The 72089-nt window shown below is 37.8% G+C and overlaps 1 protein-coding gene across 1 annotated transcript; it reads left to right on the top strand.

The window, feature by feature from the left end:
* The first annotated feature begins 34188 nt into the window (after nucleotides 1–34188).
* Nucleotides 34189–70087, top strand: LOC306860560 (zinc finger protein 385A-like). The gene is made up of 7 exons (XM_079402305.1): nucleotides 34189–34913; nucleotides 37993–38103; nucleotides 49003–49174; nucleotides 59768–60097; nucleotides 65367–65551; nucleotides 66078–66170; nucleotides 66287–70087. Exons 1-7 carry the CDS (start codon nucleotides 34812–34814, stop codon nucleotides 66512–66514), a joined length of 1221 nt encoding a protein of 406 aa, XP_079258431.1. The 5' UTR covers nucleotides 34189–34811; the 3' UTR covers nucleotides 66515–70087.
* Nucleotides 70088–72089: the final 2002 nt, after the last annotated feature.

Genomic DNA, 72089 nt, shown 5'->3' with positions numbered 1-72089 from the left:
GTTCACTCTGACAGTGGCAGTCTGCAAAAGGTTATAGCATTGTTGGTCCTGTTTTGATATTGTGATCACCTTCTCATTTTATGGAATGGTGTCAACTTGCCACAAGCGCTCCACATGCTAATACAGCTCATCACGTGTTGGGGTTATCATAATGTGCAGACATTGTTGCAGGCCTTTAGGGGGCTGAATCAGACACATTGGGCCTTGCAGTACCCAACCAAGCTTGGTACATATAGCAACAGGGCCGCCCTCTGCTCCTCTGCACACTGGCTGAACTGGCGTCAGGAGGTGTGGCATATCAGACCCTATGAGGAGTAAGGGTTTGAAGTCGTCTACAGGCTGTAAGGGTAGACCTTTCAAGTGGTGATATGCTTTCTGAAGTGGTGCCACAGGATAATTATGTTCAGCAAAGCTTAAATCAGAGGCAGTAAAGGCGTTTTGAATGACATCCCTCTCTGTGGGTTTGGTGAGGGAAAACACCTCTAAGGTTACTGTGGCCCCATCAAGTTGGGTATGGCTCTAGTGGATCGTATGCAGAGGAAGAACTTCTGGAGCTCCATTTAGTCTGAGCTGTCGAACCACTTGAGGAAGGACAGTAGTTCGTTCAGAGCCAGAGAAGAGAATTCTGCAGAATTTTATATGAAAATTATATAATAAAGTAAACTCCAATACACAGCATGACGCTGCATGTAATACTAACAGCACAAGTTTAGTGCAACGTGATCAGACTAACGCAGCTAACGGGATTAGCGCCTATCCGAGATCACATCGCGATCGTCATTACACATCTCAAACATTCCGCAGAACGTCAGACATTCACAGTATGAACTATAAAGTGCTAACTAAATAACATTTATTACTAACATTTGTTTGCATGAACGCAAAACACTGAACAATAACAGGGAACGTCTAGAGCTGGCTCTTGCATCCGTCTGCTGGAAGTAGCAACTACTATATCGGTCCGTCAGAAACCGTTGCTTATTTGCTAAAAGTAAAAAGTAAAGAGTGTAAAGACCATCGACTCTACCGTGCGACTCCACCGGGCTGGGACTCCGGCAAAGGATATAAGTATCGGTTTTTATTTTTATATTATTTATTTATTTTTTTCCTTTATATGTTTACTATTGAAATGTTGTTGTATGCATTTGTCAATTTTATTTAATTTCTGTATTTTCTTAAATGGGCGTGTAAAGAGTATTTACAGAGTGTTAACTTTTAGTTTTAGTTACTTTTTCTTATTTGTAAGTCGCTTTGGATAAAAGCGTCTGCTAAATGACTAAAAGTAAAAGTAAAGTAAAAGTATTTTCTGTTCTGGGTGGTCGTTCTAACAATTGGTTGTAGCCTATTTTTATTTATTTGATTATTTAAGGTGTATTTTCTGTATACTTTTAATTTTGGACTAATAATAAAGTCAACTAATTGTATGTGAGAGAGTCAGCGGTAATATCGATGCGTTCCTATTGGTTAGAGTTAGAGTAACTCAGTTTAGCCTAGTTGTTAGCCTGCTCTGGAGGCTAGCTGCAAAGAATAAATCTCCATAGTAACATAATTTATCTGAATTTAGCCTGCTTTCATGTAACTGAGTCAGGGCTAAATTCAACCTGGATAGCTGGAAAATCCCAGCTTAATCCCTTATCTTGCTTTTGTGCAATGCCCCTCTGTTGGTGTTTTTGTGTTTATGTGGATCTTTTTTACTGATATGGTCACAGGCCAATTTTGATTCACTTCAGTTTATTATGACTTATTGCCATAAATTTTCCTCCTGTTGTACCACTTTTACAGTGAAATAAATAAACATATTTAAAAAAAAATATAAGAAAATTTAATTTAACATTTTATGATTTAATGGCATAACATTTCATTGGACTGGGAAAATAAGGTTTATGTATACCTATAATGCTTCCTTTCCAAAAAATAGTTGGAAAACTTGTATTAAGGAAGTAAATGTGATTAGTTTTGATTTCATATTAACTTTAAAAGTAAATGCATTGTAGCTTATGTCTAAAAAAAGTATTGGCTGTATCCGAAATCACCCTCTATACCCTCAAATAGTGCACTATTTGAGGTAAATCCTTCAATCCTACTACTGGAGTTGCCCTTATCAAATGATTATTAAACAGCAAGCAAACTACGCAAAAACGGCAGTCCGAATTCAGTCACTCGTTTTCATTCACTCCTTCCAGTGAACTGAATGAGTGGACTAATGTAGGGAATAGTGAATGAGGGTATAGGGGGCAATTTCGGATACAGCCATTGTCATCTCTCGTAGACACATCCTGGGGGAAGGTTCAGTTACAAGTTAAAATCATGCACATCTTTTTTTTTGACCATAAGGTGTTGAGCAGTCTGACAGCTTGTGGGAACAAACAGTTATAGTGTGATTGTTTTGGCCTGGAGACTAGCTTGATCCTCTGTCGTCTAGAGTTATGTACCCGAAATGTTACCTTATGTTCATTCAGGCTCCAAATTACTGAATGTTTATTGTAAATCCATCATTAAAAACAGGCTGAAGAGTTTTAATGGGCTTTTGAGGCAGTTCCAGCTATGCAGGCTGGGCTCAGACCTGCCCGAGTGCTGTGTGTGTGTGTGTTAGAAGGAGATAAAGGGAGAACATGTGTCTGTGTGTGAATGTGTATCTTGCAGCAGTGTTTGGATGAGTGCCATAGAGTCATTGGCTAGGAGGTAGCTTCCTTGGTGAAAAGAAAATTGATGCACCAGTCAGGGGCTTGTGGTATGCACACCTGCACCTCCTCTCCGCTTCCCCTCCTCCATTTTGCGATCTGGCAAAGGGCAGAGGATATGGAGGGACTGCGCTCAGACCTGCCCCTGCCCAGGAGGTAAACGCGCTGGCGTGTGTGTGCGCACATGCCTCCTTGAAGATTAGGCAAGGTGCACCAGGCCCACATGGCTAGCTGGGTCCAGCGATGAGTAAGGAAACCTTTCTGTAGATACACTTTTGGCAGTGACAGACATGCCTGAGCACATTGGTTGATATTTCAGCTTCCTTGCAGAGGTGTATCCATGAATTATGAACACTTTAGTCTCCCTTTGGTCTCAAGCTCTTAATGAAAAATGCATTTTTTCTTGAGTAGAAATGCCCTCATTAGTGGTAGGAGTTTTGATTAATTTAATAAAAAAACATTTTTATACAGCGCTTTCTTGTTTGATAGCTTTTTATAATAGGTAGATCCACATTAGTATGAATCACACAAAGAACATGGTCCGTGCATAAATAATATCAATCACTTTCTGTTTAATTAATCCCATTAGACACATTGGTGAAGGCAGAGCAATGAAACCTGTTTCTTCTTTATTACATAGAAAATGCAATTAATTTGAGTGCTGAGCATCATAGTCTTCTTTTCTTTTCTTTTTTTTGAAAAAAAAGAGAGATTTGTTCACTTAAATGATTCAGTCACATGAAGGTTTTGATAGCCATTGAACCATTTATGCAACTGATTAATCAAAATCATTGTTGAAAACTGAAACAAACAAAAAAGTTCACTTAAATTATTTGTTCCTCAAATGATTCAGTCACATAAATATTTTAAGAGCATTGGTTTAACAACTGTGATTTAAGAATAATTTATATTATTTGGGTGTGGACCGTGAGATTATTTTTTAATTCATCCCATTGACTTGATTCTTGATTCTTTTTAAAGAAATATTTTTTTAAAAATATTTAAGTATACCAGTATGAGTGTGTGTTTGTCATTGAACATTGAACCAAGGCACTTTGTTGATAAGTGAAAAGTTATTTGTTCAATTAAATTGGTAATGATTCATTCACTTGAATGATTTGTTCTCAAAAAAATTATTCACAAAAACACTATTAAATGAAAGTTGAAGTGTTTACAGAGAAACAGGTTATACTATTGTCTTAAAGCACATAAGACCTGGGCTTCTCGGTTTCTCTCCAAAGTCTTCCATCACTGGTCCATTTACAGCTGAAACTGTGCTCTCCTGCGTCGTCTTATTGAGATGCGGCCAGTGGCTTAATGTTGTGAGAACTCTGATGAAAAACAGCAAAGCGGTTTGTGGAAAAAGACGTGGGCCATTTCCATAAAATTAGCTTAGCAAATGGAATGAAGCAGCAGCCCCTGCAGAGCGAAGACAACAGCAAGATCCGCTGGAGAATTCACAATCCTCACTCTGCAAAACGCCTAGCGCTGATCTCATATACGTGGCCTTTCATGGAATTAAGCACAAAATATCTTTACACTGGCACCGGATTGGATTAAAGAGCATATTATACAGTGCTGCATCAGTAAAGAGGCACTAAATAAGGTCCCAGCCGCCACGTTCCTGTGTTTTTGTTGTCTATCTCCACATAAGTGTTGCTATATTGGGCGATGGGAGTGATTCGGCTTTGTGGCACCCCAATAATCACAGCACATACACCGCTACATATCTTCATTAGCGGAGTAGCTGTGGGAAATGAATCCCGCTTTGTTCCTCCTCCACCCAAGCCTCATTCCCTGTTTTTTCTTCTTCAGTCATTTCTACTTAGGCTTTGGACAAACAAACACATATACGTCAGCTTGCTAGGATTCTAGCTTCTGTTACGCTCTTCTTTTGTTCCCTGAAGGTGCATCAGCCGCCCAGTGGGTGTACTGACTCGAGACAGAACAAATTAAGGTCACAGCAGGCAGTGGACAGCAGAGACAACCTGTGCTAGACCAACCTTCCCTGTCCACCTTCAACACATCACAGAACGCAGTCGAGGCCCGCCGCTAGCTTACTCTAAGGAGTCATAATCATTTAATCAAGACCCTTCATGCCCATCTGTCCTCCCGCTCTCCCTGGAGGCCCAAATCGCCTATTGTTCGTATATAGAGAAATTATGAAAGGTGATGAGTGTCTTTGAACTCGAGTAGGAAGAGAAAATGGGTATTGTGAAGCACATGTGAGATGTGCTGCTGTAGCTCTGAGGGTGTTTTTTGATATGGACCAGAGCAGAAAGAGAGAGAGAGAGAGAGACCGTATTACTTGTGAATGGGGTTGGCATGAGTCATACTGCTCTCTGGTGCTTGATGGTGGAGTTCTACCACAATGCATCTATTTCAGGCTTACTTTTCTGTCACTTTCTATGTACTTAGAAGCGTAACTTCAGAACACTTACATAAGGACCTCCGTGCTGTGCAAAACAAAACACAATAAAGTCAATTCACTCTCCCAAAATCAGAGCAGCCGACTACTAAAATAAGAAACGGTGTTATAGAAAATGTAGCGTCTTCATGGGTCAGTGAGTTAATGCACACATTTAGTTTGTCCTAATAAAATCTAAATCAAAACTTTGATCTTAGTTTTGATTTGTGCAGTTGGAAAAATGTCATGGTGCAAGTCCCCAAAAACACAATAAAACAGGCAAATGTAATTATAATTTTTGTGTAGACACAAAAAGTCCAGTTCATTTGTATTTTTTATTGATTTATTTTTAGTTGTTGTATTCTGGCAATCATGAATGATTAAATATATATTAATACATTAATATATATAATATACGGTATATATAATATATTAATACTGTCAAATCGATTAATTTTATTTAATCGCATCCAAAATAAAATATATATATATATATAGTTTGTTTAATGACTTTTTACATTTTTGTATTAAGATCTGTAGTCACATTTGTTTTAGGTGTATAAGCAACTTTTTTTCTTTTTTTTTTTTTTTACTTGGTCACACAAGCTATTATATTGAATCCTTTTTTTTGACATGGGATGAAAGTTTTTCAAAGCCAGCATAATTACAAAGAGTAATAACTTGTCTTTCCTTTTTTGATTATCTTATGTTTTTATTTATTTTATTGTAGTCACTTAATATAACTTCACTGACCCCCTCATATGCCATATGCTCTATATTTTTGGGTTAACCCCAATGCCTTGCCAACATTAACACCTTGGTGGAGGTGGACGGCATTAGGCAGACCTCCCCTCAAGGACGGTATCCAATTCTGCTTGTGTGTGCGCGCCTGTGTAATCCATAGCTGCAGGGAGGATGACCTTCACAGCGTGGAGCCTCAAAGGCTAATGCGACAGGGAGAGAGACGGAGGAAGGAAAGAGAAAGCGGGGTACGAAATGACATATTTAGACATTTGCTTTGCTGACGATCACTCAAGGGCGAAGTCGCGCCACTTTTGTGTGTGGAGTTTCAGCACAAAAACCTCCGTCTTGTTCCTTAACCTTTTAGAGGATGTTATGTAAACCCTAAACCTGCTCCACTTTCATCCCATTTCATTCAGTTTCCAACTCACCAGATTCAGACCCTATTAACTGATGGTGGGAGGTTTGGCCAGTATGATCTTGGTTAAAAGAGTACTGGCTTATCAAATATTAATTGATCTTTGATGGAGCAGATGAAGAGGAAGTGCTGTGGGATGATGATTCAGCGTTTGGCAGGTGCAGTGAACCCACGGTGGCATTTTATCAGATCTTATCAAACATGCCAGCACACTCAGGTGCCACTTACCTATGTCACTTTGCAGGAAATCTGTGAAATTCGTGGATTTTCCCAAAAAGTTATTTTCTCCTACAGATCATTTGCTTTAACCTGAAAATGTTCCAAATGGTATTTAATAAATATAGAAAAATATAAAATACAATGAAAAATAAAATATATTATTTAATAATAATGATGATGACAGTAATAATAATAATAATTAATACATTTTTATATTTACAGTATTTATTTAATAAATGTATTTTTTGTTCACAAATTTCACACTTTTAATGTACATGTCACACTATCTATACATTTTGATCCCACAAAATATAAAAAAAATGGTTAGAATTCATTAGTTTTTTCTTAATAAAGAGGTCTATTTAGGAATATTATGAATACTTAATGTAATATAATATAATATAATTAATATAATATATTAATAATTACATATAATATAATTCTATGTTATACTACATATAATATATTATATATAAATGCATAGAAATGTTTTAATATTAGGTTCTATTTAGTAGGAAACTATTAAACTAAACTATGAAAACCATGTACCAGTGGCATCGTTATTATTTACTTCAACCTGTAAAGTATTAAATTAAAATTGAATTAAAATTGTATTAATATGAATTATTATTATTATTATAAATATTATGAAAAATGCAATAATAATATTATTTAAAAAATAATACAATAAATATATTGACTTTGTAATATTGTATCTTGTAATATTGTAATTTGTGTGTGTATGTATATACAAATTAAATTATATATATTGTGAATATTACAAATACATTTATATTTCATATTTAACTGCATATTAATTTATTTAATATATGTTTTATTTGGATATTCGACTGTTAAACTAAACTAGTATAAACTAAACTGAACTTTCCCATTTTTTAGTTGCACAAAAGTGCTATGAAGTTTTTTAAAAGTATTTATTTTTCCTTTAGTCATGTCTCATGTCTTGCCTAGGCCACCAAGTGAGCCAGGTCCGCCACTGCTGGCACTTGGAAAAATAGGTGCGTGTCGTCCTGGTTGCCACCTGCAGCTCCAAACCAGTGACCTCTAAAACTGCTTCTTTTCAAATCCCCTCTCCCTGCTATTGATGTGCCATTCATTCTCTTTTTCGACATCCAATTTCTCTCTCTTTTTAATTTCTTTTACCATCTATCTTTTCTCTGTCACCCCCTCTATTTTTGTCAGAAACAATCAGTGGATTTTCCAGTTGACTGCCCTGCATTGCCGCAGTCACAGACAGGCAAGTATGAAGGGAGGGGGGAAAAACAGATGGAGAGGGGTGAAACACACATAAGAAGCAGGGACAAAAGAGAAGGCTGAGGGCTCTCATGATTCGAAATCCGTTTTGAAGAAGCGTCATATCGGCCCCTCCTGGTGCCCCACAGTGAGCAGACAGCACTGCGGAGCTGCATTCCATTACATGCAGTCGTTCTCCCGTCTGTTTCTCTCCCCCTCTTTCCCAGCCGACTCAGCGGGCTGCTCCGTGTTCCGCCACCATTTCTCCCCTCCTCACCCGGCTCTTTACTCGCACTCCAGAGGAAAATGCGCATCTCACATTCTGCCACCATGCACCAAAGTCCAGCCAGCAAGCCAGGGAGACCTCCAAGGTCCATTCAATTATATGTACTTGTCCTTTGCTATACCGAGAGATTGGATGTAGCCTTAAATAGCAGCAGTGGGAGACAGGCTGAGGAGGAGACAGATAAAGAGAAACCAAAATCAACACAGAGGACTGAGATAAAAGAGACGAGAATGGGGGGGGAAAAAAGAATAGAGAAATATTTATGGGTCAGTGACAAATAAGGATGTCTGAAAAAATGAACAGAAGAAGCATTTTCAAAATCTACTATAAACTTGGAAAACTGGTTGGCCTCATACATTTTTATTTAATATAAAGTTTAAAAAAAAAAAATAATACTAAATTCAGTGTTAAACTTACTTTTTTTTTTTTTTTTTACTATAAATAATAAAAAATATGATCATTGTGAAAAATGTCACTGAGCACCAAATTAGCACCAAACATGATTTCTGAAGGATCACGAGACACTAAAAACCGGAGTAATAACACAAGAATAAATTACTTTTTAAACTATATTCAAATAGAAAACAGTTTTTGTTAAATTATTTAACATATTTAATTGTAATAGCATTTCACAGTATTACTGTTTTACATAAATAAATGCACTTCTTTTTCTTTTCACATGATTTTGTTTGAAAAAAAAAGTGATAAAATGTGATAATGTAATAATACATTATGATAAAATAGAAAGTGATAATAAAATGTTTGATGCCAAGTATATTTTTTTAATTTATTCACAAATTTCACAATTTATACATATACATTTTTTGACCCCACAAAATATATTTAAAAAAATGTTAGAATTCAGAGATTTGTTATTTCTTCCCGTTAGTTCACCCGAAAATGAAAATTCTGTTATTAATTACTCACCCTCATGTCGTTCCAAACCTGAAAGACCTTCGTTCATCTTTGGAAAACAAATTAAGACTGATTGAGTGAAATTAAGATTGATTTAATGAAATCCGAGAGCTCTCTGAGAGCTTTTCTTGAACCACTGATGTAACATGGACTAATTTAACGATATTCTTACTACCTTTCTGGGCCTTGAATGTGTCAGTTGCACTGCTGTCTATGCAGGTTCAGAAAGTGAATTTAATCAAAAATACCTTAATTTGTGTTGCAAAGATGAACAAATGTCTTACAGGTTTTGAACGAGTAGACTAATTAATGACAGAATTTTCATTTTTGGGTGAACTATTCCTTTAAGTCAATGAATTTTTTCATTAGTTTTTGAGTTTATACTGTATCCGGCACAAAAAGAAACCAGTGACTTATCATTGATCCTTATGCAGAATGAGCAAGACCAGGATAATTAGAGGAAAACATTGATTGGGCGAGAGAGCACTCCTTTTGTTTCCGCTCCTGTGCCTAGTTGTTCACAACATGGATGAAGCGTGGCATTATTCTGGATCAGCGGCCATGTTGTCCACATATGTCAGTGGTGGCCAGAGGTACACATCATTATTCATTAAATCAGAAACTCTGACTTCTTCAGTTTGTTCCACCCTGGCTGAGAAGGGAATTACTTCAAGGATATTTGTAGCAGATGAACTGGCCCTTTAGACAGGTCAATTGATTGGGATGGAGGCGATCTCTAAGCCACTGTAACAGTGATAAATCTAAATGCTTAACAAAAACACACAGGGTTTTAAAAGAGAGGACTGATCTTTTCATTTGTGGTGGGAAGCCATTATGGCGAGAATTACCGGGGACTTGATGGACTCCTGATGCCTGTTGTGTCTGCCCCACGCAAGACTGATCACACATACAGATCAATTTAATGGCCCGCGTGATCGAATCGACATCACTGCGCGGCACACAAGCGTGAGATTTCAACGAATGACTTTGTCCTCTGTGTCCTTCACGGTGCAGGTGGAAAGCACACTAGATCAAGATCTGTGTAAAATTGAGTTGATATAAGTGATGCCATCTTCTGCTGTAACTTTGGAGTGCTGGCTAATATCCTCTTCTCAATAAAAAAACATGTGGCGGCTTCCTCTTAATCCACATGAGTTTTACGGAGTCGTTGATTTCCTGGCTATCTGAGTGTGGGCAGAGGAGAGAGAGAGGAGAGCAGGAGAAACAGTCAACATGGTTTTCTTTGCTCTGTATGTTTGACACGACTAGAGAGCTCCTAAGGAGATTGTATACCCAAAAATGGGTGTCTTGATGATGAATGTATGACTTTCTATTTGTTATTGAAGTTATGTTGGAACCTACTGACTTTCATTTTAAATGTAAATGATTGCAGAGTAAATGAATGATTTATTTATTTATGTTTGTCTTTGTTTTTTTATATTTATGTATTTCTTTGAATTTTTTGTTTTTATGTATATATATATTTTTTGTTTGTTTATGTATTTATTCTTTTATTTAAGTATTTATTTTATGTTTTTATTTGTATTATTTTTATGTCTTTATTTGACTTTATATTTATTTTTGGAGAGGAGGAGAGCTCTTAAAGGAATAGTTCATCCAAAAAATTATTCAAATTATTCATTCAACACAATTAAAAATTGTCATAATTTATGCACCCTCATTTTATTTCAAACTTAAATGACTTTCTATTTTTTTTGTAACCCATTGACTTTTGTTTTAAATGTAAATGATTAAAATAATTATTTTTAGTTTTTATGTATTTATTTATTTTGTTTTTATTTTTGTATGTATTTTATTTTTTTGTTTGCTTTTTACATATGTTTGTATTTAAGTATTTATTTCATGTTTTTATTTGGATTTGTTTGTGTTTATTTAATTATCTATTTTTATGTTTTTATTTGTACTTATTTATTTTGATGAACACAAAAGAAGAAAGTCATACAGGTTGGGTGCATTATCCATTTAATAACCACCTTTCAATTTCACATTAAGGAATAGTAGTCAGTCAATGAATAAGAGGGAGCAAAGAAATACAGGCATATATTAAGATTATAGCAATTGTGACCACAGCAACATGAATTATCCATCCGAGACGGTAAAGAGTGTATGTACGTCGCAGTTGCAAGCTTATCTAAATGCGTCATCTTAATTCCTGATGAGCTATGCAAAACCTTTCATCTGTAAACAGCTTTTCCCCCCAATGAAACAGAGACTAACTCCTCCAGCAATAACACCAGATGACATATGAGACATTAGGCGAATTTCAGTCCCAGAGTCCCCATCAAACATCCACAGAAGACATTTACAGCAGTAGAGAAGTGACAGCTCAGATGCCATATGTCTTTCGTAGTGGAGTGGGACTGTAACAACACTGCAGTCCTTCTCTTTCATTCAGTGTTTCCTCTTTTGCTCCTCATTCAACGCAGCTCCTGGGCTATGAGGAGAAATGTCAAAGTCACAGAAGCGTTTAAAATGTACCTACAGGTGCACATGGATCCTCAGGGGCCAGCCCATCATTGGACATTTTCCACGCGGCTCCCTTTCTTTCTCCATCTCTCATACTCTCAGTCGTCTCTCCTGGGTAAACTGGAGATTGGGGTTAATGTATACACTGTGTCACATGCTGCACGCTGCCACTATCTGCCAGTTTATCTCTAAAGCCACAGAAGGAAAAAAGGAAGGAGGTTATATAGGAACGAGAAAAGAAAACACAGAGAGGAGGAGAGAGGTGGTTGATTTGGGATGCGCAGCACGTGAAGGCCAGATAACCATCTTTTCTGCAGCCCTCCTCCAGTGTGCTGTTTGCTCAATCATCATTTACTGCAGAGAGAGAGAGAGAGAGGAGGGGTGTTCAGTGATGCAGGAAGGAGGAAGTAAAGGAGTTTGAAAGAAAAGAGTGAAGGGGGAAGAATCGTTCTAGATACAAAAGCAGGCAGTGAAAGGTGCTGCAGAGATGATGCACCAACCCGGTTGTGTGTGTGAGGTGCATATAACACAGCTCTGAGCTTAACGACATTGTTCAGTAGTGTGAGAGTAGAACGGATGTTCTGTATTCAAAATAGTTTCTCAGTAACTAGCTAATTTTCCAGTAATTAGTGCTATAGTGTTACAAAGTTCTACATTGCAATTTACAGCTGGATAAACTAACGCAATCAAACCCGCTCATGAGCACACATTAGAAAGAATGATAATTTTAGTGAACTGGTTTGATTCATTTAAATGAACTGATTCAAAAAATGATTCACTGATTCATTCAGTTATTGTGCAGACAGCTGTGCAGCATTTTCTTTTTTAAATTATATATAAAATAATATAGTTATTTTACCACATTATGTATAATTGTTTTTAAAGAAATTTATATTTTAATTCCGCAAGGACAAATTAAAAAGTAACAGTATAGACTCCTACATTGTTAAAAATAACCTGTTTCAAATTAATTCTGTTCTTTTGAACTTTTTGTTCATCAAAGAATCCTTAATGTTGCTACCTTATATTGAGCAGGGGCTTTCAGCATCAATAATAATCAATAATAAGAAAAGTTTATTGAGCTGCAAATCAGCATATTAGAATGATTTCTGAAGGATCATGTGACATTAAAAACTGGAGTGATGATGCTGAAAATTCAGCTTTGCCATCACAAGAATAAATTACATTTTAAAACATATAACAGTAGAAAAGATTTATTTTGAATTATAATATTTTGCAATAATACTGTTTCTACTGTATGTTGGATTAAATACTGTAAATGCAGCTTGATGTTTTTGTTACAAAAAACATTAAAAAGTATTATTGACCTCAAACGTTTAAACAGTAGCATATTTGTAATTATCATACACATATGTAATTTATATAATTAAATTTTAAAATGTATTGTCATTCCCTAAAAGAGCTTTAGAATAGTTTGCTGCTTTTAGTAGTTTTTGTTATTTCTTTTTCTGCATTGTTGTTGATCTTTAAAGCTTGTCATGCTTCAAGCTCCTCCAACTTTAAAGTAGCTTCACAAACTCTTGTACGTTGCGCTCTGTCGAGTTTAGTGTCTGCAGTTGCTTCTCTCTTCTGGGCATCTTCTGGCTCAAACTGCATGTAACCTTTCTGCTGTCCGCTTAGCCTTTCTGTTCTGCCGCCCACCTGAGTGTGTGTGTGTGTGTGTGTGTGTGTGTGTGCGCGTGCAGAGGATTCTTGCGCAGTGTTGTGTAATAGTCTAAAACACATTCTAATAGTGCACAAAACACAGCTCTCATCCCAGAAGACTCTTACTGGTGGAGACGACTGAAATGAAGATCCACCGCCCCCTCCAAACTCACTCTCACCAGCTCCAGAAAATTCCAAATCTCTCATCCCCTGCTCCCTCTGTGAGCTCCTCCAAACTGTGAGTTAGTGTGTCTCCAGTGCAGTTACTCGGATGATATCAGCTGTCAGTCAGCAGCTCAAAGATGAAGCCGGGCTCTTTTACATGATAATGGGATGCCACATTCAATCAGGCCTTTGTGTGGCAGAGAGGGGGCAGTTGACTCATTAAAAAAGGCAGCACAATAACAATGAAAGAAGCGGCATCAGCAAACTTACACATTTGCACCTCCATGGAGCTCTCTGTCACACTCACCTTTGCTTCTGCAAACAAGGCAGTGGAGGAGAGGAGGAAACAAAACAGTGGGAAAACAGAAAGGAAGAAACAATAAAATGAGAGCAAAGTTAATGACGGTGAAGGAGAGGAAGACAAATCTGAAAAGGAGGAATTGGAAAATAAAACTAAAAATGAGGGGAGGAGAGGTTTGGACAGAAGTATTAGATGAGTAAAAGACAAGACAGTAAAGGAGAGAATAAAAATATGAAAATCAGTAAGGACAGTAAAAATTATTCACTGATTAATTCAGTGAATCAAAAACAGTAAAGGACAGTAATGAAGGAAACAAAATGTACAAAGGGGAGGAGGAAACAAAACTACAAAAGAGGAAAAAGGAAGAAAAAAATAAAAAGGAGAGAAGAGGAGGAAACTAAATTGTACAAAAGAGAGGAGAGGAAGAAAAAAATTAAAAGGAGGAAACAACTGTTAAAAAGAAGAAAAGAGGAGAAAACAAAACTGTACAAATGAGAGGAGAGCAAGAAAAACTGTAAAAAGGAGAGAATAGGAGGAAACAAAACGGTAAAGAGAATAAAATGGAACAAAACTGTAAAAAGGAGAGAAGATGAGGAAACTAAACTAAAAGGAAGAAAAAAATGTAAAATGGAGAGAAGAGGAGGAAACAAATCTGTAAAAAGGAGAGAAGAAGAGGAAACTAAACTGTAAAAAGGAGAGAAGAGGAGGAAACAAAACTAAAGAGATGGGGAGGAAACAAAACTAAAAAGAAGAGAAAAGAAGCAAAAAAAACTGTCGAGAGAAGAGGGGGAAACAAAACTGTCAAGAGAAGAGAATGGAACAAAACTGTAAAAAGGAGAGAAGAGGAGAAAACAGTAACAAGGGGAAGAGAGTAGGACACAAAACAACAACGTGGAAGAGATTAAAGGAGAGGATGCAATATGGTGCTACACCAGTAGTCAGCTTTCTCGTTCAGCTGGACTGCAAGGTCAGCCGTAGTCTTTATATAAGGACACTGCCAGTACACGTTTGTTGGATGTAAGCATGCGTTACAGATGTGTGATTATCTTTGTATGTATGTATGTGTGTGTGTGTGTGTGTGTGTGTGTGTGTGTGTGTGTGTGTGTGTGTGTGTGTGTGTGAAAGAAGGAGATCTGAAAAACCATACAGTACATCAAGGTTAAATGAGAATTAGACCCTCCTGGAGCTGTGGATGTATTTTCTAGATGAAGACAAGTAGCCCTAAGGATGACTTATTAATAGCTGGTTCTCACTGTTCAGCGTGCAAATCAGTCAGCGCTAGATGAATGTTAAATGAACACACTTCTGAGAATTAAACTATTCTGCAGTCAGTTATATTAGGTGACAGAATTCAGGGAGAGTGGCGTTGAAGTGTGAGATTCATAGAAGCAGGTCAGGATTCCCCTCTCTCTGTCTTCCTCTGCCTTTTCTTTCGCATGCTGCCTTTGGGACCTTTACGTTCAAAGAGAAGACTAACCCAGTTCCCTGCTTGTTTTATCTCTTGCTCTCTTTCACTCTCATCTCTGTATTTCTCAGTGTCTGCTTCTTGGTTTTAAAGGATTAGTTCATTAGTAGGTTTAGTTTTTTTTTTTTTTTTTTAAGAAACATACTTTTATTTTTGACTCCAAGACACCCCCCCCCCCTAGAATTTTATTCATTTACAAGACTTGTCACACTTTTAAAATTAGGCTTCCTCAAATAGTATATCTAGGTTTTCCAAGACAATAGGTTTTAAAAGAAAAGAAGATATTTTAAATCATATCAAGTCATCCCACGGCCCCCTTGGAAGTTTGCTGAAGGCCCCCTAGTGGGCTCTGGCCCCCTGATTGAGAATCACTGTTCTAATGTTACAAATGATTCCTCGAACATTTTGAAAAATTGCTGTTCATCTGAACTTTCTATGCATCAAAAGAAAAAGAAAAAAAGAAAAGTAACAAAGGTAAACATTTGAATTCAATTCAGCTTTTTAAAATATTAAAGATTTATAATATAGAAAAACTATTTTCAGTTGTAATAGTTTTTTCAATATTATTGTTTTGACTGTATTTTTGATCAAATAAATGCAGCCTTATTGAGCATAAGATGCTACTTGTCAAAAAAAAGTAAAAATAAATAAATAAAATAAACCTAAACCTTCTGAACAGCATGTAAGCAACTTCAAATCTTGAAGCTTACTAAGGAAAAGTGTGTAATTATTGTTCTCAGTGATTGAAGATTTTTCCACAGTGGGTGATAAGGGAAAAAATGACTCTTTTTGACTTGGAGCAGTAAACAAGCACCTAGCAGTACACTAGAAGTTGAGGCCAATGTTAAGGACAATGAACCTCCTGTGAACATACACCAATAACGTCACGTTCGAAGAGCTCAGAGCACTTAAAGAGATTGGACCGATGGCGCTAATGGTACATGGATAGAGTGGAAGATACACTCGTTTATCATGCCACTAAAAACACACAAGCACTCCACAGATATGAACCTTTCCTTTGCTGAGCAAACCCTCCTCCATTATTCATGTCCTGTGACTTACCGAGACCCGCAGTTTTTTTCCTTTTTAAAGAAACAGTGGCCTCCAGGAACTGCTAATAAAACGGGCCACGGTGGATCATCTTACCCTTGTTCCTCCCCTTTATCTGTGCAGGAATCTCCCAGCCCTCTTTCTTCTCTCCCTCTGCAGATGAATTTGGCCTAATCCAGCCATTTGTGTTGAGTGATAGGATTTCATACCTGAGGGCAGGAGGCTTTGAGAACGCAGGTAAGATAGACAGGACGGCCATTGTTTTTCCTGGGCGTGCACCCCAGACCTTTAATGGGGAAGGGGGGGAAGTGGGTTGAGGAAGGTTATAGATAGATTGCGAGAAGATAGATGGGAAACTGCTGCAGGGGAAGTGAATTAAACAAGGGAGTGGCCACATTCCACAGCACCGGTCAAAGATGCAATGCTTCTTTTGTGGTGGAGGACACAACTAAGACGGCTATTGCACTTTCAGGGCACAGGGCCAGTTTAAAGATAACCGCATTATTCAGAGGGTCAGGTCAAAGATGCTCGAGACTGATTAAGGATCAAATGCTTGAACTCGGAAGTAACAGGGCAGCGTGTCGTTATACTGGTATTGACAATGAGGATATGGATAAAAGGCACATTAGATCATTAGCTGCCCCCCACTTCTTTCTCTCTTTCTAGCATACATCCCCTTTTCCAATTCACCCTGAGCACTTCACGCCATCCTACCATCCATCAAAGACTCCGGTGTGCCCTGCAGCCAGGAACATTCACATAGATTACAGATGGATAAGAACGGATCATCTTACCAGTCAAGCTGGCCCTCAGCCAAACATGGGCGATTTATAACAATGGGCAGAAAATGATAGAAACTTGAGGAAGAATAGCTCAGGGAGGATAAAAGGAGGTGGAGAGGTAGAGAAATGGGGTGAGAGATTAATGAACGCTAATGTAAAGTGAATCAGCGAGGTCCTTATAGGATATGTCAGTTGACAGCGCTTTAACATTATGTAGTAAGAGGAATGCATTCGAGTGCATTATTTGTTATATTTTTGTGTTATGCCATGTCTGTGATCTTTTTGTATAAGAGGATATATTCTTGTTTGGCTGGTCTCTCGGTGCTCTCGTCTGTTTGTGTCTTCGTTTTCCTGTAGTAATAAACGGGTTTTGTTTGTACTGTAGGCACTGACCTCAATACATCTATTTGTTTTCTCTGTAAAGATAGGCAATCATTCCCTTGATGAAAACATCTCTTAACAGACCAAATGAGTTACACTAGAGTAGTATAATAATACACCACAATAGCCATTTTTAATGTTTTTGGTGAATGACTCATCATGAGTAAGATGTATTCAAGGTGCTAGGGTAATTTTAAAATTAGCACTGTCAATTATTGTTTGTTAAAATGTATGCTTTTTAGATTTTAAATGTTGTGAAATATTATAACCTCATAATAATCCAAATTTGTAGTTCTGTTTTAGTGGGGGAAAAACTGTTTTTCTGTTATGGTAATGTTAACATTTATTATTGTTTTTAATCTTATATATAAAAAAATTAATTTAAAGTGAGTAATCTCATCATTTTCATAGTTCCTTTATAAAATAATAAGTGTTGATTTGTGTAAATGACACATTTAATGTGTTGGGAAAACGTTAAAATTAGAGCTTTTCATTTATTTTATTCTTATCTTATTCTTATATCAAGCATAAATAATAAATATATACTTATTTTTAATATATACGTTTTTGTTTGTACATAGTTTTTATATTTAAATCTTTTGTTACACATTTTTAAAATAAATATTTTCTATATCGTTATACAGACAAATGGCATCAAACTTATGTTTTAAACTGACAGATCAAACATGCCACTTGCAAAAAAATAAAATAAATAAATTCTCATTCATTTTATTCATTTTCACTTTCTCTTATGAGTTTTTCTTGATGGTTAATGGCTTATATTCTGGTCAGCTTTAAGCGGCTCCTGTCTGGACTTGAAGAAGAAGTGTGTGTCTGAGTGTACAGAGCCCTTCTCCCACGAGCCATCCTACTTCTCATTGATTCCCACTGTAAGGAAGAACCACCATCGGGCCCCACAGTGGAACCAACACCAGATTTATCAGAGGATTAGGGTGTGAATCTGCTTCTGCGTCTGAACACGTGCACGGAGCCCTGGGCTGTGAGGGGGAGGTATAACACTGGGGCTGCAGATGGGGGAGATGAAGACAGAAAGTACCTGTGAACTTCTCTTCAACTTTAATCAGTTTCAGAGTGGAGTAAAGGTACTTACAGCATGACTGCATCTGGCCTGTAACTCTACAGACAGACTCAGCACTTTTCTGTTAGAGACAGACGGGTAATTAAACCCTCGCAGCCTCGATTCACCTGCTTATAAGATCAAAGCACGGTCCGTTCTAGGGCTTTTCGTCTTGGGCCGTCTATTATTTTAACGGGGTGTCATTACACACGTGTTGCCTGTCATTACTTCACCCGTATTTAGCCATTGGAAACCTTCCTGTCTGAAAGCAGGCCATATGGTTATATCTGTGTGTGTGAGTCAGATTACCTGTTAGTAATGGATACAGCAGTGTTGAGGAATAACTAACTAAAATAGTAATGGTAATAACATAACTACATTTTGACAGTTCATGTGAAGTAGAGCCCTGCATTTCGGCCCGGGCCCGACGGGCCCCGACTTTTTTACGCCTCTAGGGCCGGGCTTCGGGCCCATTTCCACGTCATAGTTCAGAGGCGGGCTGGGCCTCGGGCCTGTTTTGGGTTTCTCCTTATTGTATATTGTAGACGTCTATCGATTAGTGATGAAAAAAATCGTCGCGCTGGTGGAAACAACAGGAGACCGTGCTGCCGAGACTGAGAGCAGCTCGATGGTGTTTAGTGTCCCGCAGCAGCAGGTGCGCAAGTGACTTCAGCGCAGCTGAATAGTTCTGCGTTCAAATGCACGCAATAGGCTAAAGCTTGCTGCAAAACCCCAGTAAACATAACCACGAATGTGTCTGCGGGAAATAGTAAGGAGATATTTGAATTATTTACCAATAAACTAATGTTTTCTGAGTCTGTGTTGCAAGGATGAAGTTGCTGATCCTGACTCGCAGTCTCCTCATTAGACGCGCCTTTAGAGAGAAATGCATCTTTATTGATTATGATTAAAATTGTAATAAAAGAGTTTGTTTTCGATTTTTTTTATTTCGTTAAGTGATCATTTAAAGCTTTCTATAGATATATTTATCATGTCTGTGAGGCATGTATTCGCTCAGCTTCGGTTCATTTTTGTGAAGCGCCCCTGTTAAAGACGGCAGAAAGCACATCATGTTTGTTTTCTTTGTTTCATAAAAGAACTACCTTTTGTTGGTATTGTGAGTGCACACAAATACAAGTAGACTCTTTACAGGTCCGAATGATGTATTACTCTTACCTTTAAAAAAAAAAATGACGGCGTAGGCTATTTTAATGTGTTTCCACTGAAAACAATCCATGTGTTTGTTCTGGTGCCTCCATGTCCTGCAGAGCGCGCTTTAGCTTCCACTCTCCGCACAAACTTATATAGCCTAGGCTAGCGCACATTATTATTATAGTGCAGGTTTTAACGTTTAAATACTGTTATATAGCTAGGCTACTTGAACTGTTTTATATCTATTGATTTTATTTTAGGCAAGTCGTGATGATATGAGAAGGCTAAATTTATCAAACATAGGCTATGATCAGCTCATGCCGCTGGCCGCTTGGTCGTTACTTTAAAAAAAAAAAAAAAAACTTATAGTCTATTTAACCAACAAAAATGCTCCAAACGTTTTTCTAAATTAACTTAATAAAAAAACAAAACGAAATATAATAATTTTGCCATTACACACAAAACTGAACTATAATAGCCGAAACAGTAGTATAAACTGTTTTAGGAGAAGGGGGAAAAAAAGACAGGCTAGGGTCGGACTCGGGCCGGTAATTCTGATAAGCTGTCGGACGTGGGCCGGGCTAGGGCCTAAATTTGAGGCCCGTGCAGGGCTCTAATGTGAAGTAACCTATTTATTAGTTGATCAAACATCAGTAATATTATTACAATTGTAAATAACTCTTTTGTATTTGACTATATTTTAAAATGTAATTTATTCCTGCAATGGCTAAACTGAATTTTCAGCTGGGATTACTCCAGTCTTCAGCGTCACATGATCCTGCAGAAATCGTTTCTGATTTGGTGCTAGAAGCATTTCTTATTTTTATCATATTATATATTAGAGAGATAGTTCACCCAAAAATTAAAATTACCCCATGATTTACTCACCTTCATATGGAAGCCCGTTTCCGCAATGAATAAAAAATAAAACAAGGTAATTGTGACTTTTTATCTCACAATTCGGACATATTTTCTCGCAATTCTGAGATATAAACTCGTAATTCTGAGATATAAACTCGCAATTCTGAGATATAAACTCGCAATTCTGAGATATAAACTCGCAATTCTGAGATATAAACTCGCAATTCTGACTTTTTTTCTCGCAATTCTAAGATATAAACTCGCAATTCTGACTTTTTTTCTCGCAATTCTGACGTTTTTTCTCGCAATTCTGACGTTTTTTCTCAGAATTCTGACTTTTTTTCTCTCAATTGCGAGTTTATATCTCACAACTCTGACTTTCTCGCACCATTAAACCACTCTCCGTGTAATGCTTTGCAGTGCTTTGTTCGATTTGCTATAGATGAACTATATATTGAACTAGATGAATGTTGCGTCCGAATATGATTTTTGAACAAACATAAAAATGACTCATTATTCTTTATTTCTGTGTTTTGCGCTCGCGGTTGGACAGTACCGGGCAGGGTGTGGGGAGGGGTGACGGTGCGCACAGCTTTCAGACACAACATTCTTCATTTCTTTATAGTTCTGAGTTTGAGGCAGCTTCTATCGCGTTATTTTAATAACAACTGTCAAGTAAAGAGCGTATTATTATAACACTATTATTGATATCGGCAGCTTTATTTCCAGAAATCACTTTATGTGCTGGTACAGCAAAATCCGACTGTCTTTCAAAAGCATAATACTTCATTCATACTTCATTTATATTGCACAGTTTAGCATCAACCCAAATACACACGGTTCAGCTATAAATCTGAAAAAAAAAAAAAACAACAACAGTGTTTTTGAGCAGGGTTGGAACTAAACTCTGCAGGGCTGTGGTCCTCAAGCAACTGAATTTTGCACCCCTGAATTAGATGGCATTTATCTGGAATATAGGCTATAGGCTTCCTGTGTTTCTACATTTTCATAAACGTTTTCCTGCATATGCTTCTAAGATTTTACATATAGTTTACAGCCAGAACTGCAAGCAGAACGAGAACAACTTACATTATTATTGTCTATAGCAATGATAATTTAATCACAGAAGTATATACATATTATAGGCCTATATATGAAGAGTTCAGATGCAAAAGCTTAAATGCCATCTGAAATTATCTTCTAAAATCATAGTTGCGCTACACCTCCGTCATCCGCTGGAACGGCACGGCACTCTCTCGAGAACGTGCGTACAACAGTAAACAGAACCTAGAGATTAGAGTTCAGAAAGTTTTATATATTTAAAGTAGCTTTGTTGACACTGGATATGGACAGTGTTCTTCTACAATGACCGTTCATGCAAACTTGACTCTGTTTTGGGAGGTGAAGGGGGGCCGTTACAGAAGTGCTTAAATCAGACGGATCCCTATTCAACACAAGCTCATTTAACACCCGCTTTGATTTAATCTAATTTAGAGCCCGTGGTCGGATTTGAACTGATATGGTGACCTCCTAAATATGTGCACACACTACAACCCAATCTATAATTCAGGTTGAAGTAAATCAACATGAAATACTGAAATTATAGCCCCCGTATATATCATTTGGGCCATAATGATGGTGCATCTCCCACAGGCGTATAATTTGTGGTGATATTTTAAATCACAGGTCTGACAGGACACACATTCTTTATCTGTTTTCTTCTCTTTTACTGTCGCTCTGTCTCAAACACAAATCGTTTAGCTGATTCACACTTTTTCTCGTAACCTTTTTTCTGTCTCTCTTAGTATTCAGCCAAGACAGAGCACCGCGCAGTGGAAGTGTGGAGCCGTGAATGTGTGTTTATGTATGTTTGTGTAGGAATGATGTGTAGGATTAATGTCAGACATGCTGGGGCTCATACCGGCCTCCCGCTGTAGCGTCTTGGAGGTTTATCACAGTCAATCATCTCTTTGTTCACCTCACTCTCCGCACGCACACACACGGACCGCAGACATGGCTCATGTAGCAAGGCATGATGGTCAGGTTGTGCTTGAAAGTGCTGAGCATATGCAGTTGGGGAGAAGTTTTTATCTCCCTGCAAAACTTCTACTTAACATCAGAGGCGCTTTGGGAGGGGTTGATACTGCAGGGCCTAAAGATAGAGAGGGGGAGACTAATTGATTAAGAGCTGTGAAAAATGGATAAAAGGGATTTATATCCTGTTTGATATCTGTGAAAGGGTCAGCAAGCAAGGTCACAGTAGCACCTCCTTGTGGCCAAATATAGCATGTGACGCAGTCAGACTATTCCAGAGACGGCAGAGATGTGCTGCTTGAATCAGTTCTGCTTTTAACATGGGTCATTTAAAGGGCTGACACAGTCATATCGCCTTCTATACTCATAAGCTATGTTTGGAAAACTGTATCATACTAGCATACTGTTCATGCTATTTCTGTGTTATCCAGCATGTACATTGTGCACAGTATGTGATTTTTTAAAATATATATGGCATGTGTATATATATATACACATACATTTTATATATATATATATATATATATACATACATTACCATTCAAACGTGTGGGGTCAAAGTGTGGGAGTGCCATGGAAGTTTTTATTTATTTATTTATTTTTTAATTAAAGAAATTAGTTATTTTATTTAGCAAGACTGTTGCTTTAAATGTATAAAAGTACAAAGGGCCTTTCTTCTTTCTTCTTCATGCTTTTCAATGATAAGATTGTGTTTGTGTATTTTTATCATGACTTTGGTTTTGATGGTAGATTGTAATATTTCACAAACAAATTAGTTTTTTTATCAAATAAATACAGCCAAGAGACTGCTTTCAAAAACATTGTTCCCAAAAATTCAGCCCCAAACTTTGATTTTTAACATCTTATCCTCAATTGGTTAATTCCCCAAAAATCTGAGAGACAAATTCCCCCAAAATTTGATTGCAAAGTAACCATTTATTTATTATTTCCAACTTTTTTGACATGCAAAATAATGAAGTCACATAACAACAGAGTATCATAATACAGTTTAAAAAGAGTTTTTTTTTTAGTTATGGTTAATTTTTAATGTTTCACACAATATATAAGCAGTATGCTAATATTCTATTCTAGACGCAGCCAATGATCTTGTACAGTCTTGCCATGCTCATAATTTGTCCTTGTTCCTTTGCTTATACTTTATACATTGGACTGTACTTATAAAACACGTACTGTTGCATACTGTAGTGTACACTGTCTTTTTAATAAATATAAGGTATTGACCTTATATTCTGCACTGAATGCAGTAAAATAGCTTATAGTATTTTTATAGTATTTTTAACAAATATAGCAAAATACATCAAATATTTTACAGTTTGAAGTAAACTAACATTCCATTCTAAATGCAGTCAATGATCTTATAAAGTCTTGTCTCATTCCTTTTCTTGCGCTTTATACATGGATGGCATACAGTACATAAAACATTTAACACTGTATACTGCATACTGCATACTGTTTGACATATTATTTTAAGCAAATAGTAGACAGCATACAGTATATTCCATTCCAGACATTGCCTGTCATTCATTTCTTATCCTTTTGCCATTGGACTGTGAAACCGCAGAAGTCAGTTTTTGGTAAACTGAGTTTTATTCATATGTTTTTTCTCTCATATTTGTTGATGCACTTGAGTTTAGGATGAAGGAAGCCAGGCGAAGTGCAGAAGCGGCGAGAAGTGTGTTCATTCTAATTAAATGAGAATCTTAAGTAGCTCTCTCCACAGACCTCGAGCCACTTTCATGTGCTCAGCCTGAGTGACGAAATCCAGCCAGTGGTTTACAGAGGAGGCTGGTGACCAGACACTCACTGGATTGAGGCGTATAAAATGTTTAAGAGGAAAAAAATAATAGTGCCAGCTTTAAAATCTTACTGAATGCACCACTTTGTTGAAAGAGCCAATACAGATAAAGAAACCAAGCAACCGGCAGAATGTTTTTCTGTTTGTCACAGTCTTGACTGGTTCAGCTAAGAAAGCATCACATTACTTAGCAGATGCATGTTGTGTCTTTTACCGTATTGCTGTTGCCACTTCTTTACGTAAAAGCAATAAGCTACTCATGGCTGTGTGTTTCAGTGATAAGATTGTATTTGTGTGTGTTTTTTATCCTGAGGTTGGTTTTGATGGTGGATTGCATTTGGCGGTCAGATGAGGGGCAGGCTGTCTCTCCCCGCCGTTCTGAGACGGGACTGGAATAGTGAGCAGTGCTATGCTGCCGTCACAGTAATTGGACCTAAATTGGTTAAATGAATGAGCCATTTCTGCTGCATTGGTCACAGCTGAGGACAGGACGGTCACAGGCTCAGGTCCCCGAACGGACGGGTCTGTCAGCATACAGATGAATGAAAAGAAAGAAATTAATTTACTGGAGACAGCATCTGGTTTTATTTTTTTTCCCCCATCAGCAGAAGTGATGAGTTCTGATGAATTTTGGTTGGAAAGCTGATTTGATTGTTTTCCTTCTAATTTACAACTGTAGACAGTTGAAGACAAACCTTGACCTTATCATCAGACTGTCTTGTCTGACCTTCTTAGATTTCAGCTAATTAAATTTCTCCCCGGCACAAAAAAAAAAATATGCACAGGCGTCAGCAGTGCTCGACAAAACTGTCACTGGCAATATGAACAAAAATCGGTGCATATACCTAACCTGCTTTATTCTCAGCAAATGTGGTATAAACAAATGTAAATGTAACACAAAAGCTGTTGCGACACATAATCATGAATTGCAAACACAGTGTGCCGTGCTGTCGCCGCATACTTTAATAATTAAAACATCTGAGGAGTTGCACATTCAAAAGCAAAATAATGAAAACGTACAAAGAGTTTTGTCTCAGGCTGAGGGCTTCCTCTAATACATACCAACTGTTCCTGCTTATAGCTTTCGTTTGATGGTTGAAGGAGATGACACCTGTCTGCTGTAATACAAGCAATAATTACACAGCACTTTGTGTTCTGGAATATGCATTGCAGGTGGCATTTAGAGGAAAGATCTGGGCTTTTTTTGTAATCTGACTTTTTACAATGTTTATACATAACAATACATTTACATTTTGCATCTGACTTGCATTGAATCTGAAGCCAATTCTGCGTCACTAGTGGCACCAGATGGAATTGCAATTGAATAATGGACAAATTCCAAATGCCATTTTTGTGCCCTTGAATGGGACGTTATTCATAAATTGCGTAATTAAGGGAAGTTTACATAGAATGGATTTTTTTTTTTTTACTATCATGTGATTGTGAGTGTAAGACATCACATGAGGTCTACTTTTAGTTAGTTACTCCCCAGCAGTGAATGGCACTAATCTAAAGCTCATCAAGATGGCCATGATTAAAGTACACAGATCTAGTGAGAGACGGACAGACAGAGAGCGGTGGATTCAGAGGGGACTAAACATCTATCTGCATCTCTCATCTCATTAATCTGCATTTTCTCCAATGTCACTCTCCTCTGGATCATCTGCACGACAGGTGCTCACTGAGGGGCTCTCGGGGACCCTGATTGTCTCTCAGTCTCTCTCTTTCGCTCTCTCCAATTTGTTCAGGGCCACTGCTGCATGCTAGGGGGACATCTGTGTTCATCCAAAGCCAACCATCCTCTTCTTTCTTTTAACCTTTCTCTCATTTCTTGCTATTGTTACCACTGCACCCCTTATTCTTCACTCGTATTCCATTTGTTTTTACTGCATAAATGATGTATATGGCACTTTCCACAAACAGGATACAAAACAAATATTTTAATCCTATTAATCATTAGTAATTTTTCCTTGTTTTGTTTTATATTAAGTTGTGGTTAGATTTTTTGAGCCCTCTTTCCAAATGCAGGAAATGTCTTAAAACAATTTAATTAAAAAATGTATAAAATAATAACAATAACTTTATAAGTTTAATAATTAATTCAAATAATAATAATAATATTTATTATTAATAATAAAGATAATAATAATAATTTCCCCAACAGTGTCACGATTATTAATAAGGTCAATTTTTTGGAATGGAAAAATTATACTGACATTAAAATAAATAATTTAAAGTAGCATGTACTACCGTGAATTGAATTCAGCAAAAATCAAAGCAAAATAATGGGTCCAATTTGTACCCTATATGTGTACTGTATGCATTCAAATTTGGAATGTTGCCCAGGGGAGCAGCCTGAGGCCAGAAACGCTGTGCTGTTCCCTTGGGTTCCTCTCCGCACTTGAAGAAACCAAATCACCGATTTCTCTTCCACTGCAACCAATTAAACTACTGACCTCCCAGTTTGAAGGTGACCAGCCAATGAGATACAGCTCAGTGCCTTTTATGCACGTTTTAACAGCAACATCCTTTTATTTTCCAACCATCGCAAAAATCTTCCCTCCTTTCCTTCTGTAGCTGTGTCAGCCTTGACCTCATCATGATTATTCCTTATCTCCAAACCATTTCATCCTTATCTCCCCCCCCCCGTGCTCCTCACAATTACGCCAGCCCTCAGAAAATGGCAAACGCATGGCCTAAGAAATAGGATTGCCAAGTTTCAGTATTAGAGAGTGGCAAGCACGCCTGAGATTCCATCAGGCCCAAACAGGCTCCGAATTATTTGAGTTTGTTGAATCGCTTCCTCTCGCCTTTGATCTTCCCATGCCCTTCTCTCTATTTATAAACCCCTCCTCCCCCACTCTTTCTCCCGCACTTCACCCATATCCACACGCAGCCCTGGATCACTCTCTCCCAAATCTTCTTCCTAAAGATTCCTTTCACACAAGCTCCTTTATCCCCGTGCACGTCTGTCCCTCGGCCCCCGGCTGCCCCCTCTCTGCAGGATCTTTAAACGTGGTGATTACCGGCCCAGCGTCTGTTGCAGGATTCCTAGCATGTCACTACAGTCCTCCGCCCCCTTCTCCAGCCCGATCAGGTTCCCGCAGCTTGTTAGTAGAATCAGATTCAGATACAGTGGCAGAACAACATCTCCCCCTGCGCCACATGGGCTTGATGAGGCTGTTAAGACTGTTGGTATTATCATCAAGGCACTTTGTTTGTCAGCAGAGGATCTCAGTGTCCAGTCAACTTGCTTGTTTGAAGCCAGTTGTCATTGTGCTGGTCCTTATTGGTTTATTTTTCATGGAAGACACGTTAAAGCTCCATACGTTATCTGAGCAGTAAGTACGAGATCTTACTCCCGTTTTTATAAACGCATGACACACACGCACTCGCATGCACTTACCCCGTCACAGTGATTTACAGTGTGAGCCGGGCCCTGAAAGTGTTCTTTAATTGAATGAGGTAATTATACACTAGGGGCAGGAAGCAGACTGAACCTGATTTATGCATGCTGGCCGTGGTGTTTTGTCACACACACTTTGACTCTGTTGCAAGGACAACTGTCCCCCACACGCTTCGAGTGCACTCGTGTTCTGCTCCCCTCTGTGTTTCTCGCTACATCTTTCCCTTGTTGTCAACAAATCTGTGCCGTTTCTCTTCTGGCATGTGGACAGACTAAACGGGCTTGGGTCCTCTCTCGTTGGATCAGTCACACATGTCCTGAATTATGTCAGCACTGTATTGCAGTGACAAGCACACAGAGTGTACATTAGAGCTTAGTCTTCAGTCTTGTTTATGTGGCTGAAGGGCATAGTGCCATTCAGACAAACTCTTTCCTCTTAGCCAGATAAAAGGATAGTGCACTTAAAAATAAGAGTTATGTCATTATTATATATATTTTTTAATCACCTTACTTGCAATTCATAGTGACAATGGTTTTCAAATGTTTAAAAAACATTCAAATGTAAAAGTTTGTATTCATTAATATTCTTTAATGAATCTAGCATCACATTCATAGTAATCAAACATGGCATGCCAATTTGAATTCTGAATGTGATATACAAGGAATTCACATCATCATGTACTATACAGTATGAGCAGATTTATTTTCTGTTCACTAGAATGAATGCTTTTTTCCCCCTTTCAACCCGGTTACAAAATTTTGGATGTGTAAAACTCTGATTATGTTTTTGTGATTATTTTTAATAGCAATATATATTAAATAAACATCAAAATAAAATAGACAGAATGTTTAAAATGTTATATATATTTTTAATTATTAAAATTTTAAATATTTTGTTCATTTTTATGGGCTAGCTAGTTCAGGACTAAATGTTGGTTTGTGGTTACTAATAAACAAATGCCACCATTCAAAAGTTTAGGGTTGGTAAGTATTTTAATGTTTTTGAAAGAAGTCTCTTAGCTGCCCCAGGGCTGCATTTACAGTGTTGGAGAGTAACTACTGAGGAGAGACCCCCCACATGATTGTAAAGCGCTTTGGGTGTACAGCAATACACAATAAGGCGCTATATAAATGCATCATTCATCATCATTCATTCATTCAACTGGTTACATGTAACGGAATTATGTAATTTAATTACAAAATAAACAATAATTGTAATTAGTTAGTTACTAAGAAAAAATGTGTAATTAAATTACAGTTACTTATGAAAATGTTAAGGATTACAAAGGGGGTTACATTCACACACACTCCCACATACATGTTTAATTGACTTTTTTAAGATTAACTGTTTTTTTCTAAGGCATTGTTAGATTCCAGTGTGTAAAAATTAGTAATTAGTAAAAAACAGTAACCTTTACTCCAGTTTTCAGTGTCACATGATCTATCATAAATCATTCTAATAATTAAAAAATTAAAAAATTCTAAATTCTAAAACTAATGTGTGATGTTTACTGTGACGATGAAGGACATGATGCATGACGAAGGGCAGCAAATAATGGCTTAAATGTCAGTCTTTATGGCATCAGAAGACTTGAAATACAGTGAATGAGTCATAAGGATCACTTTCTTGATATCTTATTGTGCTATTAGGTCTTTTTTGGAGCTTGAAAGCCCCTGACAACTATATACTCAGAGAACGTCTCTTTTGGAACAAATAACAACATCTGAGGATACGTAAATTACACATTTTCCATTTTTAGGTGAACTATCTCTTTAAGGCACACTGCGGCACTTTTGAAGAGAACCATTTGCAGCTAAAGGGAGTATTTAGAGTGTGAGTCGTGACTTTTGTTGAGCACTGCATCAGGGACCAGCAGTGCCCACAAGCAACCACTGGCACTTTCTCTCTCTCTCTATCTCTCTCTCACCAGCAATCTTGCAACCAGTCTGCCTCCTTATTCTTGCTGTTCTCCTTCTCTCGCTCGCTCTTTATCTCCCTGTGTGCTGTGCAGCCTGTGAGGAGTCTTGCATGCCTAATTTGAGTTAATGATGCCAGGACTCGTCCAGGCCTGAGGCTCCAGCAGGAGAGCAGGAGGAACAGCTGTGGCCAGGCTGAGACAGCATATCTCTCAATCTCTGTTTCTCCTTCATTCTTTCTCCCCGCGCATCCTGACATGTGTGCCCACAGCAGCACAGCCTAATGACTCACCTACGTGAGGAAACCATCTCAACTGCGCTAGGAAATCAGGAGAGAGTAGTCTTGACGAGCAATCTTGAAATAGAAGCGGAGAAGGGCGAAAACTCATCCAAGATTAAGAAGGAGCCAGGCAGCGAGGAGAAGGAGGGAGAGAGATAGAAGGGAACAGATTTAAGACTGCAGGAAATTTGAGGCGAGGAAAATCCAGCAGCAGAAATTAAGCAGCTTAAAGTAACTGCTCGCAAAAGCTTAATTCTGAGAGGGTCCTCACACGGTCTCATGCAAGAGGTTGCGCGGGCTGTAAAGGATAAGAGAAGACAGGCTGACAGGGAACAGAGACTCGGTGACGTGGATTGGGAGACAGAAAGAGAGAGAGAGAGATAGAGGGGGCTGTTTCATAACCAAAGGTTGACATCTCTCTGATGAGTTTTGTGCTGACAAAAAAAATGTGTCAGCACAGCCACCTCTGAGCCTCTGTGTTTCACCTCTGTACGGCATGAAAGTCAGAATTTAAGCAAAGGGGCTTTATTCAGGCTTGATGTTACAAATTTAACCCGATCACGGGATTTTAAGCTCATTTGGAAAGTTTAAAGAAAGAATTAGTGCATTTGGCTTCTTTAACTTCTTTCTTCTTGTCTCTGCAGGAAGCATCAACCGAACAGGGGCTGTCCCTGCATTTCTGCGGACCCCCACAGTCATACAGCCTCATCTGGATATGAAGCCCTTCCTACAGTTTCCAATGGAAACTTCTCCACACAGCGTTGGGCTCTTCCACAACTTCAATGCGGTGAGATTAGGCCTCTGAAAATCTCTGTTGAGACAGTGCTGCATTATTACCTTACACTTAAAAAACAACAAATATGCTATATTGTTACTTTTCATGGAGAGTGTTGTCAGGACACCTCATGTCGCTTGCTATTAGATTAGACACAGCTTCTATAAAGGTTGTTGCCTACAGTATGTCACAACATTATTGGACAGCTTTTCTATTGCTTTAGTTTAAAAACTGATGAATAATAATAATAAATTGCTTTTGAAAAAGAAGTATATTAAGGTAATTGCATTAAGGTAGTGATTCTCAATTTTTTGTGTTACTTTCAGTTGAATTCAGAATACAAAATAAAAAGGCAATGAAAACTACTAAAAATTCAGCTTTGCCATCACAGGAATAAATGACATTTTAAAATATATTAAAATATAAAATATAATAATTCACAATATTACTGTATTTTTGGTCAATTGAACATACATTTGCTGAGCAGAAGAGACATTAAAAAAACATTTAAAAAAATCTTTCTGACCCCAAACTTTTAAACAGTGCATAACAAAGGAAATGGCTTTTAAATATTCAGAAATAAATGAATAAATAAAAAGAGATGCTGCTTTTCATGAGCAATATTAAAAGCATGCAAAAATGAAAACTCATGCAATTCCAGTTTGGTGAAAATCTGGTCATTTTTAGTCACTTTGATGATTGATTTTGGTCACCATTCCAAACCTACATGATTTACTTTCTTCAGTTGAACATAAATTGAGATATTTTGAGAAATGTAACCGTGTATTTTGTCCATACAATGTAAGTCAATGGTCACCAAAATATCATCTGTGTTCCACAGAAAAAAAAAGTTATACAGGTTTGTAAGACATGAGGGTGAGTAAATGATGAAACAATTTTCATTGTTATGTGCACTATCCCTTTAAGTCAGTATTTCCTGGAAATATTCCCCTCCACTATTCAGATCTGGTGTATTAATGTCATATGTTAATGTGTCCCTGTTGTTATGAAATAGGGATCGGATTACATAAAAGATGACCTTGAATATTATACCAGGCTTGTTTGTGTATTTGAATTTGCCTGACTGCTGTCCGCTGTATGGTGTAATGCTGCGAGTTCTCTCATGTCATCGTGACTTATAGCTAATCATTTTGATTAGCATGCAGCTCATTTCACTCTCTCAGCACTTTTACTCCGAGTCTGTTCTGCACATTTCCCAGATTGCATTCTGTTATGTAAATGAGGATGCTGGTCAGCAAATTGAATGGGAAAGGTTAGTCGTGGGATCCAGCCATGCCTGAGATGTCTGTCGTTTGTATTCTCCCTCCTAAATTCCCTGTATTTGCCTGCACTTGTTGCCAGTGTGAAAGATGGCCTGCCCCTTGGCACAGTCTTGTAACACTGAGAAGGATAAAATTCTCTCCCCATGCCAGCTCAATAAATCCACATCACACATTGCCTTCCAATTCTGCCACATTATTATCTTTTTAGTAAAAGGGAAGTTTAAATATTTTGAAATATGCCTGAGCTCGTGAAAGAGTCAGCATCTAAGAGCTTAACTACTGTCTCTTGTACTTACGCCATTTATTTTACATTCATACACTGAGATGTAATCTTTAGATTGAGGCAGTTTTAGCATTGCAGCAGGCTATTAATCACTACAGTTAAAGGCTCAATGTGAGAGTGACCAGATGCCAGAAGGGGAAATTCTCCTGATGTCCAGTAGGGGGCGATGTTGGAGAGGCTGGAAGGACAGGCTGACCTCTCTCTAGGACACTGCTGAAAGCACACTGCAGTGTTTACACCATTGCCTAATGGAATACTGACATTTACAAGAATTCACTCCCACAGACTGTAATATATATAGGCTTCTATTGAGGTATTATACTAACAGCTGTCATCAGTTGTGGGGTTTAATTCAATGTCTTTTGACCTTTGAATATGATTTGATTTAAAATGAGCATGCACAGAACTGAACCCTAACTTCACTTTACATTTATAATTATTCGTTTTATAATATATTTTTTATATTTTATATAATGTCTGCCAAATACATAAATTCATAAAAATGTATAAAAATGTTTTACTATTTATTTATTTAATATAAAATGTGCTCATACAGTTTTGTTTGAAAGTCTATGGTTTGTTTGCAAGTATGTTTGAGTCTATTGAATCAGTTCATCCCAAGAAGTTCCCTCTTATGTAGCATTGGAAATTTTGATGAATTCTAGTGAATTTGTTACTGTAACTCAAATCAAAAGATTCATACAAATGATTCACTGATTCAAGTCCCTTTTTTGTTTATTCAAAACATTTTTTTTTTGTTGCAGCAAATATACAGTTTTGGTTGAATTATAAATTAAATTATTGGATAGAGAATAGTTTTTGATCACAAAGAAAACAAAAATAACGACTTTATTCAACAAATTCTTCTCTTCCTTGTCAGTTTTCGACGCGCGTTCATGCATGCGTTGCGGTACTCTACTCTAGTCGAAGACTAACATGGAAATTGTTGAATAAAGTCATTATTTTTGTTTTCTTTGCCCACAAAAGGTATTCTTGTAGATTTACAACATTAATGTTGCACCACTGATCATATGGACTATTTTAATGATGTCCTTACTACCTTTCTGGGCCTTGAACATGGTAGTTGCATTGCTGTCTATGCAAGGTCCGAAAGCTCTCAGATTTCTGCAAAAAATATCTTAACTTGTGTTCCGGTCTTGAAACGGAGTGAGTAATTAATGACAGAATTTTCATTTTTTGTGTAAACTATCCCTTTAAATCTTCTTATTTATAGTTAAATTTTATTTATAAAAAGATATTACTCCTTATGTAACTTTAATGTTGGTAGTTTTTACAACTTCTTGTTTGTGGTTTGTTATAAACAAGACTTTTTTAAATCTCTAAATTAGTTTCAAAGTAGCTTCCCCAGCGCTGCTTATAAACATACGATATGTCAGCTGTGCCGAGTTGTTCCGTCTGGAATCGCATTCATGTTGGAATGCAATGGCCTGATCAAACAGACTTGAAGCTGTAATAGTTCAAAGTATTTTTCAAAAATTTGTGGGTTTGGCCAAATAAATATTTTGCTTTGTAAATTTCACCAATATCAGATGCTTTTGATCAGCTGTAGATAGAGCCGGGGTGGACCACAATCTTCCATTCCTCTACAGTCCAGCTGTAATCTGTCTTTAATGTGATTTGGCTTGTACCTGCCTGTCTGAGTCTGCACTGAGGCACCTGAATAATTTATACCAAGCAGCTGGTTGTGGTGTGGAAGTGCAGAAAACCTCCCTCAGACACTCGCTTATTCTGCAGAATTAGGAATTTCAGAGGCGTTAAATTGGGCGGCTCGTGCGCCAACTTGTTGCATCTCACCTGCAGCCTCCTTCGAGTAAAGCCTTGCTTTCTTTCAAAAGGCGGCGTTTATGCGCACAGCTTGGCAATTTTCCTCACTGAGTAATACAACTCCACGTGGACTTTTGGAGTTGAAACCTTTTGGCTGAGTGCACCTTACCTCTGATGACCCCCTCGAAAAACTGTAATTTTTTACCTTAATAGCTGGAAGATATCAATCACAAGGCATTACAAGTTCAAATATTTTTAGTAGTTTTATTAATTTAGCCCGGGTCGCTGCTGTATTGGTTCCACGTGTTACAGAGGTATGTGGCAAGAGGACCGTCATGACGGGGGAGCCAGAGGAGGGCTGAATTCTGCAGCTTGTGCTTTTGATGGAATGAGGGAGTGGAGGTTGATTTGGGGAGTGAGAAAGGAAAAAAACAGAGGGAGTGCATGACATTCTTAGTGCATCTGGGCAAAATAAGCAGTCAGTGAGTGAGCATGTAGAACAGAAAGCGGAAGGAGATCAGTGAAAGAGAGCACAGGAAAGGACGACGGAATTTATTATTGGAGTAAAAAAAAATGGGAAGGGAAGGAAAGAAAAGCAAGTAAGAGGCAGAGGAAAATGAAGAGAGAGCATCCAACCAGGAACGTAGTCTTGGCTTGCTGTGAAGTGTCAGGAAGGATGGAGGGAGGAATGGAAGGAAGGTGGATGAGATTAAGCAACGGAGAATGAGAAAACAAACCATAACGGCAAGAGTGACGACCGACTGTGGAAAAGAAGCAGCAAAACTAGGAAGAGAGACAACAATTAATCATATCGTAGACCTGCAAACGCAAGAATCGCTCACTGACGTCCCCAGAAGGGAGCACAGAAGCTTGTGAATGTGGGAGAATCAGGTGGTGTGGTGGGACAGCTAGGATCCCTTCTGGATGAGTGACACTCTCACACACACCCTCCAACACACAAACACAAACTCCCTCACGGAGGATCCAATGCAGCTGCGAGATCCAAGCGCTTCTGAGGATAAGAAGGTGAGTGCCCTCCGGCTATAGCTCAGACAGAGACGTAACAAAGCGGAGTACTTTACTCTGTTTAAAGCACTGGATGCCGAACAGCGTTTGTTAGCTTTGTGAGATGTTTTATCTGGCGTTGCACCACCTTCTGTATTTGAACGTAGTGCATTTTGGGCTTGTGGTGTTCAGCAGGCTGAAACACTCCATGGTTTGTATTAACTGACATGGGATCTTGTATTGAAAATTTAAAGAGAGACTCTTGTGATTTAAAGTAGACCATTTTTTTAAATCCAAATTTAAATACATTATAATAATGAATGGGCATATTTCCTTTAAAAGGATAGTTCACCCACAATTATTTGTTCACCTTTATGCTGTTTCAAACCTGTATGAATTTGTATGGCAGAAAACAAAAGATATTTTAACAAATGTTTCGTGTTTTTGTCCAAACACTCTCATAAAAAAAAAAATCTACATTTTAGATACTAATGTGTACACTTTAGGTACTATATGTACCTTTAAGGTATTGATATGGACTTTTCAGGTACAAATGTAAACCTGTTGAAGAGTCAATGACAGCTTTTGTCCAAAACAACATTGGACCCCACTGACTTTTTACTGTGTAGAATAATGGCTACTTTACAGTATGTTTCACAGAAGAAAGAAAGTCATAAATGTTTGGAATGGTATAAGGCTGAGTAAATGAAGGCATAAACTTTCCTTTTAAGGGGTCATTAAAAGGTCTGTGCTTTTATAATGAGAAGAATCTGGCTATTTTTGAACAGTTATCAGTTTGTGGGATGTGGTTTTCCAGAGGGAGCATCAGGAGGTCATATGACAGACACTGTGCTTGCCAAATGGATAAATGTAACATGCGCTGATAATTGCTCGCTTTGATAATTAGTATACTGTAGATGCAGTGTCTGCCAATACTATAAAAACAGCATGTAAGAGAGGTATTGATAAAACCAGCAATGTTTCACATACTGGCCTTTAAATGGATAGTTCAAAAATAACAATAATCTTTAGTTAGATTATTGAAGCATCCTCATAAGCTGTATCAACATCATTTGCGTTGAAGGAAATTTGTTGGGATAGTCATGAGCCAAGATGTCTCTCTTTTCTGAGAAAGTCGGAGGAGTAAATCACCACCAGCAGAAGACCACTTCAATGCAGTGCTATTTTTACTTCACGACGTGAAGCATGATGTACCAACACCCAGGATTTTGAGTTGAAATGCAGCCAGTAGACTTTAAAAAAAGACACAAGCCTTTAAAAGTAATCTTTTTCTTATGAGAGGCCTTTGATTTTTTCCCGTGGAGCCCTTCGGAGCCCCTCCCTCGTCTGTTTCCTCGCCGAGCCTGTTAGTACTGACAGTTGTATCTATTGATGTGTTCTAGCTGGAGGTGTTCTGATTACCCAGCTAACTGCCAGATTCACTTAATCCTCTGGAGATTCATGAAGGCAAAGCCATAGAACAACATCATTGTGGATAATCCAGTGCCTGTCTGACTGATGTAGTGTGGACTTTGCACATGCACAACGGCATCAGGGCGCTCCACGGATACAGCGGCGCAGAAACGAGTTTTCAGGCCTGTGCCAAAAGAGATAAGAGGCAAAAATCTGAGGAAGTCCGGTGCAAGGCCTGCTAACTCAAAAATGGTGTGCGCTGTCACCCTAAACCACATCTCTGCTCTCTGTGTGTTTGCTTCTAGTTGGGGGGTTGCTTGGAAACGATCTGCAGATTTTCTAAATGTTTTTGTTTGACTAAGAGAATATTAATTTCAGCATCTCCCCGTCTTTCCCAGCCAAGAGAAGATGTTCCAAACTGGCTCGTCTTAGACTATTGTTCTTAGAAGTTGGAATGAAAAACAACCATTATAGATATTTTGAAAGGTTAAACATTTTCTTTCTGTAACTAGATGTACTGTATCACTTTCCACTTCATTAATCAAAATAATAAAATAAAGTTAGCCAAAAAATGAATTTGTTGTAAATGTACAGTATGAAGTCAAAATGTTCAATTAAATAAAACTATATCAGGCAAATAAAAATGGCAGGAATCCTATGACAATAAAGCATTGAATGCAGACCACAAGTCCAAAAGATTTTTGGACTGCAACCACCAGGCTTTGTGCATTAAGCTGGTCATAAACAGAGGCTTAGCCATTGGCGCTATTGGTTGTGGTACTTAGGATAACTGGTTACATTTATTTTCAAATCTGACCTCTTACATCACAGAGACTATTTAAAGAATAGTGTGTGTGTATGTATTATGTACATAAATATTATATAAATAACTGTTTAAATAATATATTTAATATATTATAGAATATAATTTTTTTAAACTAATAAATATACATTATTAAAATCAAAAGTTTTATGTTTAATGGACCTGAGCTAACATTTATTAACTAGTATTAAAATACTGTAAAGAGACCTTATTGTATAGTGTTACCAATATATTTGTAATATTTAAGTCATTTAATTATATTTTTTATTTTATTCCATATATTAATTATATATATCCATATATGTATTATATATTATATACATAAATATGTATTATTTTTTGTTATGCACATAAATGTAATGTGATTTAAACAATTATTGAAATAATGCTTTTAATTATTAATAATATTAAGAACAAATTGTTATTAAATAATAAATGAATAAAGATTTCATGCTTTTAGGCCTATATCCTGTAGATTCTTTTCAGGAATGTTTTCTTATGCAGGTTACATGCTTGTTTAGAAATGATTTAGTGTAGTGTGACCTCTTAAAGGTGAGTAATTAGGTTGTCTTCATTTATTAGTGAAGCCATTGATATTTTGTAACTGAATACAGGGCCGGGCAACATTTGTGCAGGAGATGGAGATTTGCTGCTCACACTGACTTGATCTCACAGGTGTCCTGACTCTTTGCACCATATGGCCGCCCTTAGCCATGTTCTGCTGCCACTGTACTGCCACCTAGACCTTTCCATCAACATGATTAACGACCTTGTCTATCTAATGGGAGTCGGACCAGAGTTTTGTTTCACACGTCCTTTCTCTTTTCCCTTTCCCTCTTTCTCTTTCTCCTGTTCTGTATTCAGATGGATCCTGTTCAGAAGGCAGTGATCAACCACACCTTTGGAGTCCCACTGGTGAAGACCAAACGGCCAATCATTTCCTGTAATGTCTGCCAGATCCGTTTCAACTCGGAGGTAAGGTATCTGATATTGGACCGTTTGACTTCATGCATTTTTGGTGTCTTACTCAAATGGCTTGCTTTATTGAATACATGAAATGGTATATAGCGTTCTTCGAATGAGTTTTCTATGTAATATGAGCGTTATGTTTATACTGCTGAGATATTTTGCACACTCTGCTTTCTAGTCCGGAAATAGCCAACGGCAAATCCTCTTTGAAGTACTGTATCCGCAAAGCACATCAGAGTGGAAGCTTACAGCACAAAGTGTTTTTTTTTTCTTTTGACGATTAAAATGAGTTTTAAGAAAATCTCTCTCAACATAAAGTCTTAATTAAGATATTATTTCCACAAGTAAGAACTTCCTATGAAAACAACTTCCAACTTTTCCATTTCAGACTTGCCACAGTCATTTATTGCAAGATCCGTATCGCACATTTTGACGTTCCAATATTCCTCATGCATCAATGAAAGCAATTATGATAGTTGTTTATGCACCAAATTGCTGTTACGCTTGTTGGGGGAGAAACTTTAGCCTGAAATATTCTGGGCTGAATTCGGTAGCAGCTGTGGCAGACATTGTGACATGTGTGAGATTAGTAACGGAGCAGGACCTGGGCCCCACTAGCCTGCGCTATTTTTACGGACGAGAACTGTAATCATGGGCAGAAAGTAGCTTTCTTGGTGTGAGCCTGTAATCTTGGCCCTCCAGTCGAGCAGATGTATGGCCTTCTTTAAACCACAGCCACAGACAATGAAAGACAGGGAGAAGATGGAAAGGCCAAGCCTGCTTGTGCCGACCTGCGAAATTAGCTGTTAGCCCAGCTCGCTTTTAATGATTTATAGGGAAAGAATTTGAGACAACTCAGCAATTCTGTGAAACAATTGGATTTAAGAGTTGTTGTTAGTTCAAGGGAGGTGAAGATTAGATTGAAGTTTTGTACTACAGTTATTTTCGTCATCTTATGTTGCTTTGTTTAGGTTCACAGTAAATATCCTAGACGGTTGCTAGTTCAACTATAAATTCCACATCCCAAAGTGCCATCCAAAGATGTCTTTAGTTTACAACCCAGTTCATGACCCTTAAGTCAAACGAGTTTGACACATATACAAGCGTGCTTGTAAATAATAATGCATGCTGTTCAATAAACCTTAAGCCCTAGACTGCTGATTGGACATCTCTGACACCCGCAGCTGTCCTGGTTTGTAAAAGATATTCGTATTTTTTCAACACCCCTGTTTTTACAATGCCTCCCTGCTTGCCATCATTGCATTTAACGATACACAAATTTAAGCACGTAGCACTTTCTATGAAAAGGGTAGAATATGAGGGCTGCTTTTTTTCTCTTTATTCATTTGTTTGTTTAGCTGAAAATTTTGTCTTCATTTACTCATTAGAATCTCATGTCGCTTCAAATATGTACGATTTTTTGAAGAATACTGATTACCAAACTGTTTTTGGTTACCTTCGACTTCCATTGTATGAACAAAAACAAAACACAAAGACATTTCTCAATTTTTTTTCAGTTTTGTTTGACAGAAGAAAGAAAGTCATGCAGGTTTGAAACAACTTGCGGGTGGGTAAATGATGACAGAATTTAAATCTTTTGGGTCAACTATTCCTTAAATGCCCATTAAAAACCCATTAATCTAATGACATTATTTATGCAATTGTAACTGACCCTTCGCAAAGACCCGCCCCCTTTCGTGACTGTTGCTATTTCCGACATGCCATTCTCAAGCCACACATCATGCTCTCACTCAGTAAAAAATACATCAATGAGCAAAAAGGACACAGACAATGTGCCAACAGACAAGACAAAGCAGGTTACTTTAGGTATGAAACAAAGTCTCAGCTTTAAAATTTCTTCATTTTTTAAGAAATTGTAACAATAAATAGTGTTTTGTGGCTCTTTAATGTGTCGTGACAGATCACTATAGCGCCTCAGTTCAAGCAGCATGTGAATCGATGTCTTCCTCTTTATTAATCATAGCATGAAGTAAACATATGAACATGAGAAGAAATCTTGTTTCAACTGTAGAAAGACTTTTTTTTGTTAAAGTCCACCAACGTTAATATACTCTCCTGTCTTTTTTTACAAGAAAGACTATGTCAAAGCAGCTTTACAGTATTAAACAGGGCAATAGTGTGTCGAGATAGTTTTCCATTGTACTCTGGCCAGACAAAACCAGCAGTTTAATTCTAGGCTGCAGCAATGTCAGATTGTGCAGAGGACTCATCTGGTGCCCGTGGTCTTGTCCCGATGGCCGCCTAGGTTATGATTGGTCAGATCACCTGTCAATAAAACTCCCTGCGAAGGGTCATTTGCAGGGTAAATCCATTCATGCCACTTCTGAGCTGTATATATATATATTAGTGCTGTCAAAATGAGCGCAATTTAACATTCACATTTCCTTTTAACGCGTTAAAATTATTTCATGCCGTTAATGCAGGGGCGGAGCCTAGGGTTGGCCACCCCACTTCTAACTGCTGTTTCTGTCTGTTTTTTCTTGACAAGAAGTGCATTTATTTAGTCGTAGAACGTCTTTACAATCACATCAATCCGGAGATGTTTCAGATGCGTACTTCAACTTCACTTTAGCAGCAGGTGCAAGTCAAATGAGCGCGGAAACCTGCGCGCGCTGTAGCCTGTATCAATTCATATCAAAGCGTGAAATAAACTACGAGCATGCAATGCCGTGGTCAGTTAAGGCATGAAGTTACCAAAAAGGAAATTAAGGCTGCCTTAAAACTGCACATGCATGTAATAGCCTATCTTATACACTCACCGGCTACTTTATTAGGTACACCTGTTCAATTGCTTGGTAACACAAATTGTGTTGGCAGCAACTCAATGTATTTAGGCTTGCTGAAGTTGGTGAAGGTGGTGGTGTAATGGTGTGGGGGATATTTTCTTGGCACACTTTGGGCCCCTTAGTACCAACTGAGCATCGCTTAAACGCCACAGCCTACCTGAGTATTGTTGCTGACCATGTCCATCCCTTTATGACTACAGAGTCGTCTGATGGCTACTTCCAGCAGGATAATGCACCATGTCACAAAGCTCAAATAATCTCAGACTGGTTTCTTGAACATGATGCTGAGTTCACTTTACTCAAATGGCCTCCACAGTCACCAGATCTAAATCCAATAGAGCACCTTTGGGATGTGGTGGAACGGGAGATTCACATCATGGATGTGCAGCTGACAAATCTGCAGCAACTGCGGCAGTTCTAAAGGCAAAAGAAAAGCAAGGTGTACCTAATAAAGTGGCCAGTGAGTGTATACGAGTTACATTAAGAACATGTGTCTGAAATGGTTTACAAAACTGTCCTGGAGCATCCCAGCACAGTCTCACTCATCTAACACACCCGATTCAACTCGTCAGCTCATTAGAAGAGACTGAAATGGGTCTGACCTGAAATGGGTCAGAAAAGGTGATGAGAGTTGATACGATGCGTGTCAGATCCGCGTCATGTTCAGTAGCGACATAGACAAAGAATAGCTGAAAAAAACCAACTTAATAACCAGCTGCTGTGATGTCTGTTCATCAAGAACAAAAGAAAAAAAGAGGAAATCAATAACTTTTACATAGCTGTAACTATTTATCTGCATTTAGTTTAGAATTTAGTGTTTGATAACTTTATTCAATTTCTGTATATTTCTGCAGAGCAGCACAGGTAGCCTAGCTAAATATAACATTTATTATAATGGGTTCATGTGAAGATTGTTTTAAGTTCACTTAAATTAGAAGTTATTTTTAAAGTCTAATAAATGTTAAAATTGATAGCTCTTAATTATAATGTAATGTTTAATGGCTATAGCCAATGGTTAAATATTATAGGGGAATTTTTTTTTAGAGGGAAATAAGTTTTACTTGGTATCAGTGATACTGGCCTTCAGTCATAAAAAAGATGCCATTTAAACAAATATTAAAATTTTACATTAATTTTAAGATCGAATGTGAAATTATTGCGATATAAAAGTATCTTTAAAAACTTGAATGTTAAGTGGGATTAATCGTGATTAATTTCAGAAAAAATGTGAGATTAATTAGTAAATTTTTTTGAATCGATTGACAGAACTAATATATATCTAAATACTATTTTTATAATGTATGTGCATTTATTTATATAACACAATATTGTTTTTAAATGATCTTTTGGGGGTAATTCTGGGGGTACGATTTGTGAAATTTGATTAATTTGAATTTAATTAGATTAATCGCCACATTGTGTATTAGAATAAAAAATTTTATCGCTTGGAAGCTCTCTCTTTATATATGTAGTTCTCACAACATTGTAAAAATGTAGTTTTTTTGATTGTTTTTTAATGTACTGTATCTGTGGAAATTGCCACACACACACTCATCATCCCACAAACAAAGTACAAACTAACACATTCTTTGATCAATGTCCTAACAATTTTAACTCTTGTTTATTTTTAAAGTTGTCAGGCATCAAATGTTCACGTTGTCCAATCAGCAGTGAGCGAAAGACAGAGAGATCAAAAGAAAAGACATCAAAGAATTGCGAGTTCTGATGTTGTAACATTGTGATGCGTCTTTCATGCATCGTTGCACTAGAAATGATTCAGCTACGTTAAGAGATTAAAGTATACAATGCCATCTTTCATTAAATGGTTACACAGAGCAATGAGTCTACATTTGTTCCTTGAAAATATCTATTCCCTCGCCTCCTTCCCATCATCATTTCACGCTCCATTATGGATTCATAGATTCCTAACCCCCAGTGCCGATAACTGAGGACATTTGTAGTGGAAAAAGCAGACTATTGGCTGCCAGCGTGTGTTATCTGATGCATTCATCAAACTAGGGGCTCAAGAGTTGTGTTATGCTGTGCGTCCCTCTGTCCCTTTCACTCTAGTGCAAGATGGAGGTATAACCTTGCCACGCTGCAGAAGTGATGTCACCATATTGTGTCACTGTTTCTGCAGGACAGGGTTGACTGCGCGTCCCTCCCCCTGCTAGAGCTGCAGTGGCCCACCGCTGTTGCACAATTTCCGTCATTCGCTGACTGGTTTTCCATCACTAGGGCAAATTAACCTTCCATGTGCGTGTTGAGCTTCGGGAATAGCCACAGCTGTCAATCCTCCTTTTGCAGCCCTTTCTCATTTTGTTGTTGTAATTTGTATTTTTGTTGGCGTATGTTGTGTTACATACTGTTCACATTCGATGAGACAGTGGTTCGATGAGACAGAGACAATCTGTGTCCTAATTTGTCCTTGGAAAAGTTTTTTGTGCTCCCTGTTTTTCCATCGTTGTGCTTAGTTTTTTTTTTGCGCTCTCAAAACCAACTCATCTGTCAACCCTGTGCCATCTGCAAGAGAACTTCCTCACTTCCTTATTCTATAGATAGCGCTGCATTCATACGAGCACTTCATTCTCATTGGCACATCATGGATTTGGCTTGATACTTGATTTGCATTCATATCTAATGGCTTCACTCATAATGTATGCCCTCTCTTGTAAGTCGATTCATTAAGAAAGCATTCACTGAGAATTTCAATGATTGGATTCTGTATGTGGGTTCAAAGAGATAAAACGTGAAAATTGGGTTTGTATTGCTAAAACTGGTCTGCTTATTTTATTGAATTAGAGTTAAGAACTGGCCAAAAGAGCTTGGCTACAAGATAGTGTCATTTTATCAGACAGGCTGTCACAAACTTATTTACAGGAAACAAGCGACACTCAATTCCATGAACGGTTCTCAAACATAAATTCTTCCACCAGTGTTGAAGCACCACTATACTAAAATACTCAGACAGAGAACTGTACTGCTATTCAGCGGTGACACAACAGCATTACTGAATTTACAGCATGAAATAGACTGCATGAACAGTGTAATCTGATTGCTCAATAAACAACTCCTATGAACCTTTTCTTTGTAGTGAATCAAAAAACATGCTGTGCAACCAGTGAGACTCCTTAAAGGTGCAGTAGGAGATCTTGGAAAATACTAACTTTAGCCTGATAGCACTGAAAGCATATGTCCCACCCTCCCTGCAAATTGCCGTCCAAGCCACGCCTCCTGAACGCATGAACGCACACACAGACCAGTCGACCAGAGACAACATTACTACAATATATCATGTGTCATTCATCGGTGAGAAAATTTTATAGCACAGTTAGTAAATGTACTACAATAGCAGGAAGGAAGATCAGGTTGTTGATGTTTGCCTGCCATTCTCGTTCTGTCTGCATAGTGTACACGAACGCACTGATGACGTATCCTTTCTGCGCAAACCGGGTGCGCAGAGGTATGCAAATACAAATGCTCGGAAAGAGCGTTTTGATTGGACGATCATTTCTTGGTCCTACGCCTTCCACAGAATATATAAATACATATAAATACATTTAGACCACTTAACTTAATGATTGTTATCGGGGTGTGAAGAGACTTTCAACCAGCATAACAAAAAAATGTTTCTGAAGACAATCACCTATTGCACCTTTAAATAATGACTATTATGAGCCCGTTGTTTTTGGGGAATCAAAAACAGTACCTGACTCATGAACAAATGATTCCTATGAAGGTTTTTTCTTTTTTTTCATTAATTAAAGAACATACAGCGTATACAGTGTAGACTGATTCCCAGACAAATTAATAAGTTTCTTTTTTGTCAGTCAACCAAATACAGCTTGTAACTAACTGTAACTTTTCTAAAGATGCACAAAATGAGTTTTGTTAGTAGTGTTTTTTTTATTTATCAGTGTTTTTTTTATGTTACCACATGTATTGTTTGTTTAGCATTTTTATGTAATATACAGTACAGGAAAAGCTAATTATTTGATTGCATTTATAACACCTGTGTAAATGCATTTTTCAAGAATTAAAAAATATATATATCTATGCAATGATTTTAAAAAACAAACAAAAAATATATTTAGCTCTTATAAGTACAGTACTGAAAGAATCATTAGTGGAACTGGAATCGTTAAGAAGAATCGGAGCCAGAACCGAAAGAGTTAAATTCTTTACAATTCTCATTCCTAGTCACAGACTGTTAAAAAATATATTTGGAATCTCCAGTATTGACATCACTGTAACTCATGGTTGTGATTACCGCCCTAGACTGAGTCTGTTCCTTGCACATGGCAATGGCGTGAATTGTGTTTCTCATTTGTTCTTGGATGCGGAAGTGGATTTTTTCTGCATTTTTTTCTTCACTCTATTGCAAGTCTGATCAGTTTTACATTCCTAAACTCATATACAGGTACATCTAAAAAAAATTAGAATATCGTGAAAAAGTGATTTTTTTTCTTGTAACTGATTTCAAAAAGTGAAACTTTCATATATTTTAGATTCAGTACATGTAAAGTAAAACATTTTTTTTTTAATTTTGATGATTAGAGCTTACAGCTAATGAAAGTCAAAGATCAGTATCTCAAAATATTAGAATATTTACATTTGAGTTTCAATTAATAAAAGGGCTACCAAGCCACTTCTGAACCAGAGACAACATCAGAAGCGTCTTACCTGGGCTGTGGAGAAAAAGAACTGGACTGTTGCTCAGTGGTCCAAAGTCTTCTTTTCAGATGAAAGTCAATTTAGCATTTCATTTGGAAATCAAGGTCCCAGAGTCTGAAGGAAGAGTGAAGAGGCACAGAATCCATGTTGCTTGAAGTCCAGTGTGAAGTTTCCACAGTCAGTGATGATTTGGGCTGCCATGTCATCTGCTGGTGTTGGTCCACTGTGTTTTCTGAAGTCCACAGTCAACGCAGCCATCTACCAGGAAATTTTAGAGCACTTCATGCTTCCTTCTGCTGACAAGCTTTATGGAGATGCTGATTTCATTTTCCAGCAGGACTTGGCACCTGCCCACACTGCCAAAGGTACAAAAAGCTGGTTCAATAGGCCTTTTCGCACCACAGGAACCTTTTCACAGTACCCAAACTAATTGTGGAACTACCCACTTTTTGGCGTGTTTGCACCGTGGGAACTAGGAACTGTTTTAGTTCCTGGAACTCCATTTGGAGGAACTAAATTAGCTCCTACTAGGGCCTAAAACGCTGATTGGCTAAACGCGTATGAAAACGCCCTCACCTGCCATGATTTAAAACACAGTGTAAACATATACTCTGTAAACATTCCATGTCCATTATTGTGAAACCCGCGAGAGACAACAAAAACACAGCTCCGATCACATCGTCCTCCATCCTCCTGTTGTTAACGTCGTTGTTCTTTGTTTACGTTGTTGAACGCAGCGCACAAATGACTTCGCTGTCGACCGGCTTACGTCACTTCCTAGTACCCACTGTCTGTGCGAATGCAACCCTGTAAATGGTACTGGAAATAGTTCACGCAAAATCGTCCCAGTAGTACTGTACTTTTAGTTCTGGAACTAAAGCGGTGCGAAAGGGGCTAATGACCATGGTGTTACTGTGCTTGATTGGCCAGCAAACTCGCCTGACCTGAACCCCATAGAGAATCTGAGAGACACCAGACCCAACAATGCAGATGACCTGAAGGCTGCTATCAAAGCAACCTGGGCTTCCATTACACCGGAACAGTGCCACAGGCTGACTGCCTCCATGCTACGCCACATTGATGCAGTAATTCATGCAAAAGGAGGCCCAACCAAGTATTGAGTGCATAGAAATTAACATACTTTTCAGAAGCATGTAATATTATGTAATATTCTAATTTTCTGAGATACTGAATTTTGGGTTTTCATTATCTGTAAGCCATAATCATCAAAATTTCAAGAAATAAAGGCTTGAAATATTTCACTCTATGTGTAATGAATCTATATAATATATGGGTTTCACTTTCTGAAATGAGTGACAAAAAATATTGACCTTTTTCACAATATTCAAATGTTTTTTAGATGTACCTGTAGGTTGTTTTACATAATTTTTTATGTCTGTGTGATCTCTGTCTGCACCTGTGCTTTAGCCCCATATCTACTGAGCTTTCTGCTGGTTCCTGCCAGAGCCACATCTCCTCTTTCCTCCTTAATCCCAGAGATCTGTGCTCTTTTAGTGCCTCTTTCCCACATCCTCCTCAGTTTCCTGTGTGCTTTAGACAGGCAGCTCCTTCAAACCCCTGAAGGCTTCGATTACAGACCACCAGCTATATAAGGCTCTGTCATCACCAATTACAGCCCACAACCTGCCACAACAGACAGGAAGGGCCAACCTAATGCCATTCCCTCACTGCAAGTGTACCCTAACTATCTCTGAGGGCCTATCCTAGCTGTCTTAATCTCTTCTGTTCCCATGAGTCTCTACGGGGGTTCTTCTAATGTTGTGAGCGTCTGAGCCCTGGATGACACTCTGGTATGAGTCTTTTGGTCTTGCTCCCAGTGTCTGCAGCAACTGTTGTCAACTCATTCTCAGTTTCACACAACAGATAATCCTGCTACTTAATAATCATCATGTTTGTCTTGATGGGATGCATTCTGAAGCCATTGCTGTTTTGGGACGCTGCTGCTAGGTGATCTGTTTGAAGCGTGCTGCTGGGAGGCGCGTCAGATACGCGTTGTGCCGTGTGGCGGCTCCGATCCCCTGTAACGAGGATGCAAACTACAGGCGACAGCTCCTGTGTCAACGTTTCTGGAAATATCTCTTAGTGTGTTCCTGCTAGAGGTCAAGTCAGCGTGATCGATGAGTGGACAGATTGTGCCACATCAGAGATGTGGAATTGTTTATGCAGATTAGAGCTTTCACAATCGTTAAGTGTTTTGTGTTTCCTCTGGTTTTGTGCTGTTTATGCACTAAGACGGCTAAATATATCCTTTCGCTTAACAATGGTTGCATTTTCAGTGGCGTCTCTTCATCTTGACTCATTCAAACACAACGTTAATAGTAAAATCATAGAAGCAGACCTCATATTTATTGTCATATCTAATGATATAACTCATTTTGTCATTTTAATTATACATTATTATTATTATCATTATTGTTATATATAAAGTATAATAATAATAATAATGAGTATTAAAATAACTTATAGTAACTTAAAATTATAACTTAACTTAAAGTTATGATATAATTGATGTAAACTGATATAAATGATTATTAATATTTTACATTCTTCTTAGTATTATCATTATTAAATTATATTAAATCAGAATACATATTACTTGTCATGGGTTATGGTATAAATACTTATATAAATACAAATTATTTGATTGCTTTTAAAACACCTGCATTTCCACTAAATTTTTACTTTTTAAAATATTTAAATAAAACATTTCAAAAATTAAATATTTTTGAATAATATTAAAATAACTAAAAAAATTATAAATAAATTTAAATAATAATAATAATTTTATATTATTATCATTTTTAAATGATATATAGCCAGAATACACAATGTTTGTCATGAATAATGGTTATATGTTATGTTTTTTTTAATAATAATAACAAAAATATGCATTTATTATTATGTATAATGACAATAAAATTGTATTAAAATATGAAAAGTTTTAAAATAATAATTATTGTTGATTTTATTATTTAATTATTGCTATAATATATTATATAGAATGGTTTCATGATCAATTTTAACTACGGTCCTGAAATGACCTCATCTATATTATCTCAACTATTTTATATACAAATTAAATGACACTTATTTGAAGTTTATTTGTTTGTTGTTTTGGGGGCTTTACTTTATTAGACACATCTAGAAGCAGACACATAAACAGTGTCAGTCACAGGAAATGGATTCCATGTGGTCTAATAAAGTATCCAGGGACAAGCATGTAGGTATAAGCCCATTTTATGACTCCTGGACAGGACATCCAGTATCAGATGTCAAATATGGCCTGTGTCCTGAGCTTTAAAAACTTTGTAACTCTACCTGTTTTGTTTGAGTGCAGCCTCTTGTGGATTTTGAAAGTTGCATTTATAGAATGTTTAAGCAGCATTGTCTGTGTTTGTTTCAGAGTCAGGCAGAAGCCCACTACAAGGGGAACCGTCATGCTAGGAGAGTCAAAGGCATTGAAACCTCCAAGAGCCGTCCACAAGAGAGTGACAAACCTCCTCCCAGGCCCGTCTCATCCCCCTCACCAACGGGACCCTTACAGGCCATCTCAAATACTGACCCCAGCAAAACAGGTAAGAGCTTGAGAATAATGTGCACATCTGGTCGTCTCTGCTCACTCACACAGAACGCTTGGGAAGAAAATGTCTTTCCACAGAAAATACATTAAGCTGAAGAATATGAAGCTTTCAATCATAATACAAGGGGGTCTCATCTGCTTCAAAACTCTCAAAATATATGACTGGAAAGCTAGGACACTTAACTAACCCTATGAGACATAAAAATGCCACAAATATTTAATCTTCTCCAAGTGTGTGGTCTGACCTCACTCTTTAAGAAGCAGCCAATTGAACATTCCCAACACTGAAGATCTGGGGTCTGTCACAGGGCAATTACAGCCCCAACTGTACAATAACAGAAAGAGACAAAAACAACATCCCTCAGTCCCAGGCCAAGCTGTAAAATAGCCAATCTATGGTGCATTCCTTGTTTGTCTTGTTGAAACATCTGTTGAAGTCTGGATGAAGGTCTCAAACATGGACCACCTCATTTAGAGCCTAATTTTACTAGAGTGGCGTGACTTTGACCGTCACCGCTTTATTAGGAAGGCCTAGCTGATGTGTTTATGGAGCTGTCTGGAGGACTATAAGGTATTAGAAGCCCATTTGTCTCTGTATCAGAATAAAGTTTGGGACTAGGAGGGCTGAGCTGGAGCAGAGGATGAGCAGTGAGTGAGTTGCTGAGACAAAGAACGTGGATATAAAAAAGTTCAGAGGTATGGGGATTAGCTAAGAGGGCAGAAGGGAAACATCACAGTTGATCTTGCTTTAATGAGAAGTGATTAAACATTGGCAGATCATAATGATGGTGAGATGAAATGGGGGCACAGAGTTTATAAACTGTCAGAGGGTGGGTGACTCCCTCTTGTGCCTGTTATTTGCCGGTCTTCTTTTCCCATTCTCTTTACATCTGTATTTACCCTGCTCTTTTCATGCACCAGTTATTGCCAACCTCAATCTGGATCAAACTATTAGAAATTAGGTAAAAAAAAAAAAAAAAAAAAACACAACTGGTAGATGTTTTATGAGAAGCTTTAAAACAAGTGTTTGAATTTCAGTTTTTAAACATTCATGAACGCCAAAAGAAATCCATATAAAAGTCCTCAGAAGGACCATGGATTCAGTGCCTCTTGCAAGTTTTTAACTCTTCTTTGTGAGTTGGCACCTTTGTATACACACACACACACACACACACACATCTGGATATCTAGATGGATACCATCTAGATACCATCAATTTACACTGTTGTTGATTTTGTTGTAACGTTGACTAACTTATTGCCTTATTACATCAGGATATGTGTTTGTTCCTGTACTCAAAATGATCCGTTAATTAGTTGATTGTTACCCTATTCACACACTTATAATCTGTGAGTGGCATTTTAAGATATTTTATGAGCCTTGTTTGTCTCATGAGTGCGTGATGAATATTCATGTGAGACTGTCAGACAACTAACACTTTGTATTTCTCATTGTACAATTCTCATTCTGAAAACACAAGATGAAGTACATAATACTGAAACCATTTGTATAGTTATTTAATCCAAAAACACTACCATTCAAAAGTTTGAGGTCAATAAGATTTTTTTTCACGTTTGAAAGTTGTCTCTTATGCTCATCAAGACTCCTGTCAGGAAAAATACAGTAAACACAGAAATGTTATTACAATTTAAAATAATTATTTTCTATTGTAATATACTGTAGACTGCTGTATTTTCAGCAGCCATTATTCCAGTCTTCAGTGCCACATGATCCTTCAGAAATCATTCTAATATGCTGAAACATTTCTTATTATCATTTACTGTGCTGCTTAATATTTTTGAGGAAACCATGATACATTTTCAGGATTCTGAGAAATAGAAAGTCCAAAAGAGCAGAATTTAAAAAAAATATCTTTACCACATAGGTAATTGTTAAAATTGTTAAATTAAATGAGACAATAAATTAGTTTAACTCCACAATAGCCATGCAAACTTTTGTCTTGATTTTTTAAGTTTCACAAAAATAACATACAGTATCATATGCAGAATGATTGCCTTATTTTCCACATCCCCTTGTCCTGCTTATGGTCTCTTTCACTGAGGATGGAGGAGGACAGTACAGCCATGTCTCTCACTGAGGGATTTGCCTGTCCAGAGAAAACTGTCTATAGTCCTTAGGCCTAGAAATAATTCCAGCAGGAGAGAGCCAAAACAAACCGGCCATGATCTAAATGTGAAACCAGATACATATGAAAGAATGCCATTTTCCATCCAAAGCTCACTCCCGTGACCCCGACCCCTAGTGGGCCGGTGGCTCGCTTGTTTGTATATCTCGACAATTGCTTTGCTTTGATGCATTCCCATAATACTAGTTTCACAAGAGAGCCTTCATTGAGCTGCCAACCCCTATAGTCCTGACAGCTGCAGTTCCATCTGGACATTGCAATCCCAGGGTGTGTAGAAGTGTGTGTTGTGTGTTTGGGTGAGGTTGTACAGTGTAAAATCATTTTGTAAAAGTTTAGAGCTCACTGGGTGTGTTTCTTTTGATCTTTTTTTTTTTTTTTACTTCCACTGCAGTCAGAGTGAGTTTAAAAGCATGCGATTAGATATCGGTGATGCATCAGGGCTCGGTGCTTGGGCCTAATCACTTTCTCACTTGTCTACACATCTTTCTGGCTGCTCTGTGTGTGTGTGTATTTTTATGTGAAAGCTCAAGAGAAGAATTCCCACGCTTCATAAGAAACACTAGACTGTGTTGGACCTCAGCTGCCGGAGATAATTTATTGATGATTTTGTTTCACGCATCACTAGATCTAGCATCTTCTCAGAGGTAGAAAGACAATACTCGGGCCTGTGGAGTCACCTTTACAGTGGCTATAGAGTTTCAGTTGCTTTCTGCATGTTTCCTTGACTATCAGCAGATGAGTCCTTTACACAATCTGACTTTGCAGCAATTGGAATTGAACTGCTGGTTTCGCCAGAGGAGAACTTGCCCTCTGACTGAGCCTGGTTTCTCCCAAGGTTTTTTTCTCCATTCTGTCACTGATGGAGTTTTACATTCTTAGCTCTTTTACAAAGATTTTAATTCGTGGTTCGTCTAATTATGATGTTTGTTTATTCTTTATATTTAACTTTTTTTTACATTCCCTGTTGTAGGAACACTTTTATCCCAGTGAGGATTTGTTGTAAGGTTTTAATGTGGCTAAAAGGGCCCATAATAACATGGAGACTTGGCAGGATGGTGGGAGGTTTGGCATTGAACTGTTTTAGCACTCTGTTTGTCCCCAAGATCCACTTCTGCACAGTCACTCTGTTTAATGAAGCCATACATCTCCAGCAGTCTTCTACACATCTGGAGATTGTATAGAGGCAGAGGGGCTGCACGACACTCGTCTGGGCCTCCATATTTCACAGCATAAGCTTGAAGTGCCATTAAATTTACAGCTAGATCTTTCTCCATCTCCAACAGCTCTGTTCTATTGAGCTACTGTGGCAGAATCACAACTCTAACAGGCAGATTCTATAAAAGATGACGAGGATCGTTTGGTAAACAGGCCTGCTGTAATGGATGGAAGATGCATCTGGGAAACAGTGATCTGAGCGAGGCAAATGACTGCACCCGACTCCATAATTAATAAGTTCCAAAGCTCATTTGGGCATCTTGTTTCAGGGCTTATTAATCATTGATGATGGGCAGGGTAGAAGTGGGGTAAAGGCCAGCCTCTCTTCTACATGACCCCTAGAACATCTGATCCACCTGCATAGGTCACAACCAGACCCCTGCTTCACCACGTCATACACTGTCTTCTCCGCTACAGCTGTCAGCAGCTGTGAAACCGGAGCAGCATTAATAGCATGTTTAGTTTACTGTCTAGAAACTGAGAAATTGTCCTCGTGGGTTCAGGTTCTGTATGTGGAGTCTGTAACTAAGCTATAATAATTCTACTGAATGCACAGACATCATTTACGCTTTCTGTCATGGCCGATTTAGTCCCAACCACTTGATGAAACTAATACAGACGAAGCGTTTTCCAGTTGTTCAGCACGAGTATACATTCCCGTTGTGTGCTATAATTAAGTGACAGCCCACTAGAATTTGTTAGAATTGGTTATATTTTGTGTTTGCTGTGATTACTATGATATGCTCTTCACCTCCCATTTGCTTTTTGCAGCCATTGCATCAGTTACATCAGAAAAAAAAAACTGTTTCTGCTGCTCATATATATTCATATTAATATTACAAATGTTATATTATGGTGGATTAGAACACAGAAGATCACATATTTAAAGTTAAATCATTAAAACTAAAAAGGTATTATCTAATATGGGGAATTATGGGAAGTTGTGGCCTATTGGTTATCGAGTCAGACTCGTGACCAAAAGGTTGTGAGTTCGAGTCTCAGGTCCGGCAGGGATTGTACAGGTGCATCTCAATAAATTAGAATGTTGTGAAAAAGTTAATTTTTTTCTTGTAAGTTATTTCAAAAAGTGAAACTTTCATATATTTTAGATTCATTACATGTAAAGTAAAACATTTCAAAAGTTTTTTTTTTATTACAGCTCATGAAAGTCAAAAGCATTAGAATATTTACATTTGAGTTTTGTACAAGCAACAAGGATGACTGCAAGCTTGAGAATACTGTCAAGCAAAGCTGATTCAAACACTTGGGAGAGCTTCACAAGGAGTGGACTGAAGCTGGAGTCAGTGCATCAAGAGTCACCAGCTCAGATGTCTTCAGGAAAAGGGCTACCAAGCCACTTCTGAACCAGAGACAACATCAGAAGTGTCTTACCTGGGCTGTGGAGAAAAAGAACTGGACTGTTGCTCAGTGGTCCAAAGTCTTCTTTTCAGATGAAAGTCAATTTAGCATTTCATTTGGAAATCAAGGTCCCAGAGTCTGGAGGAAGAGTGAAGAGGCACAGAATCCATGTCGCTTGAAGTCCAGTGTGAAGTTTCCACAGTCAGTGATGATTTGGGCTGCCATGTCATCTGCTGGTGTTGGTCCACTGTGTTTTCTGAAGTCCACAGTCAACGCAGCCATCTACCAGGAAATTTTAGAGCACTTCATGCTTCCTTCTGCTGACAAGCTTTATGGAGATGCTGATTTCATTTTCCAGCAGAACTTGGCACCTGCCCACATGGCAAAAGTACCAAAAACTGGTTCAATGACCATGGTGTTACTGTGCTTGATTGGCCAGCAAACTCGCCTGACCTGAACCCCATGTGGTATTGTCAAGAGGAAGATGAGAGACACCAGACCCAACAATGCAGATGACCTGAAGGCCGCTATCAAAGCAACCTGGGCTTCCATACCACCTCAGCAGTGCCACAAACTGATCACCTCCATGCCACGCCGAATTGAGGCAGTAATTAAAGCAAAAGGAGCCCCTACCAAGTATTGAGTACATATACAGTAAATGAACATACTTTCCAGAAGGCCAACAATTCACTAAAAATGTTTTTTTTTTTATTGATCTTATGAATTATTCTAATTTGTTGAGATAGTGGGTTTTTGTTAAATGTGAGCCTAAATCATCACAATTAAAAGAACCAAAGACTTAAAGTACTTCAGTCTGTGTGCATTGGATTTATTTAATACACGAGTTTCACAATTTGAGTTGAATTCCTGAAATAAATGAACTTTTTCATGACATTCTAATTTATTGAGATGCACCTGTAGGCGCTCTCTTCCACCTTCAATACCACGACTGAGGTGCCCTTGAGCAAGGCACCGAACCCCCAACTGCTCCCTGGGCGCCGCAGCACAAAACCATCTTGCCCACCAATATTCAGGAAAATGCCACCAGATTCATTGGGAAGTGCTTCATATTGCATCAGGACAATGACCCAAAACACCCTGCCAGTTCAGTCAAGGAATTTATAAGGGCAAAGAAATGGAAAATCTTAGATTGCCCAAGTCAATCTTCAGATTTAAATCCGATTGAACATGAATTTCACCAGCTGAAGAGGAGAGTAAAGGCAGAAACTCCCCAAAACAAGCAACAAGTGAAGTGAAGTGAAGTGACATTCAGCCAAGTATGTTGGCCCATACTCGGAATTCGTGCTCTGCATTTAACCCATCCAACGTGCACACACACAGCAGTGAACACACACACACCGTGAACACACACCCGGAGCAACAATTGGAATTGGCTGCATTAAAGGCTGGGAAAAGCATTTCAAAGGATGAGAGCAAGAGTCTGGTGATGTCTACGGGTCACAGACTCACTGCTGTGATTGTGCGCAAGGGATCTGCAACTAAATAATAGCTTTTAATCTGTTATATCTGCCTTATGTTCAACTGTCCCAATACTTATGTTCACATCAATGAGTGGGAGGAACTCTAAAAGTTTCTTTTTATTTGGTAAAACATATGTGTGTTGAAACGGCTAATAATAAAATGTGACATTCTGTAGTTTTGTCTCATATTCATCTTTTAATCATATTTGTAAATGTCTTGACTCCACAGCCAACAGAGCAATTTTGTCTTTACTGTTCCAATACTTATGGAGGGCACTGTATATATATATATATATATATATATATATATATATATATATATATATATATATATATATATATATATACACATACATACATACACACACACACACAAATCATGTATGAGTTCTGAAGTTATTTAGAATGAATGCATTCAATTTATAAAAATATTTAATTTACAAAAGACTTAATTTTTAAAAAACAAAAGACAATATTTAATTTACTATTTCAAATAAATGCTGTTCTAATCATCAAAGAAAAAAGGATCGAGATTTCCACAGAAATATTAAGCAGCACAACTGTCTTCAACATTGATAATAATAAGAAATGTTTCTTGAGCTGCAACTCAGCATATTAGAAAGATACCAAGTGATGTCCATAATTCCAAACTTGGTTTGCAACAGTTGCACTTTTAAAGCAATATTAGAGTCATAATATTTGGGGGTTCTTTTGGACCTCTGAACCTTCTTGAAAATATTTACATCACTATGTTTACAGCAGCTGATTCCTTCAGTAGCTGAAGGAAGGCGTGTGTTAATTTAAGCATTAAATATGAGTCCTCTGAGAGTGCATGTTGTGTAACCACACTTTCAAATATGCAGAGCAAGAATAAATGGAGGGCAGACGGGCACACTTTGCAGCGAACATGGAGGGTATGTCAATGATGGTGGTGGATGGCAACCATCCAGAGGATGGAGGATTTTGAAATCCCCCATTACACACACTCCTCCACCCCCGAACCACAATCTGCTAACACAAACCACATGCACATGGCCAAACCCACATTTTTTCACTACACACGCATAGTGTGTGAGTGTGTGTATTTGTTGGAGGGTGGGGGCCTGAAAGGGAATGGGGTGTGTTGTGGAAAAGAGCCCTGGGAATATTAGCTCAGAGTTAAAAGTTCAGCCTATTCAAAACCAAACCTGCACCCAGTACAAGCCACATAGTTTGGTCCATCGATTCTGATGCTATAATATCTATTGGACGTAGCGTTGGTCTGTATTTGTTGTTTTTTTGAAGGGTCACAGGGTTTTCTGTAACATTCTGTACCTTCTAAAAGAGCAGTATGTCATCACCCTGTGCTTTGATCCAGATGATCTTTATGAGGCTCTGACAGGAGCTCAAGCCCAAAAGAAATATAGAAATACACTCTCATCTGCTCCACAAACAGAGAGAGACACTGATAAATCTGCCTGGAAACTTCCAATGTAGAGACAGAGGACTGTTTCCTGCCAAACGAGGGATCTGGTTGCTTCTAACCAGCTCTTATCCACCTGCCATTCAGGATTTGCCATAGCAGAGGCTGTTGAACTTCAGATGCCATGGTGAACAAAATCTGAACACTGTTTCTTCAGGGGAGGGACATTGAATTGGAATGACTAAGAGTTTATGTAAGACGTTGTGGTTAAATGTTTGTAAAATGACAAAAAAACACATCTTCTTTCTAAGGAAATTGACTGGTGAAGTCACTGCTTAATTTTCCCCCCAAGAGATACTTTTTCCTAGTCTTTTTAAAGCCATAATCTGTAGGCTGGATGTTTGCTTTTTAGTTGATAACCCATTTTTTAAGCTGAAGGTGACAGCCGGAACTGTGTAACACCCCGCTCCAATTTGAGGGTTTTTTAGTATGAACCCAAAGTAGGGTGAATGACAAAACATGTTTTTCTCTGTAAAGTAATTGGTTCTAGCAATGCCTGGGTAATGGGTTTGATTTTAAGTGACACATAGACAGATTTTGGATTTATTTCATAGTTTTATTCAGCCAGGCTTCATTAAATTGATTGAAAGAGACAGTTAAGATGTTTTATAATGTTACAAAAGATTTCTATTTCAAATAAATGCTGTTGAACTTCCTATTCTTCAAAGAATCCTAAAAAACAGTTAAGCAGCCTGACTGTTTTCAACTTTGATAATATTAAGAAATGTTACTTGAGCAGCAAATCAGCATATTCAAATGATTTCTGAAGGATCATGTGACACTGAAGACTGGGGCACGTTCAGGTTCACACCGGTGCCCAACGTTTTGCTACGGTTTCCGGGTTGAACGACATGTTTCCTGGAAACGGTGTGCAACGGGGTTTGAGATTTCTCTTGTTTGGTGGGTGTGTCAAAAAAAGTCAGCCCAATCAGCAGCAACGTGTATATAAACCACGTGGAATTAAAGAGATATATCGCACAATGGGTCCAAGTGAAGTCATTTAATATGTGTCCGCTGCAGCCTGGTATGCGCAACAATTGAATATATTAGAAGACATGTTTGTCGTAAGAGTTTTATAGTAACATAGCATATCAACATGATGATAATGAATTTGTAAGTAAATGTAATCAAAATAAATTCACAAGAGCAAGTATATTGTTTGCACATGTTTATTTACATTAAAGGAAAAATAACAAATAATAAGAGCACAAGTATAGATCTGGAACTTCTTTAAGTCTGTCTAAATATCATGTAGTAACTTCTGGTCCATATCCTTTCCTTAGGAAGGTGTGCTAGACACTGATTAATGTAACATAAAAATACTAAACATATTTAGATATTTTGCTATTGTATTGTGGAGTGACACTTTCATAAACTTTTCTATGCTCCTCTGATTATATAATGGTAAATATTACAATATCATACCACAACAGCAGTGATCAGCAATAATAAGCCTAATACTCACAATAAAAATAATATGGTCATATAGATCATAAGAAGGTAAGAAGTAGATTATGCTTCATCTGAATTTTTCGTCTTTTCATCCTGAAATGCAAGGCAAATGTTGGATCCCAATAATTAACCACAGTTTCCACAAATCTCTTCACTCGATATAGGGATGTTCTCTTTTATTCTGGATGGCAAGGGCAGTGACTGTAACATAGAGCGTATTTTGCAGTATTAAACACGTATTTATACCAATTTCATCAGGCTCTAAAAATTCTTCAAAAAGAACACAAAGAACGGCCTTCTCAGCTTCCATAGTTGCAACACTTGCGCCATTAGAAGAGGGTGTTCAACGCACCACCGTTTCCGTTTAATAAACGTTTGGCATCGTTTTTTTCGGGGCTGAACGCAGCCCTGAAGTAAAGGCTAAGGCTGTGCGATATGGACAAAAATAAAAAATTGGTCCATGCATTGGTCATACAGCTCTTTGTGGCGCTGCCTCAGGTGTTGAAATAGATTTGTTGTGCCAGGTTCATACGTTTGCAGAGCGTATACAGTAGGCCTATGTGTATGCGGTAATGCAGCAGCGCGGACTCATTTTGCTTTCGCACAGGATGCGTTTGCAGTTCGCTCCTGATCCGTGGCTGTTTATCACAAACACAACATTTATCCATTATTTTGATTTCAAATCCAAACGTTGTTACTGAAAATGCTTTTTCAGCATGATTCTCTTTTATCACAATACAGTAATACAATCTTTCATAGAAATATTTGCGCGCTGCATTCTGATTGAATCGGTTAGCATACTGCGGGAGAATTGTGCTGTAAAGCGATTTAGAAATCACGCGCTTAAATCGTGATTTTATGACGATTTCGATTAATCGCACAGCCCTAGATGGCTGCTGAAAATGTTTACAATTGTATTACTGTATTTACTGTATTTTGTTCATAATATTGTTTGTAAATAAATACAGCCTTGGTGAGACTTCTTTCAAAAACGTTCCTTTGTTTTCCTTTTTTGAACATAAAACAGCCTTTTCTGAGGCAATTATCACAGGTTTTGTTTAGTCTCTATGTCTACAGAAGTTACTCGCAAAGACTGCTATTTTGAGTCCTGAATGCTCTGAAATGTATGGTTATATATTGCTAAGCATCTCCCATTTTACATGACATATTAAACTAAACAATATGTGAAGGCTCATAAAAATACAAACATATGTATATAATTTTATTTTAAGAAGTTAGTTTTTTGCAAACTTGTTTTTATGTGGTCTATAAAAGCTGGGGTTGCTCACTTTAAGACGAGGTATTTGAGGTACGCCTGGTTTGAGGTATACAGGAAAGCACATTTCTGTGGCATGAAAGCTCTTGAATTCCTGCGCAGCAGCTTTGCTATTTTCAAAAACAAAACAGCAGAGGCCATTAACTTCCATAAATACTCCATTTAAATGTAATTTTGCTGTTTGCTTTGCTTTGCAGATGAGACGTGGCCAGCACCACAGTCAAATGGACCCACGGTGGCCCCAGGGCCCGCGGCCATTTCTGCTCCCCCTACCCCAGAATCCCCCGGTCCTTCCGCCTGTCCTCTTCTGCCCACCCCCACTACCCCTCAATCACCTCCAGCCACATCCTCATCTCCCGGCTGTGGCTCTTCAAACCCAGAGCAGGCTGGCACCGGGGCCCCTGGGGCGCCATCAGTCACTCCCAGCAACCCTGAGACCGAAGAGGACAAAGCCAAGAAGCTGCTTTACTGCTCACTGTGCAAAGTGGCCGTCAATTCGCTCTCCCAGTTGGAGGCCCACAATAAAGGTGAACATTCATTTAGCGACAACTCATCTGAACTCGACAGCTTACGGTGCTGATTGATTACACAAAGCATCCATCATTTGGAATAAACAGACTCCAAAGAGCTTAGACGTGGATAGATTATACATGATAACAAATGCTCCCTGTGTATTTTCTTGTTTGAGGGACTCACTAGTCTGTACATGACTTTGTACTGCTATGATTTTAAAACGCTCGATGTTGTTGCAAACAGAAAAAAGCAAATGCAGAGGTTATATAGTTATAACTGCTCTGTTAATTCTACTTTTTGCCAGTGGCAAGGAAATTAATCAACCAACCACCCATATATATATAAGCTTATATACATATACTTATATAATACTTATTCTCCATAAAACTTCTTATCACAAAATGTTAAAACATTATTGTTTGCCATGTTTTGGTTGCTTAATGGAGGAAATGTTCCATATAGAATATTACATTTATTTTTTTCATAAATTATGCATCTTAGATTCATTTATGTTGGCAGACTTGTTCTTTCTTTCTTTCTTATTTATTGCATAGAGCCTATCATTCAGCTGGAATAAAACCATATTGCTGTTCCTAATAAAGTTGTTGATAAACTGGGAAATAATGTACTTAACAGGATTTTTATAATCCTTATTTAGTTTTTACTTTAATTTTGCACTTGCAAATGTTAAATTCAAACCTTCTGGTTGTCTTTCTCAATACTTGCTCAAATTACTTCAGAAGACATAATTATTTTAAGAACAGTCTGCAAGATTTATCTTGTTCTGTGAGCAGCAGAAATATGCTTTGCGTAGCTCAAGGCAGCTCACAGAGGAACACTAGCAATTATGTCCATCACCGAAAAACCCCTTTAAACTTCTAAAACGGGCATCTTTAGAAGCTTTCTCTCTCTCATGATTTATACACAACTTTACAGCGCCGCTTGTCCTCTCGGTTTGCACAAAAACAAATGAAGTAGATCAGCTTTTGTACTGCAGTGCAGCTTGTAGTATTTTAGGTAGTGTTTGATTTCTCGTGGTATATCGAATGCCTGAGCATATCTCGTTCTGCTCTATTATTCAGCTTGTGTCAACACAAACAGCCCTGTTTGGTGAGATGAAGGTGAATGTAGAGAAGACTTTGCTGCAAAAGCACACACACATTTATTATTGATCTCCTCTTTTATTTATCAGGGAAAACTGCAGTCATAGTTTCAGTGTGTTTATACCATCTGATTAGGAATTTCTCATGTTGAGCTTGTTGATTAAATGGTCTGTTTTTCCCCAGGCCAAAAGAAATGAATGGCTTTACATAAAGTATTTGACAACTGTTTATGTGGTCTGAAAATTAAACGGCGCATATTCACACTTTTGATACATGGAAGCCACATGGAAGTCGTTCCTCTTAGAACAAGAATATGTTTTAAAGTAAACATGAGCGAAGTTATGAGCGATATCAGGGTGTTGTTGCCAATGGAATGGCAAATTTTAATCACAGTCTGGGTTTCAGAAAGCTATCTGGAATCAATACAGTCCATTCTCTAAATTAATTCTCTAACCCACAGCCAAAAAATCTAATCATATGTTGTGCAGACAACCACAGATATAAGTCTGGAGGGGAAGAGGGAGAGTTTTAGCTTACTATATTTCTGCAGCTGTATATTCAGACACATCTGTCAACTCCTATTATATCTGTTTAGTTCTCAGATGGCATTTACAATTCACTGTTACACAGTGAAACTAGCATTGCTGATTCTCTGGAACACATTTTAAGTCTAAATATTGCAAGAGTGCATTTTTGAAGAGCACAAAGGTCATTGATGCTTGTTTTTCTTTTTAGCTTTGTCTCCTCAAACCCAAAGTTAAGGTAAACTTTTGGCCAAAGGGAGAAAATGAAGCCTGTTTTTGGTTTGGCAAGAGAATATTTCAACATACCCAATGTTTTCTTGGTTAAGAACAAAACAAAGACATTAGTTCTTAGGAACCCAAGCATGTGGATGTCACGTGTTATTTTGTCCATATCATTGACAATTTGTCAGGCCAGGAACATGACGGTGAAACATTTAAGGAGAACCATGTGTTGCACGGCTCCAAAAACAGGAAATGGATGAGCTTCGTTGTAATGAGGAGAGTCAAACTTAACGAATCATTATGACTTGAGTAATTCAGTTTTGTAACAAAGTTTTGAAATCGAAAGCCAGGCAGTTTGCTTCTTGATTTATGAACAGTACAATAATGTAACCTGAATGAAATGAAAAAACTATATGATTTCCAAGTACAAAGCATTCCAACAAAAGAATGGTGTGACTGCCTATTAGACATGTGGACAGAAATAAGAATCATCCTTGGTATGAGCAGCGGCATTTGAGTAATTCAAAGTGGAAGATTCAAGAGCCCTCTAGTGGCTATGACCAGATATTACAATACTGCCTGTAGTTTATATTAAATAAAAGATGTTATGTATTTATTATTATCATAATATAATATTCTTATTTTATTATTATTATTATCTTTGTTACTATTTTTATTATTCATCATATATTGTTTATTCGTTATATTATATTATTTATTATTGAATTAATTTATAAATTTATTTAATGTCACAAAAGATTTAAGTTTCAAACAAATGCTGTTCTCTCTCTCTCTCTCTCTCTTTCTCTCTCTCTCTCTCTCTCTCTCTCTCTCTCTCTCTCTCTATATATATATATATATATATATATATATATATATATATATATATATATATATAAAACCTGGGGAAAAAAACAATTTAGATAATAAGTATAAAGCAGCACATCCGTTTTCAACATTGCTCATAAGAAAGTTTCATAAGCACCAATTCAGTATATTAGAATGATTTCTGAAGGATCATGTGATGCTCAAGACTGGAGTAATGTCTGCTAAAAATTCAGCTGTGTCATCACAGAAATAAATGATATTTTAAAATATATTAAAGCTGCAGTCCGTAACTTTTGAAAATTTGAAAAACTTTTCTGTACAGTCTAATCTCTAATTGTCATGCCATTTGAATTTCACATTAAGAAATTCTTTTAACCCAAAAAGCAAACTATGCTCCCTTTGAATTGATTTTCTTTAAAACACAAATCTTGTGTAATCCCAGGCCATCTGTAATCAGAAGAGCATTTAAAACTGGAATATAATTTAATTTCATTCAACATGTGTTTCCTAAACACATAATCCTTTCTGGATTACAATCCGCCATCAAAATTATACATTTAATTATTCTAGCTGCTGTGAGAAAAGACTAAAAACAATGCGTCACCTGCAGGATCCTCACATGCAGAGGCACCATGCCCATTCAAAGTGAGGGGGCACGTGCCCCCTCAGATTTTTGAGCCAAGTGAATTTTGAATGCATCTTCCAAAAGACAAAAATAGCCGAATAATATTTTCTGTATTTCATACAATCAAATCACCGTGATTGAGTTCGCTGGCTGGCGCTGAGCCAGAGACAGACTCGTTTTTACAGCACTGCGCATTATAACCAATCACACACGATGCTGTTGAGCTTATGAATGCAGTGACCAATCAGAGGCGTTCAGATGAGTCATCGCTAAAATGCTGTTGGTTTCTTCACTCGCTCGCTGACCGAATACATCTTTCTGGCGAACTCTCTCGTTAAAAACAACAAAGTGCAGATGTGTGCATGAATCTGTTAAGTAAGATATTCATTTCACAGTGTAAACAGCTTCAGTGATTTTGATGGGAGTTTTTGAGAGTGCTTGAACTACAGTCATGGCCAAAAATATCGGCACCCTTGGTAAACATGATCATGAGGGATAAAAAGTACCCCATGTGTACAATGAAATATACTGCTGTATTTTTTATGTTGTGGGCCTATATTTCTGCTGGAGGTCCTGGACATCTTGTTCAGACACATGGCATCATGGATTCTATCAAACACCAACAGATAAAAAATCAATAAGTGACTGGCTCTGTTAGAAATCTTATAATGGGCCATGTTTGGATCTTCCAACCGTATAATAATCCAAACACAAACCTCAAAAACAACACAAAAATGGGTCACTGAGCACAAACCAAGCTTCTGCTATGGCCATTCCAGTCCTCTGACCTGAACCCTGTAGAAAATGAGTGAGGTGAACTGAAGAGAAGAAGCACTGTCATGGAGCTGTGAATCTAAAGGGTCTGAAGTGATTCTGGATGAAGGAATGGTCTCTGATCTCATGCCAGGTGTTTTCTAACCTCATCAGGCATTTGTCAGGATTGTGGACTGTTTTGTGTGTGTTTTGCTCCCCGTGTGACCCAGTTTCCCCATGTTAATTGTGTTAATTTGATCCCAGGTGTGTCTCCTTAGTTCCCTGATCATCCTATGTTTAAAAGCCCCAGTCCTTCAATGAATGTTTGTCGGTCGTTGAATTGTCATCCCTGTCCGTGATGTGTTTCCTGTGCCTCCCATGCTCCTAGTTGGATTAAAGATTCTCGTGTTTGTGAATTCCTCGTCTCCTGGTCTCCGTGTCTCCGTGCTCCCGGGCAGAGATGTAACAGCATTATAGGAGAAAATTTAGAGCTGTTAAACTGGCAAATGGAGGTTTCAAAAAGCATTGAATAAAAGGGTGCCGTTAATTGTGGCCAATGTGTATTAGAGAAAAACATTTATTTCATAATGATATTTCCTCCCATTTTAAATTCTTATTATCCACTGAAAGGTTAGATTTTTGTGTTTTTTTTAATAAAAGATCAAAAGGATTAACAATGCAGTTTAATTTTCATAGCCTTCTTTGATCATATTTACCAAGGGTGTCTATATTTATGGCCATGACTGTAGACTCTTTCTGTACAATGAAAGTGTTATAAGTAGCCTAACTTAGGATGTTAGTAGCCGGGACAACTTCTTTCTGTTTACAGACGTGACAGCAGCATGCTCGAATCTCCCGCGAAAACCTACCCGTACCACTCAAATTAGAAAAAAATATTATTAGATAACAGTTGTGAATCAAGCTAAAGTAAGGAGATAGTTTTGAACGCTGGCTAGTTATGTACTTGCTCAAATATTTTAACCAAAAAGAGTTATGCAGCTTTAAAAAAAAAATGTTTTAATTGTAATAATATTTTTAAAATATTACTGAAAAAAATTACTAAATCAAATAATTGCAGCTTTGTTAAGCATAAGAGACTTCAAAAACAGTAATATATAACTCCAAACTTTTGAACCCAAATTTTTATGCATGTATGTGCATATATACATTTTATTTTTAACAACACTCAATTTTCAAAAACACACTTGTATTTCTCTGCACTCCTCAGGCACTAAACACAAAACCATTCTGGAAGCCCGCAGAGGACTGGGCCCCATTAAGGCATACCCTCGTTTGTGTCCGAAGCCCAGCGGGGAGCAGGGAGGTGGGGCCACAGACCCCAATACTCAGGAACGCACCTTCCACTGTGAGATCTGCAACGTGCGGGTCAACTCAGAACTGCAGCTCAAACAGGTGAGCGAGGGTGTTCATCATTTTTTTCTTTTAAATGCTTGTACAGTGAGGGAAAAAATTATTTGATCCCCTATACGTTTGCCCACCGACAAAGAAATGATCAGTCTATAATTTTAATGGAAGGTTTATTTGAACAGTGAGAGACAGAATAACAACAATAAAAAAAAAAAAAAAAAAAAAATTAAAATACCTGGGAGCCAGAAACCACCTGTATAAAAGAGACCTGGGAGCCAGAAATCTTGCTGACTAATGGGGATCAAATACTTAATTGACTCATTAAAATGCATATCAATTTATAACTTTTTTTTAAATGATTTTTTTCGTTGTTATTCTGTCTCTCACTGTTCAAATAAACCTACCATTAAAATTATAGACTGATCATTTCTTTGTCAGTGGGCAAACGTACAAAATCAGCATGGGATAAAATGTTTTTTTTTCCTCACTGTACGTACTGTATACATTGTTAACGAGCGACTCATACTAAATCAAATTTGTTTCAAAATTGGTATGTTTGATATGTTTGCAGCACATATCAAGTCGAAGGCACCGGGACGGAGTGGCAGGAAAGCCAAACCCCCTCTTAAACCGACACAAGAAGCACAGGGGAGCTGACCTTGCGGTAAGTGGTAACCAATCATGATATTAGTAACAATTAACAACAACTTGCATGCGCATTTAATTGTATGTCAGATTACAATATGAGATCATTGGGTCATAATATTTCTCTTCATATAGGATCTCACCAAAGCATTAGGTGCAGGCCTTCTGCCGAGTCCTCTGGCCGTTGCTGCGGCAATGGCAGCGGCGGCCTCCTCCAATCCGCTCGCTCTCCGCGCAGCAGCCTCCGCCCCCCATCCGCATCATCACCTCCTACAGGGTCCGCCCCTCAGCCACGCCATCTTGAGACCAGCTCCGGGGCCCATACGCACCTCACACGGGCAGATTCTGTTCTCGCCATACTGACTTCGCCCTCATCCCCCCTTTAGCCAATCACAGCCAGTCCGGAGCCTCACCTCCAAAAGCACACTGTGAAGACGAAAAAATAGTGAAACACCACAGCAATGACAAGAATCGGCCTATCAACAATAACGTCAATCATCAAACCAAGCAGAAGGGGGCGCATCCACGATGGAAGGTGCGACTGGCGTTCCAACCCTCTTTCCATCATCCTTAACCGCCTCCTTCATCTCTGTTTGTTTGGATCGACTGATTTATTTGTTGGTGGATGAATGAATGAACGAATGCAGGGATTGTTGGAATAGAGCAATATCGTATGCAGAGTGCATCTGTCGTCCTTGTTCCTTCCCTCCATTTATACTCATACTGTGAGGTAGCAGCAGTCACATGGTAGCCAGACATGCTGGAATCAGTTTCTAGACACCCCAAAACACACAGACTACAGTTAAATGTTGTTCTGAATAAATGCACCCTCAACCCTATGCACCTTGAGAAACCTACAGAAACCATCAGTACGCTTCTCGTAATATTCGCTGTATTCAACTTGTCTTGTCTGGCTTTGGCATCTTTGCAAAAGAAAAACGCCCCAATCTCCGTCGCAGTTCCACCATGTCAAGCCTCAGAGCAGGGGATTGTGGGGAAGGTCTAAGAATGCCGACACTTTCCCAATTCTGGCTCGAATTGAGAAGCTTAGATGGCACCCAACTTCATACAGTCGCAACTCTCTAGGAAAACGGAGGGATTCAGAAGAGACACTCAAGATTTCTTTTGTGTCGCTTTTACATCCGTTTACGCTAGGAGCGGTTGACTGAAAAACCCCAGACCCCTGTCTTAGATCTTAGAAAATCAGTAGACGTCTATTTATTCTATTGTGTAGCGTAGTTTAGTTTAGTTCAGAACATCCAAGCTGGTTGACTTTAGAAATATTCTGAAGTGAAATATGTATGTAGAGGATGATGCGACTGCTGAAATAAGATGGACGGGTACTTTGATTCTCAGAGAAAGTCAACAAACCTAAGCACACACTTGGACTTGCAGTACATACAGGCTCCTCTGTTCATTCTGTCTCTGTATGTTCGGTGGACATTATGCAACCCCAAGCAATACGGCCCCCCTTCTGTCCGACTTCCGCGTTCAGTCTCACGAGACGGCCTGCATCCCGCAAGGACTGACACCACAGGTCAGCCACTCCAGCGGACACCCATGAGTCTAGAAAAATGAACAGAGAGAAGACGCAGAGGAGGTCACAGAGGACAAGACTGTGCAATCTCTCATTTTTTTGGTATGAACTTCCTGTCTTGAATCTAAAGCCATGCAATGCATATTATTTTTGTTCCTTTATTATGATCAACTGTTTTGATGTTGTTGTTTTTTTGGTTTGTTTTCATAGCACACTGTTACGTTGAACAAATATTGTTGTGGAAATTCAAAAAAAAAAAATCATTGAGCAAAAGAAAAAAACAGGAATATTTTTCTATGGAAGATTGAAAACCTGCACTTGGGTGGGATCTACATGTAGAAATCGCGTTCGGAGGAAGTACAGTAACATAAGCATAAACATCAAACTAGGGCCTGTCGTATTGGTGGAGATACGCGACAGTTCACTGATAAGCAAAGTGCGACAATGTCTTACTGTTGTTTAGATATTGCAATGCAATAAGCAATTGTCATTTGTTGTAGAAGAGAATATATAAATGGTGTGGCTGCTAAAAGGCCTCCACGATCTTCCACCGAGATAAACTAGCCTTTTTAGTACAAAAGCTGGGCGTTTAAAGCAAGAAAGGGGCAGCCACAGGGACAGGCCCTTCATATTAAAGGGTCTTTTCTCATCTCTGAGTGGGGGACAGGGTATATCTGAACGCAAACAATGTGTAGTCAGCCATAGCCTATGTGTATGTAGCTTAGTTCACTTTTTTGTTTGTTTGTGGCATTGTTTGTATAGTGTGGGAAACGTCATGATAATGCCATTACTTCATGCTAACTGTGGTTAGCGTCCACCATTGTGCTTTGATGGAACGTTACCTCCATTTCTCATTAGTTACAGAGGCACTATTATGGGTGCTGTAGTTTCATGTCGGTGTGTATCGTGTAGTGTTGTGTGCGTAACGGATAGAATCCGGTTCGGGGAAACCTGACAGAATCTGGCTTAAGGGATAGTTCACCGAAAAATTAAACTTTTGTTGTGTTTTACTCACCCTCATGTCGTTTCAAACCTGTTTCAACAGGATAAAGGAGGAAATATTTATGAAAAATCACAGTAAAATTACAGTTTTTAGTGACCAGGGGATATCGAGCTCCAAAAAAAGCACCAGTGTCAAAAAGATCTATGACTCGTGTGAATTCTTTTGAAGAAATTATGTAAATCATACTTGCAAACTCGCCATTCTGACATTGAAATTCACATCATTAGTGCAAATTGAAGGAGTTTTTAGTGGGAAGCGCCACCTACTGTCAGAGTGAATTTGCATTTTTATTCAGCCCATTTGTTTTTTTTTTTGTAATCAACTTTTGTCAAAACTTGCATAATTTAAACTACGAAATTGTTTAAATCATAGTTTTTACAGGAAGTTTAGGATGTTACCAAAGCATGTAGTTTTATTCTGATATCAAATTCCAAGATTTTTTTTTTTTTAAGAAAATTCCCTGACCAAGCATATTGATTCGTTAAAAGATATATACTTTTTGTGTTCTGTGGAGGAAAAAAATAACAGCATATGGGTTTGGAACTGCACATTGGTGCTGGTTGAGGAGAGACCCCCCCTCATGATTGTAAAGTGCTTTAGGTGTACAGCAATACACAATAAAGCGCTAGATAAATGCATCATTCATTCATTCAACTACACAAGGGCGAGTATAAAATGCGATGACCCATTCCTTTAAACTGCACATTTGCAATCAGCTGTTTCTATCCCAAACTTAATCATTAAAACAATCAGTGGATGGTGTTTTCGGCTGATTTCAAATGAGCATTTTGGGGTAACACTATGCGCACTGACACATGCTGTAGTTTGAAACCAGGTGTCCAGTGCCCCATTGAAACCATGTGAGATGATTAAGCCATCACAGCTCACACACTCCACAGGCTCGAGACAGACTCGCTTAGTCCCATCCGTCAACACTGTAAAGACCACGTTCATCCTGTAGTCAGAATAATGTCATCACTGTACAGAATTGTCTTTGGTAGATTTATTCAACCTTTCAGGGCAGGTGTAATGTTAGTTGGTGAAGTCTATTTTAGCCTTAGCCTTATTCCACCCCAGGCCTCTCCAGGAGCGGACGCGAATGGAGAAGCTTCGGTCAAACCTCGTCTTGCCAATAAAGTTATTTTTTAATTGAGTTGTCAGATGGGAAAACAGTATGTGTGATGGAATATTGAAGTGATATTCAACTCATACTGGCTACTCTTGTTTATTGCAATAAGGAAATCAACCAATAGATGCATATGTGAGTAAAACAATATAGATGTAATTTAAATCAAACACAGAAAATTATGGAAATACTTGGTATCAGAGAAACTTGGAGTTACCACAGGGGGAAAAAAAATCAATGTCTATAAATCAATAAAGAATATTAAAACTCATGTCTCATGCTTCTTTTTTCATAGTTGTTTTTATGAAATGTTATAATTATAGTTTAAGGTTAAAATTATTCTTTCAAATTATTTAAAACATCAAGACTGTACACTGTAAAAAAAAACTAAACAATATTAAATAAATAAAATGTTGTTTTCACACACACACACACACACACACACACAAAATTCCAGCTGTGGTTGCCAGAATAATTATGTAAAAAAAAATACACTAAAAATGTAAACATTTACAGAACAACCTGTACATTTTAAAGTTAATAAACAAATAATAAACTAGCAAATCTAATAGCCCTTTTCTGCTTCCTTCCGTGTTGTACCTTGAACATATACCAACAACCAACATAATAAAACAGGTGGCATAAAGAAATTCACATGAAGAATCAAAGTTAATCAGAAGCAGCCTTTCCACAAGTTGTATAATAAGACACCATCATGGTAACAGTTATATAAAAAATATTATGAAATACTATCAAATGTAAAGTGTCACACAGCTTTACATCCTAGCTCACATGTGTGTATATTCTATTGTGCGTCACTAGATGGCGCTGTAGGACTGATCTGTTCACAGCGCATCAAGCAGCCTAGTATTTATACATATATTTTTAATGTTGATCTCTTTAATACTGTATATTGACCATATCACGCAAAATATGGGGACATGATGCGTCTAAACTTTATATTTACCCTTCCTCATTTGTTGCTTTGTGAACACAATTAATGTAGTCTGTTGAAATTGCCTATAGATTTTGACTGTTGATTTGAACTTTGATCTCTGACCTTGTGGAAAACTGTTTTTATTAGACAGATCACTCTAAATGATTCAATATAGGTTGCATGCAGCTTTTCAAAGCAAATTGTGTAATTTTCATATATATATTACATTTGTATTTTACAAGGAAGCTGGATGTAATAATGTTTCTATGGGGATAAACATTTAGGCAAAGCCAGGATTTTATTTGTAATATATATTTTTTATGTTGATTATTATTTGTGTTAAGTGTAATCATAGTGAGAGGAGCTACATTATATGTTGAAACTCAATATAGTCCCACAATAAGAGTTTCATCAGCTATATACCAATGATTATGGTTTTTATAAATGGCTATCAATAAAAAGATCTAATATCAAACTGCAAGGACTTGTAGTCTGATTAGTCACATGACATTTAATAATAAACCAAGCAGCTGCTATTGAATAGTATTGCTAACAGAGCATTTCTGCGATCATATTTTATTAAATTTACATCAGAAATCCATGTGTTTCCAGACAGGATTTTTTTTGCAGCGTATAGTTGCAATAAATGATCTTTTTGAAGTGAGCAGGAACCTTTAAGTTCAGTTTTCGGTAGTCTCTTTTATCTCTAAGGACCAAGGAAAATTCAGTTTTTCATAATATCCACCCTTTTAAGGTTGAACCAGTCTGTTCCCAATATTTCAGATCAGCATTGTCCAAAAATCAATGAATAAGAGCTGTTCTGGACTGAAATCTGAGTGTCATTAGAGCTATAATCCTCTCCATGACACTTGAGAGTGGGACGGAGCACAGCTGAAGTACACATACTGGGCTAGAGAGAGGATGGGTGGAAAGAAGAGTTGAGCTGTGGCAGACACGCATCTCATGAGGACACAGTGTCAGAGTTTGAAAGGTTCATGCATCGCACTCTGCAAATGGAGAACTCCATTAGCTGAAATATGTGCCTGTGCTTTTACCAAAGATTTTAGCACAAATCTAACAGGTCTGTGGGGATAATTACACAGCAGATAACACATACATCCAACAACTGCAAAATGTGAAAGGTGAAAGACATGCAGAGAAGACAGAAAGAAAGTGAACAGGGTGATTAATGCACTTTTACATACTTGACACCTACGAAATATTCTAATGCTGACAACAAAACAAGTGACAGTGCTGAACTTGACGAGTTCTTTGTGTACGCATTGAGATTATTCACCAACATAAGGAGTAATGAGTAAATTCTTTCCTTATGAT

This window comes from Barbus barbus, assembly GCF_936440315.1.
Source record: "Barbus barbus genome assembly, chromosome: 41".
Lineage (NCBI taxonomy): Eukaryota > Metazoa > Chordata > Actinopteri > Cypriniformes > Cyprinidae > Barbus > Barbus barbus.
This window is presented reverse-complemented; position numbering and strand designations above follow the sequence as displayed.

Coding starts and splice junctions, on each gene's coding strand:
- LOC306860560 (XM_079402305.1), top strand. CDS start 34,812: ATGAGTGACACTCTCACACACACCCTCCAACACACAAACACAAACTCC. Junction 65,552..66,077: donor CAGAACTGCAGCTCAAACAG/GTGAGCGAGGGT, acceptor ATATGTTTGCAG/CACATATCAAGTCGAAGGCA. Junction 66,171..66,286: donor ACAGGGGAGCTGACCTTGCG/GTAAGTGGTAAC, acceptor CTCTTCATATAG/GATCTCACCAAAGCATTAGG.